At 37.4% G+C, this 72,089-nt stretch overlaps 2 protein-coding genes and 1 pseudogene across 4 annotated transcripts; all 3 read right to left on the bottom strand.

Annotated features, from left to right (window-relative positions):
* LOC127622471 (kinesin-associated protein 3-like) overlaps positions 1–2,882 on the bottom strand; it is a 71,723-nt pseudogene extending 68,841 nt beyond the window's left edge.
* A 26,027-nt stretch (positions 2,883–28,909) lies between these two features.
* LOC127621585 (paired mesoderm homeobox protein 1-like) lies at positions 28,910–38,972 on the bottom strand. 3 transcript variants are annotated; one of them, XM_052095242.1, is made up of 5 exons: positions 38,205–38,972; positions 34,856–35,031; positions 31,550–31,731; positions 30,521–30,586; positions 28,910–30,306 (listed from the first exon to the last, which is right to left on the bottom strand). In XM_052095242.1, exons 1-5 carry the CDS (start codon positions 38,449–38,451, stop codon positions 30,174–30,176), a joined length of 804 nt encoding a protein of 267 aa, XP_051951202.1. In that variant the 5' UTR covers positions 38,452–38,972; the 3' UTR covers positions 28,910–30,173. The 3 variants fall into 3 exon arrangements, with proteins under 3 accessions (XP_051951202.1, XP_051951204.1, XP_051951203.1); XM_052095244.1 differs by having other exon boundaries at positions 28,911–30,306; positions 30,525–30,586; positions 38,205–38,967; XM_052095243.1 differs by lacking the exon at positions 30,521–30,586 and having other exon boundaries at positions 28,911–30,306; positions 38,205–38,969.
* A 5,297-nt stretch (positions 38,973–44,269) lies between these two features.
* Positions 44,270–49,722, bottom strand: LOC127622226 (RAB6-interacting golgin-like). Its single transcript, XM_052096252.1, has 5 exons — positions 49,512–49,722; positions 48,912–49,245; positions 48,123–48,224; positions 47,846–47,986; positions 44,270–45,720 (listed from the first exon to the last, which is right to left on the bottom strand). The coding sequence occupies exons 1-5, from the start codon at positions 49,573–49,575 to the stop codon at positions 45,330–45,332; spliced, it is 1,032 nt and encodes a 343-aa protein (XP_051952212.1). The 5' UTR covers positions 49,576–49,722; the 3' UTR covers positions 44,270–45,329.
* Positions 49,723–72,089: the final 22,367 nt, after the last annotated feature.

Here is a 72,089-nt window from a genome sequence, read left to right as displayed (position 1 = left end):
AGTAATTTATTGTACTGTCCCGAACTTTTTGCACATGTTTGCATGTGCACTTTATATAGGTATTCTATTTAGTCTGTGTAGTCTCATGTGGTTTTGGGTTTGTCCTATGTTGTTTTATGTAGCACCATGGTCCTGGAGGAACGTTGTCTCGTTTCGCTCTGTAATGTACTTACTGTATATGGTTGAACGACAATAAAGTCCACTTGACTTGACTAATGACAATACTTTTTTAAAATATTTAAATATTAAATGAAAATATTTAAAATGTATCAGCGACAGTGTGTAACCAGCATATGTATCTAACATAATTCTTAAAAGCAAAATTATTAGATAATATTTCAATTTGGTGTCCATTGCCATGTTCTGGGCCGATTGTTAGTCCAAGTACATCTCTGATGGTTATTTAGCACTTTTAAGAACAGTACTTTTAGCTACATTTTTAAGGAAACTAACTGAATTGCATATGTCTCTAAAGTAATAATAATAATAATAAACTTTGTCATAACTTTTCTTGATTCAGGCCTAGTTTAACCGAATCGTGAATCAAACCAAATTGTGAGATGAGTGAATTGTTACACCCCAAATTACTACATCGAATTTTTCCTGGGATGACGGATATAAATAATCAGATGTTTATCGAGACTGGGTAATTAAATTATTTTATAAACTAAACAGTCATGAAATCTAGTTTACATGTGGGAAGTATTGCATGCCTGTTACTGGGTGGTTAACGTGAAACAAATGTCTTTTTTAAGTCAATGAGTGAGTATTTCAGTACTGTAATTTATGTTGAGTCATAAAAGCCTTTGTTGTAAAATACTGTGTTGATAAATAGATTTAAAGTGCATTTTCAACATGTTGTCCTCTGACTTCAGTGTGTGCTGCGTGGAAGCTACGAGGCGTCTATCCTCTCACTCCGGCTGCAGCATGGCACACACTGCCCGAAGACAAAGGCTGCATCCAAAAACTGGAAAATGCTGCCTTAGAAGGCTGTATAATGAGGTAGGATGAAATAAGGTGCTTTTTAAACTGTTCAGAGACCAGTATTCTTAAGAGTTCCAGAAATCCAAAAACGCTGTCGTTTAAACCATTAATTGATTAGGCAGCAAGGCAGCAGCAGTCCCTTCCTGAAGACCCATTAGATAATGACTTTCACAAACGAGCTATTAACACTTATCAGATAAATGGGCTCAGACAATAACACAGACCAGACATAGTGTGATAGATGGGGCCATTAAATTTCCTCGCTTTGAACTCCGAGACAAAGAAGCAGGAGTTTTACAGCACGCTTAATTTACATGATGCACATCAAACTACTTAAAAGATCTCCATGTCTCCAAAGAGCAAAATAACATCAATCTCATATTGCATTATAGCCCCACAGAGACATCTTCAACAGAAGGTTTGAACAGGCAAAAGTAACAAACAAATTGTTTCCCATGCACAGCTGACTGAGGAGGAATGCTGAGAGTATCAACAACCTCACCATATCTGCAAATCCACCCACTAAGGTGCACATTTTGTGGGGGATGGGTCTATGTAAATGAGTTTGTAATGTTCCCCTTTTGTACCTGTAAAAAAGGCATGATTGCATCAGGATTTTCCATGGTAAAGGAAAACTTTCCATCCAGCTTCTTCACAAATACAAAAAACATGAAAGTCCAATACCTTGAGATGTCAGGAAGATCCCTGAGCCATGATCACCTGCTCTGGGTCATTCACAGTCACACTGGTGATTGACCAACCCCAGTCAGCTGAGAAACCAACTCCCCCACATTAACAAATGGTGAAATGTTTTGCCCAGATGAGAATGTTGTTATTTAAACAGTGGCATTACATAAACGGAGGATCATAGTCTAGACTAGAGCAGTTTTTTCCCCAACCGTGGTCCAACAGTACCCACAATACAGCACATTTGGAAGTCTCCTTTATCTAACAGACCTGATTAAATTCATTAGCTCGCTAGTAAAGTACTTATGAATCAAATTGAGTGTGTCAAATAACATACAAAATGTGCAGGGTTGGGAGAACTCCAGGACCAGAATAGAAAACACTGGTCTAAAGCATTCCCATTAATTTAGAGTTGAATAATAAACAAGTTAGCTGTTGAGGTTGTACAGCAGTAGAATCCAAATTCATTGACTGTAAAATGTACCAATGTAGTGATTTGAGGTTTAGTGTCAGTCAAGCAAACCAGACACAGTACCTCCTCATTTTTGTAAATGAATGCATTTTGCAAGTCATGTCTGGTTTCATATTCTAACAACAAGCATGTCTCAAAGACATGGCGGAATGTTACTGCCATACAAAGAATAACTAAAATTCATCCAAAACAGAACACAAGCTGTTTTCTCTCAAGTCTCGAAACATTTCTGAAGTATATAGTTGCTGCTCTGTCAAAAACAAACACCTTACCTGCCACGATACAGAAATCCACTCATCTTCACTGCCTCCAAACCACACAAAAGTTGAAAAAGAACAGACAGGAACAAACTCCACTGCTCAGTTTCTAAAGAGGGAAACAGCCAGGCTCTCTGCAGCTCTGGTCTCAATCCAGTCTTTTAGAGAAGAACTCTTCATTTCCATAGACCAGACTGGTCAGGAGTCCAACCAAACACAAGCACACACACACACATTTAAAGCAGAGCCGCTTTTTCTCTCTGGACAGCAGGCAGGAGACTGTAATTTGACGTGGCAAGGCCAAACCAGGAGTCAGTGAAACACACACAAGGTTGGTAAGTGGTAAACAACGCAGAGGTGAGGGTACACACACACCAAGCGGCAATGGCTTGTCCTGAAAGACTGAACTGTTCTTGAATGCTCAAAGACAGGTTTCTCTGTGTAAGAGTGTATGTGTGGGGAGGAGGGTGTGAGTGTGGTTTCCAACCGGTACAAACCACACAGGGCCTTCCTGCCCAGGCACGAGGAGCATCCTTTAAGTTGCAAATGGGCTATTCGCCCCTGGCTGTTAATGTCTATAGGAAATGGCTGAGAGGAGGAGCTATATCGCTGAGCAAGGGACACAGGTTCAGACAGGTCTGTAGGTGAAACACAGGATTTAAAAAAGATTATCTCTTTCCACTGACAATGGGGAATCTTGCATTGCTAAGTTCAAGAAGGCTTTGAAATCCAGACAAGTTGAAGACAAGGCAAAAGTTATATACATAGCACAGACATAATTGTGAGCTCCTGTCTTGCCTCATGATTATTTATAAAATCCTGACTGTGTGTGAATTCAATGAGGCTAGAATAGAAATTCCATCATGTATTTTCCAGTCAGATGGGGAGTGGCTGATGAGTTGCATAACAACAGTTTAGTTAAGAGGAATATTTACATAATTTTCATATCGCATGCATTCTCACTCAAATGTTTCTGATATGGCATGTTATTTTATGCATGTCTTGTGTGTCACCGATTTGAGAGGTTAAAACACACACACACACACACACACACACACACACACACACACACACACACACACACACACACATACACACAGTGCTGTTAAACTAAGCTGAATTGCCTTCGACCAGTCATGACACATTTTTTTTCCGAGGTGAAGAATAACTCAAGAAGAAAAGCAAGAAATACCATTCAGGCAAGGAGTTCTGTGTTGTGCTAGTCATGTAACATAATCACAAAATCTTCATCCTGTTAAATAATTTACATGGGAAGAGTCATGCGTTCATAATCAGCTACATTTTGTTCCTTATTAAGCCTGTTGTTTGTCTTCTTGCCAGGCCTGGGAAATGTTACACATTACTCTTTCAAGAAAAGCCAGTATGAGGCCAGCATACCTCAAGTTCAGAATGATTTAAAGGGTTAGTTCAACAAAATATGAAAATTCTGTCACCATTTTTCATCCTCATGTTGTTCCAAACCTGTATGACTCACCTTTTTCTGTAGAATACATAAGGAGACATTTTTAAGAAACACCTTCTCATGCTTAGAGTAATAGAAGTGCTCAGAGTTCAGTTCTGTTTGCTTATGAGCACTAAGCGCTTTATTACACTGTCCTGTGTGAAGTGATTTTTATTATCATCTCAGTCTCCGCCAGGCACATCACAGGTATCATAATAATAATGCAGAAACAAGATGGGGTATAATTCAAACATCTTTATTAAATGATTGCTGAGCAAACACATTAACAGATGCACCTGTTGATTCAAGAAATATGCACTCTTCCTCCAATCTCCTGTCATTTATTTACCTCACGATAGAGCGGGTCGCCCTTATTACACTCCCAGCTACAACAAGTGAAAGTGGAACTAATATTACCAACATCTAATATAGACTGGGCAGAGCAGCAAAAATAAACTTTTAAGCGATCAGCCCTCTGTGATTTACAGTTGAAGTCAGAAGTTTAGATACACTTAGGTTGAAGTCATAAAAACTAATTTCTTTTAACCACTCCACAGATTTAATATTAGCAAATGATAGTTTTGGCAAGTCATTTTGGACATCAACTTTGTGCATGACATGAGCAATTTTTCCAACTATTGTTTACAGACAGATTGTTAAACTTTTAAATGACTATATAACAATTCCAGTGGGTCAGAAGTTTACAAACACTAAGTTAACTGTGCCTTTAAGCAGCTTGGAAAATTCCAGAAAATTATGTCAAGCCTTTATAAAATTAGCCAATTCACTACTAATAGGAGGTGTACTGAATTGGAGGATATATTTTAAGGCCTACCTTCAAACTCAATACCTCTTTGCTTGACATCATGGGAAAATCAAAAGAAATCAGCCAAGACCTCCACAAGTCTGGTTCATCCTTGTGAGCAATTTTCAAATGCCTGAAGGTACCACGTTCATCTGTACAAACAATAGTACGCAAGAATAAGCACCATGGGACCACGCAGCCATCATACCACTGAGGAAGGAGACACATTCTGTCATCAAAGGACCTTGTGAAGATGCTGGAGTTAACAGGTTATGACCCAAGTTCTAACAAGGACAAATGCAAGTGATAAATCAGCGGTCATTATGAGGTTTGTTAACCGAAAAGATAAGATCGCATTGTTAAAACAGGGTAGAAAACTTAAAGGCTCAAATGTCTTCATCAATGAGAACCTCACAAAATACAATGCCGAAATAGCCAGAAAAGCACGCTATTTAAAGAAACAGAGGAAAATTCAAAATACTTGGACTACAAACTGCAAAATATTCATTAAACTAAATGGAATATCCGAGGAAGCCAAAGTACTTGTCATCAGGAGCATGGAGGAACTGGATAAGTATCAGTGATGAACAAGATCTGGACGTAAGGTAACAAACAGCTACACACAATTATATGACACAAGCTGAAAGAACATATTCTTTTACTTCTGAAGATGATAACCTAAGAACTGTGGTGAACAATGATCAAGACCAGCAGGAACTGAAAACATTTGAATACATTGACTACAACTTACAAGATTTGGAAAAAGATTTAGATCCTGACAATAATTTCTTCTACACCATCAACAATAACTGCAGCTACTACACTGATGATCAGTACAACAAAATGATTAAATCAAATGGCAAATTATCAATTATCCACTTCAATAGCAGAAGCCTGTATGCCAACTTTAATAACATTAAGGATTATTTACATAGATTTTCACAACCATTTAAAATTATAGCTATATCTGAAACATGGATTAACTCGGAAAAACGGATGGACTTTGAGATGGATGGTTATGAATTTACATATATCAATAGACAAAATAAGATTGGAGGAGGAGTAGCAATATATGTGGATAAGACTCTGAACTTTAAGGTGCTGGAAAATATGACAGCTGTGGTTGATAATTTATTAGAATGTATTACAATAGAATTATATATGGAAAAATCAAAAAATGTCATCATAAGTTGTGTATATAGATCACCGGGTTCAAATATAGAACAATTTAAGGACTGGATGGAGTGTATGTTTACAAAAATAAGCTATAAAAACATTTTTATATGTGTGGATTTCAACATTGACCTGTTGAATCCTAATAAACATAAAATTACTGATGAATTTATTAATACAATGCATAGCATGAGTCTATTTCCGATAATAACCAGACCAAGTAGAATTACATCTTATTGTGCCACCCTAATTGACAATATTTTTACTAATAATATCGAGAACAACACAGTGAATGGTTTATTAATTATTGATATTAGTGACCATCTACCAGTTTTTACTGTATATGATTGCGAATATAGGATTAAAAAGCCCGATAAGCAAACAGAATTTAGAAGGGTGAGGTCAGAGGAATCTATTAACAATCTGAAAAAGATCTGCTGGCACAGAACTGGGATATAATATATCAGGAAAAAGATATTAACAATGCATATGACATATTCTTAGAACTTTTTAAGAATGCATATGACAACAATTGTCCAATAAAAGAATATAGCAGAAAATTAAGGTATACTAATTGCCCATGGATCACTAAGGGAATACAGAACGCATGTAAAAAGAAAAATACACTGTATAGAGAATTCATAAGACGGGGAACCATAGAGACAGAAAACAAGTATAAAAAATATAAAAATAAGTTAACACAAATTATAAGGGCCTGCAAGAAGGAGTATTATAAGAACAAAATAAATAATAATATAAACAATATTAAAGGAATATGGGATACATTGAATAGTATTATAAGAAATAGTCCTAGACAGATAGGTTATCCTAAGTACTTTATTGACAAGGATAAGGAAAATTATGATATGGAGAATGTGGCCAATAGTTTCAATCAGTTCTTTGTAAATGTGGGACCTGATCTAGCCGCAAAAATTCCTGATCCTGGGTCATCGGAAGGTCATTGTAATAAATTAATAGAGAGAAATCAAAGCTCAATGTTTCTCAGGCCAGTGGATGAGAATGAAATATTGGAAATTGTGAGCAATTGTAAGAACAAAAAGTCTACTGATTACAATGACATTGACATGACTACAGTGAGAAAAGTCATTGAGGAGATCTCAAAACCATTGACATATATTTGTAAATTATCATTTCAAACAGGTTCATTTCCAAACAAAATGAAAACAGCCAAAGTCATACCTCTGTATAAAAATGGGAGCAAATACCACTTCACAAACTATAGACCTGTCTCCTTACTTCCACAATTTTCCAAAATTCTTGAAAAAATCTTTAACAACAGATTAGATACATTCTTGGATAAACATCAATTACTCACTGATGGTCAGTATGGATTTAGACTAAATAGATCTACATCAATGGCAATAATAGAATCAATAGAGGAAATCACAAGTGCCCTGGATCATAAAAATTATGTAATGGGGGTATTTGTTGACCTTAAAAAAGCTTTTGATACAATCGACCATGACATACTAATAAAAAAACTGGAAAGGTATGGTATCAGGAGGATAGTATTAGACTGGGTGTGGAGTTATCTAAGTAAGAGACAGCAGTTTGTGAAGTTGGGAAGCTCCAGGTCAGTATGTTTGGACATTGCTTGTGGTATCCCCCAGGGGTCAGTGTTGGGACCAAAATTATTTATTTTATATATTAATGACATATGTTATGTATCTAAGTTGTTGAAGGTGGTTTTATTTGCAGACGATACCAATATATTTTGTTCAGGTGAAAACTTACAGCAACTGGTGAAGGATGTCACTAAAGAAATGAATAAATTAAAAATATGGTTTGATAGTAATAAATTATCATTAAATTTAAATAAAACTAAAATAATGTTATTTGGGAATTGTAATATGAATATTCAGGTGAACATACAAATAGACGGGGTTATAATTGATAGAGTTCATGAAAATAAGTTTCTTGGGGTAATTATAGATGACATAATCAGTTGGAAATCACACATTAATCATGTACAATCTAAACTATCAAGATCAATTGCAGTAATAAATAAGGCAAAGCAGGTCCTGGATCGGAGATCACTCCACATGTTGTATTGTTCACTGGTTTTACCATATTTGATTTACTGTGTTGAGATTTGGGGACACAACTACAAAAGTTCATTACATTCACTTTCTGTTCTCCAAAAAAGAGCAATAAGAATTATTCACAATGCTGAGTATAGGGAACACACTCATGCATTATTCATACAGTCAAAATTATTAAAATTCACAGATCTTGTGAAGTATCAATCAGCCCAAATAATGTTTAAAGCTAAAAATAATATATTGCCAAGAAATATTCAAATATTATTCAGGAGGGAGGTTATAATTTAAGGGGGACACATAACTTCAAAGTTAACAGAATTCGGACAACTAGAAAAAGTTTTTGTATCTCCAGCTCTGGATTAAAGCTATGGAATAGTCTCAATGATGAACTAAAGCAATGTCCAAACATAAATCAGTTTAAAAATAGGTATAAAGATATTGTCTTCAAGAGATACAGGGATGAAGAATGGGGTGAATAATCAATGAGTGTTTTGGGGCTAGTAATTATTTTTCGTTTCTTTGTGTTATTATTATTATGTCATTTCTTTTTCTGAGCTACTGATATTTCTAAGTTATTTTTCTATATTGTTTATTTAATTATTATTTTCCTTGTTTAAATAATTGATAATTTATTTAATATTATTATTTTTTCTTTTTTTTTTTTTTTCTTTGCTTTGGGGTATAATAAAGTAGATTTATGATGGAACGTGCGTCGACTTATGGTAAGCTTTTGAATTATGGATAGGGGGTGGGATTAAATAAGTTTTTTTTCTTCTTCCCACTCCTTTTCAAATATGTAATGGACATTGACAAGAGTAAGAAAAGAAAAAAAAAAAAAAAAAGTCTTTGACTGTAACCATTGTAATTAATTTGTTTTATTGTGTTATTGGAATTATTTTGATTTGTTTGCTTGATTTTATTTTCTTGTCAGATGTTCTTTTGCATAAATTCGAAATAAAAAAAAAATAAAATAAAATAAAAAAAAGTTAAATCATTTAAAGGCAATGCTACCAAATACTAACAAAATGTATGTAAACTTCTGACCCACTGGGAATTTGATGAAAGCTGAAATAAATAATTCTCTACTATTATTCTTACATTTCACTTTCTTAAAATAAAGTAGTGATCCTAACTGAGCTAAGGCAGGGAATGTTTTCTGCAATTAAATGTCAGGAATTGTGAAAAACTGAGTTTAAATATTTTTGGCTTAGATGTATGTGAACTTCTGACTTCAACTGTAATAATCCCATTAAGTCATATCACTGTATCATATCAAATCACATATAATTGTGCAGCCCTAATTGAATATACCCATATTAATTGATATCGAGAGCTTGTTTATCGGAATCAATTGGGAAATCTGTATCAATACCCAGCCCAAGGTGAAATGTCCACTGAGTTAGGTTTATAAAAATAGGTCTTTGCTCTATCATGTTTTAAATCAACAAAACCCTACCCTTAACTTTAAACCTAAACCTAAACGATAGTGTCATAAAATTTAAATATGACATGAAAAATGCAATTGCTGAAGCAACCACGTGCCGACTTGCTTGCTCTACAGGACTTGTAAAATGGCCTTGCAAGTGCAATGCTCTATCAGTTGAGCGCAATTAGATCAGTACAAGCTCGTAAATGTTGTTGGTTATTTAATGCTACAACCAGCTATTACAATAAATTACAAGCCATGAACTACAGCAGGGGTTTTCAAAGGCTTAAACAGTAAGCCACCCCTCTGACAAAATGTAAAATACCGCACCCTCCTTAACACCCCCCTTTTTATTGTATTTATGTGTCTTTTGATTTTACTTGGTGAATTCATCATCAATCTCAAAGACACAATCTCACAGGGAAATCATCAGGATTCGAACGACTTTCCTAAATTTGGCTAATTCATATGATATTGTGCGACTACACTCGTTTTATATATACTTTTAATACAGCCAATGACGTCGCTGGACATGGTTTACATCTAATACGTGACAATTACTTGCTTCTGTCACATACAACATCTTCCTATTATGTTTACACACTCTACTGAATGGTTAAGTTTAGATAAGGGGTTTGGGTTAGGGCACAACATTATTGCGAAATTATAGCGAAACCCGCGCTTCTGCATTCGACATCCAGGAATTTGCACGTGATGAAATCGTACGAGTTTATGTGAACAAAAACATGCGACATCACAAGAAATAGCCACCTCGTATATTATGTACGACTTTTCATGAGATCGGGTCTCCCAGTTTGAAAACTGTGGCACAACAAGATGTCACAACTTGTTTCACAATGTTTTTCAATAAGACCAGGTTTGTTTTGAAACAATATAGAGTGAGTAAATGATGACATAATTTTAATTTCAGGTCAACTATCCCTTTAAGATGCTTTTAGATTAAAGATGACAACATCTCCATTTATTACTTAAATTTCACCTGGCACGATGCTTTTTACATTCAAGGTATAGAAGTAAAGAAACATTGATCAATCAAAAGTCTTCAAACCAGAAGATATCCAAGAAAATGTGAAATGTATGAAAACACTCACAATCATACTAAAGTGAAGTATATTTTTAAAGACCGAGAAAGAGGTAGTGTGTCTAACCCAGAAGCCACTGTGACCCTGTAATTACCACTGAGACTACACAATGTTCCCACCCTTCAATCTAAAACCCCTGTGTTTGAACAGCTGCCCAGAGCCAGCTGCAGGCTGTGCCAATGATGGAGAACCACAAGTAACACAGGACTCTAGAACTCAACTACAAACAGTTCGTTTTATATCAGAAAAGTGGATTATTTCATAGTGAGCATTTCACCCCAGAGAGCAGGTGAAACACCGTAACAGCTATTACATCACATCATCTCTATTTATAGACTATATAGACTGATTACAACTGAGCACTCTTTTCCCCATAATATTTCTGAAGCATGAACTGGGTTGAATTTTGGAACCTTTATATCTTCTTTTGAGAGGCTATGACCTCATAATAAACGTGTTATGGTTACATTTACTGGCTATTAAATGGTATGTGAGAAGGCGCGCTATGACTGTTATAATTTAATAATTTAATAGGTGGAAATTGTTCATGCTCCTATGTCTACAATACAATGTATTTCTAGCAATGACAGGGAACTTTTGGGTTACCATCTGTATAAAATGAATCCCAGGCAATTCCCTCACTGTTAACAGACAGGCTGATTAGAAACAGGACGTATCCTTTATTGTATACATACATGTGCATGTGTCTGTATGTAATTAACTCACATTTTTACAAGCTGTTAATGAAGTTGTATAACTCCTACTAAGCATCCAACTGGAAAAGTAAAATTAGAGGTGGACACAATATTATGTCATTTACAATTAGAGAGTTATTAGGAAGCAGATGCATTGTTAGGAAAGTAATGATCAGAGTCATTTTTAACATTCATCCTCATCAAGCAGTACAAACTTAACAGAAGTGTGAAACGACATTGAGAGCTGATTGTTCAGCTGCTCTCACACATGCTGTACCATTTACTAGCAATCTTGACAAGAAAATAAATGTGCTCTATAACCTCTATAAACTCCCTCTCAAGCACACAACACTTCTATTATGAGCATTAATAATGTCCTGTACAGTGGTGGTTTACTATCATGTCCAGTCCAAATAATGTAACAGGACCAACAATTTCAGTTTAAACACATAAGCAGGGCCATAACCAACATAGACCTTATTACATTTTACCTTATTCAAATTATTCTTCATTCATGTAAAATAGTGGAGAGCTAAATTGGCTAAATAACACTGAACCCTGAATGAATAAACCCTGTAAACATCAGCTAAATAAACAAGCCTGACCTCTTTTTACAAAGACGTAAACTTTTATAATATTAATGGAAACACTTTACAATAAGGTTCCATTCATTAAGTAAGGAATAATTGATGACGGACCGGTAATGCGGTCATGACACGCAGCGTATTTTTTAATAATTCAACGGTGCAGTGTCAATTATTCCTCTTATACCACGGTTGCCACACTTTAATGCATCGTTCAGGGTTTTATCTAAAAAACAAATCTGGTTTTCATCCCTAAAACACTCTAGTGAGTGGAACCACTTTCTTCCAACACGGATTCAGCATTTTGCTCTCCTGCAGCTCAAGCTTTCGTTGCTATTTCGAAAACATCACTTTAGAACTAGCAACGGAGGTTAGCGAGGCTAGCTGTGCTTTACTGGAGCGCTTACTGGAGTAACAAGTTAGTAAGTTTGTGCATGTGTATGAGAGTTTGTGTGTTAAGTTTGTTTTTGAGGGATCGAAAGAGAGAAGCTCAGAAACGGAGAGAGATTGCTAATGGGATTACCTTTATTTGTTGCAACTTTCGTCAGAAGTAACATTGCTACAATGTTACAAAATCACCAAGATGTAAGTTTAAGCACTTCTCAGCAGCAGCGAGTGTCGCCATATTTCCATTGTAAACCTTAAAAATTGTTTTTGCTTGTGAGTAAGTGTGTGTGTAATGCGTATAATTTATGTGTGTCCACCTGTGCGAGAGCTTAAGACAGGCGGAGGGGGAGTGTGAGGGTGTTTCCCACAGATGTTTCTGATAATATAGAAACTATTTTGATGATCAAGTGTAGCTTTGTACAGCGCAAGCCTTTGTTGCTAGTTTGAAAAGCGTCACTTTAGAACTAGCAATAGAGGATGCGCTGCTTTTCGGCATTGGAGTAACAAGGTAGTGCGAGCGAGAGGGGGAGGGTTAGTACTGTGCTTTCATTATAGCAATATGAGGCTGATTAAGGCGAAATACATTGAAACATAAGATTTAAAAAAAAATTCTCCCCAATTCGGAAAGCCCAATTAGTGACTCGCCTCAATCCGGTTGGCGGAATCCACGCATCTCGGTGGGGCACATGGCTTATTGAGCGTGTTACCACGGAGACGTTGCGCGTGTGGAGGCCCATGCTATTCTCCATGGCAGCCACAAACAACTCCGTAGCCCCACTGAAAACCACACATTATAGCAACCACGAGGAGTTTATCCCATGTGACTATGCCCTCCCTAGCAACCTGGCCAATTTGGTTGCTTAGGAGACTGTCACTCTCAGCACGCCCTGGATTCCAACTCGTGACTCCAGGGGAGGTAGTCAGTGTCAACACCAATGTCTTTGTTGTAATTGGCTATTTTGTTGTGGTAGCCTGTAGGGCTCTTTGAAATAACTACATAATTTGGCAAAGTGATATGGAACCGTTATGCAGTCAAGAACTGGAACTACCTCATAGCTGTGCATTTACTTGAAAAATAATTGCACACCTTAGAGCGTTCGTCATCCAATCAGAATCAAGCATTCAACAGACCTGCGGTATAACATTAGTTAATGTATTAGGTATCATGAACAAACAATTAACTTTATATTTTTTACAGTATTTTTTCATCTTTGTTAATGCTATGCTAGTAAATACAAATTGTTCTTTGTTAGTTAAGGTTAGTTCATAGTGCATAAACTAATGTTAACATATACAACATTTGTGTTAAAAATTTGTTATATGTTGAAATTAACATTAACCAACATTAATAAATGCTGCAAAATTATTGTTTATTGTTAGTTTATGTTATCTAATGCTAACAAATGGAACCTTATTGTAAAGTGTTAACAAAAACAGATAAATCTATTATGCTCTTGAAATAAAGTAGTTTAATCATATTTTAATTGTACATTTGGGCTCTTTGGGGTATTAAAACAAACTTGTGAGAATACAGACAGGTGATTCATAACAGATACCTGCATTTTCTTGTAAACACATTGTGCACAGAGGTCTGTTGTGATTGGTTTGGTCATTATTTTGTTCATTAACCCTTTGTAGCTTATAAAACAGACCGTATTTAACATGGAACTCACCGATGCTCAACGTTACAAACAACGTTTAATTTCATCAACTTATATATTTATACCAAAATATAAGACCAACATGGGTTTTAAACTTACTTTCAAAGATTTAATCGAGGGATCACATGAACTTTACATACCTCTCTGCAGCATCTCTCTTGTATCGCTCATCAGTCGGCGCCCAATCCATTTTAGTCCATATCTCAGGCGCCACGTGATATATTCACAATGTCGCGTGTTATCAAATAATCAAATTAAGGTAAAAAATAAATAAAAGAGAATAAAAGAGACATCAATCACATTTCAAATATATTGTAGACGCCTTAGTCTAGTTGCTTCGAAAGCAATGGATGGATGCACAGTTCTTTGTCATTGGTTTGGTGTGTGTAAACCCCCCGAGGTCCTGCACACTGCTAGCAGCGCTCCGGATATCACACGCGTCAGGAGATGAGCAGCGCGAGAGCACCATCTATCAAAGCAGTCTCGTGCTGATGCTTCAGAGAGGTGAAGTGCAGTCATCACCCTCTTCACTCTAGAGCCTAAATAATAATAATTTTTCACCTGCTTGTGTTTTCTGCCAATATTGGCGCCTTTTATAGCGAATAATTTACTGCGGTTTTTGGTCGAAATCGTTGTGTAATTAATAAAATGTTTGGCTGCTAATGGTTCCTCAAATATAGATGGACTAGATAGGCCTACTGATAGACTATAGATAGACTGCCATAAATTAAAAAAAAAAATAAAATACAAATTATCTATATCTATATATATATATATTTTTACAGGAAAACAATACAAATATTATTATCAAGAATACGATTTTTGCCATATTATCAAAGGTCTTACTAGAAAAAAAAATTATGATTATATGATAATATTGTTGCTCATATATTTGTTAAAGCTCTTACATTAATTATTTCACTGATTCATGAGATAAGGGACAACACATGCTTTTATTTTTTAATACTAAATTAATTTGAAATGGATATATTTGTAGACAAAGGTCTCAGCTAACGAACTATGTAAGGGAACAGGTTTCTATAAAAATGCTTTTTTTTTTCTTCTTCTGAAAATTTACATTTATTCACTTCTTAACTTGCATCTTACTGTCAGACACACCTAAAAGCATGCAATTTTAGATTTACTTAATTAATCCAAAAAGTGTAATGTCTTTAATTATGTAATAATATCATTAAATTGTTAAGGAGTTAAATGATAAAATACATTCAATATATTTTTGTTTTCTGTTTTCATACTATTCTGAAAATTCTGACGGAGTTGACCAAATTTAATACTTTTCCATCTGAACCATGTGTTGTACACTGGAGCCATTTGTTTTCCCACTCAGTTGAAGATGCCTCTATAAACAAAACTAAATTGCCAAAATTGGTCCCACAGTTTAAAAAATAATTATAATAATGAGAATGACGGAGTTGACAAGTTGAAGCTGCGACCAGAGAGACTTATACATTGTTTGTTTAAAATATGAAAAATATCAAACATACCAGACCACATGTCCTACTGTTGAATCCACCATGAGCAGGAAGCGGGAAAGGGGTTCTCAGAGTTAAAGCTGATCAGGACATTTTCTGATTCATTCAGGATTAAAAAAAAAGTTGACGCAAAGTGAGGACACAAATTTGAAAGACACAAATTTTTTTTTATGGAAAATATCATTTAAAGTTTTCTTAATGTATTATTTGATATCTTACAGATCCCTACTTTTCATTTGATATTTATATTTATGAATTTGTTGCATTTTATCATTGTGACCTCTTGCTGAGATCAGATTAAGTTACATGTGCTTCCAAGTTACCTCTGCTTCTGACACAGTCAATCTGCACATCTTATCACGTGGCTCATTGTGCATGACACCACAGAGACTCACAGCATGTGGAGGTTCATGCTACTCTCCACGATCCACACACAACTTACCACGCTCCCATCAAGAGCAATAACCACTAATCACAACCATGAGGAGGTTACCCCATGTGACTCTACCCTCCCTAGCAACAGGGACAATTTGGTTGCTAAGGAGACCTGACTGGAGTCCCTCAGCACACCCTGGATTCGAACTGGCGACTCCAAGGGTTGTTAGTCAGCATTAATTCTCGCTGAGCTACCCAGGACCCATACCTAAACGTTTATTATTTGACCTGTAAAGTTGTTTAAATATTTTTTTGTGTGGTGGGACTACTGTTTTAGGTGGGTGCACTTATTCCACCTGTGGGTGTCGCCACAGTACATGAATGAAGTGTATCGTCTGATGTTCAGCAGGATGAAGCGGTTAGCTAGGCAAATTTAAACTCAGAATTCATGGAAACAGGGAGGTGTGGATAGGTTTTCATCGAGGTTCATCACCATAGGCCTAACATAAGCTCAACGGCTACGATCACAGGTCACTCCCTACATATACCTTGCTTCAATTTAAAGCACCCTTCATAGAAACAATTTTAGAAATCCACAAAATTCGGCTTTTAATGATAATTAGGCCCGTTTATTCTCGAGATTTCATCATCATGACACCAAAGTTGAAATATTGGATATAACTTTACACAGACAAGGTTAATAAGCGATACTAAGTCAGTGATATTTATCACACTAGAGTCGTGTGAACAACTATTATGATAACGTTTTCTGGCTATACTTTTGAAATGGTGTGTATTTTAACGTTATGTTGACTGGCCACGTTTAATTCTATTGTAATTGCCTTACTTTATATGCAATAAAGAATGAGATAATCAACATTATGTGGTAATCAACTTTTTGGTGGTGATCAACAATATGCCTCAAATGCTGTCAATATTGCTTCACTTGTATTAGACCACAAACATTCCTGTTAAAGCTGATATTAATGCTGTAATTATTTATTATGTTAAAATACTTTCTTCTATTCCATCTTAATATGTAGAGACAACTAAACTATTAGTAGGCTAATTTCCCCGAAAAGTGTAAACATTATGCCTCTGTAGCGCTTTCCAAAATTGCCTCGTTCGTTAGAGCTACTTGTACAGCCCCACACAACAACACCGAATCAGCAAATAGCATGAGATTGGGGCAGGACTGTGTTTTTCTTCAACCAATAGCAGGTGGAGGATGCATTCGGAAATCTGTTTAAAACATTGTTTATTTTGGCATTTCTGTTTGGTGGCGCTAGTGTCGCAGAAATGACACTCTTAAGTTTTAACATACAGTATAGGCCTACTTGAAGAAAGGGGGTACAGGATGGAGAAATATAAAATCATTTTTGACTTTTGAACCAGAGGAGCTACTTTTCATCTTGTTGTGTTGAAGAAGGGTGTAGGTGAAGGCCACTTCTGGCAGTATTTTGATGATGGAGGACAAAACCCCCAAATAGGCACTTTCTATGCTCTACCTCATCAATTACTAGTATGTAAGCATGAATTACTTACATGGCAGCAGTAAAAAAATATATAAATAAATATAAATGTAACTCAATATATTAACATAACTGAAGGAACAGCAGAATGAAGTAACTCAGAATTCAAATATTGTAATTTTCTTCTGTCTCTCTCATCTCATGTATAAGGAGAAAAGGAAAGGCAAGGAAGATGGAAAGAAGTATGAAGGAAATGGAAAAATGAAGGAAGAAACCACCTAGCTTCAACAGAGTAAACATTTGTTTGGTTATAGAGGTAGGTCAAAGAGTTCTGTTTAGGTCACATCTGGGTACTTTTTGGTGTAGAAACCAGTTCTAAGATGCAAAGGCTTTCTTTTGCTGTACAACATTATTAAGTTGAAAAGTGTTTAAAGGATAGTTCACCCAAAAATTAACTTCTCTCATAATTTTCTCACCCTCATACCATCCCAGATGTGTATGACTTTCTTTGTTCTGCAGAACACAAAATAATGTTTTTTGAAGAATATCTCAGCTCTGTAAGTCCTCACTATGCAAGTGAATGGTACCAACATTTTGAAGCTAAAAATAATAGAAGAAGAATGTGAAAATTGAAGTAGAGCTTGATTGTAAAAAAATGACTTTCATATTGATCTGTTTCTCACCCACATCTATCATATCACTTCTGAGGACATGGATTTAAATTTGGAGTGGTGGTGGCGTAGTGGCTAAAGCACAGGGCTGTTAATCAGAAGGTCACAAGTTCTAACCCCACGGCCACCACCATTGTGTCCTTGAGCAAGGCACTTAACTCCAGGTTGCTCTGGGGGGATTGTCCTTGTAGTAATTGCACTGTAAGTTGCTTTTAAGCGTCTGCCAAATGCATAAATGTAAACACTGGAGTCGTATGGATTACTTTTTTGCTGCGATTATGTACTTTTTTGAGCTTCAAGATTCTGGCCACCATTCACTTGCATTGTATGGAACTACAGGGTTGATATATTCTTCTAAAAATCTTTGAGTAAGGCTGAATAAAGAAAGTCATACACATCTGGAGTGGCTTGAGGGTGAGAAAATGATGAGAGAAATTTCATTTCACTATTCCTTTAAGACCTATCTCCAAGATAATTACAGATTGTGGTTTTACATGAGTCAGATGAACACTGAGAGGCGATATTTCAGCATATTTTAGTTCCTTGTTTCTCTCTTCGGTAAACAAGGATACAATTTACACCACTGGAGAAACACTTTACTTGAAAAGCATAATTATGTGTTACTAGTTACCAGTTCATTTATAAAACAAGCTCAACCTTCAAATTTACCCACAACAACATGGAACTAAACAAATTGTTGTCAAATGTTTTTGGGTCACAGAAACACATGGTACAGTACCTGCCACCCACAGCCATCTTAAACCCATATGTTTATGTGAGAACGCAAGATCCATGTGCATTTGAAGGCCACCTTGTGGCCAAAACTAGGCAAAGCACATCAGTAAATGAACACAGCTGCACGAGTTTCCTTAAATTTAGCCATTCTTACTCATTTCAAATGACCAATTTAAGTTCACTACATTAGCTTCCAGGAAGAGAAAATCACTCTTTGTGGGTATGGAGGTGAGCATGGAAAAAACTGACTCATTCTTGTCTTACACAGGCTCCACAATTAAGCACATCCGAAGAGTAAGAGATGTGTCTTCAAATTTAAAGTGTATGTGGCTAGTTGAAATTAAATACTTTTTCAAAGTTGACATGTCCTGCTCCATCTTTAAAAAGCATTTAGCGAATTATTTTACAATTATAATGCATGCTGCTCTTATGACCTTTTGTTAATTATGGGACTTTGGAATATTAAAAAATGTATTTGTTGCACCACAAGACCATTTAAAATGACTATTGAAGGCAAAGAGTTGAATAAAATGGAGAAAAGCACAAATATTGAATATTGAAATGGCACAAATATTCCCCTTATGCAAATATTAGAACGTTTAACCTAAAATCTTGGTCAATGGACATATTATGCATCAACTGCCCATGTTTTTGTGTGCAACATCCTTAAACACATATAGCAGCCTCTCCCTGTCTCGCCCATCACTCTGTCCCTCAGTTGTCCTCTGGTTTGTTTGGAGCTGTCATAACAGTCTGTGATTCATCAGCCATTCCTCATGTCTGTGTTAATATTGCACTCCGCCCTCCACATCCACAGCCTTCCATTTTTGTTTTTCTAGTTATCGATTTGCTCGCTCTCAGGGTGACCCCTGAGGGAAGAATCCGAGCGAACTAGTCCAGCGCACGAACAGGGGAAATGCATCAAATTCCAGTCCGCTCCCCTCAGAGCAGCAGGGCTGGAGCACAAGCTGCTGTTCCCTACATAAGAAAAGCCTCATCTGGACAACAAAGCAAAAAGACAGGCTTTTTTTAAATTACAGTGACAAGAGTAAGTGTCCCTGTCTGATATTAGCACGCTAAAACAATGAATTAATTATAGTAATTATCAGTCCTGGTAATAAAAGCGTAATATCCTTAGTGAAACTAATGCTAACCTACATGTTTGGATTCCTCCGTGTTAAGCGATATAAATCCTCTCGGATCAATTCTTTTTATCCTGTCTAATTTCTGTTTGAGTTTGAGGGGGTACAGAGGAACAGTTGCCTTTGTTCTGAGTTTATTCTCTCATTATTGAAATAAGCACACAGCCTCCACATGCAACCGCAGTATTTTAATACTACCACAAATATATTAGAAGAGACAGACAAGATGTTAATCTAACACAGGCCACTGAATTTCTGTGCCGTTCCGTTCCGTTCCGAATCCAGATGTGAGCGTTTGTTTGTCTCTGTGTGTATGAGATATTACACCTCTAATTCATGTTCATTGATTACAGTGAACAACACAAGTATAAGAGTGGTCAGGGTTTGTAAACCACAGTTTCTCTTGAGGAATTTCACATAGTGGGTTGTGATATAGTTCCAATTGAAGAAAACATATTAGAAGCATTTACATTTATGAATTTGGCAGATGCTTTCAACTTACATTGCATTGTTCCCTGAGAATCGAACCCATGACCTTGACATTTCCGATACTAGCGGGATGCTCTACCAGGTGCTGGAGCAGCAGCTTAATTTCTCTTAGCATCCTACTAAAAATAGAGATTACTTTTTTATTTAAAATTCTTCCCATTCAGTGTTCCCGAATGAGCATCTGCGAAAGAATATTTCTAACACAAGACATGAAAGTGACGTTTGGATTTCCTGTGTTTTTAAAACCGATGCTTTGAGTTCATCCCTAAAAGCCAAAATGTCACAGGCCCATTGCAGCTTAAATCCTGCGAGAAGATATTCTTGAACATTGCGGCATAATATTTCATTAACTCAAAAGGCGGTGGAATGGTTTATATTAAATGCCGGCAGATGGTTACTAGGTTCTCCCCTAGTCTAATAGGTAAATATGAACCGAGACATCATGTGGATTGCGGGGCCCCTTGCTTTCAATGAATGCTAACATAAAAACCTCAACAAACTGAGTTTTAAATACTTGCGCATATCTTTATAAGCCAATTGATTTACAAGCTTTGCTTGAAAAGTGCTTTAATTTATTCATAGGCCCTTATAAAGAGCTAGTCCAAAATAAATATACCTTTTTGATTAATAAAGTTAAACAAAGCCTAATAAAATCTCAGAAGTCACGTATTGTGCCCTAACATTTTTAAACAGGCTCCAGATGGACTGGACATGAGTTACAATGTTCAATAAACAGGAATTTGATACAATATACAGATACAGACTTAGAGAATGTTATGTTCTTAATTACTGTAAGTAAAAACCCACAGTGCAGTTCCCTTAATCACACTTTTTAAAATCCTATTAATCCCTGTTCTTAGATCAAAGCCAGCAGGCTGGTGACTGGATGTTCATGTAAATTATTTCTTTGTTTGTGTGTCTACATTCAAAATCAAATCATACCTTATAGTCAGTGCCAGTTTAGCACTCCAGATGAATATTTCAGCTCTGTAATCAAACTGAGAATTTACTCTAGCAAATAACAGTTTCAAAAACATTATAAAAAGCATGAACTATTTGTTATTTCATCCTCTATAACATGGCTAATTATGTTATTTTATAAAATAATTGAATTGTATGCAAATATGGCATAATGCAGAGGAGCCCATTCTAATGTGCTAAAGACTGAACCATACTGTTTGTGAAACTGATAACAACAGCAGGAAGGATACAGTTATCAGAACTTCTCTTAAAAAGATGGAGGAAATCTCACAACGTCCTTGTCAAAATGAAACAAAAAAGTTGTGACTAATTATCACAGAAAAGTATATTTTAATAATGATCTTAGAAATGAGTATTTCATCACATCTCTACCAGAATTGGTGTGTTTACATTTGCTATGTTTGACAGAACCTCTCTTTGTTTTTATTATTAAAAAATAAGAGAATAAATTAATTATATATATTCAAAAACATTTTAGCTTTTAGATTTTTATACATTTAGTTTTAAATGAATATATGCATCTATTTTATAGTTTTATGTGCATACATATTATTAAAAAAGAAAAGTTTCTTTTAGGGTTTTGTGGTTAGAATGAATCTATAGTAGTTCTAATGACTTTAAACACAACGTCCTCATTTAGTAAATGCGTGTATTATTAAAGCATTAAACTTCCTTGCGCTGTTCTGCACTTGCAGTGTCTTTTTCTCAACCTCTGTTCTCTTTCCTTTTTTGTGAGCATCTGTGTGTGTGTGTGTGTGTGTGTGTGTGTGTACATGTGCTTTATGCATGCACATGTCAGTGTGTGTGCCAGTGGAGAAAATTAAAGACAGACTTTCCATGGCAGGCGTCATCCCCAAATTGCACATTTGGTGGGGAATTCGACCTGGCTCGAGATGTGACAATAATATTCATTTCAATGTGTACCCCCATCCACCTCCACAACCCGTTTACATAGAGCACTGCACAAAAACATAGAAGAGATCATTTTTGAAATAGAAAACCTACCTTGAACTAAGACAGAGTGAAAGAGATAGTGAGAGAGAGAGAAAAATGATTTCTCCCATTGTTGGAAGATAAAAAACAGTGGTAAGCAGATCTAAGCATTGGCTGTTTGGAGAAGATATGATGGATTGTGGCTTTAATAAAGATTAATGACCAGATTACTTCCTGAGTAGAGTCTATTCTTTTAACTTTACAGGGAGGCTGTAAAGTTAAAGAATAGATTCTACAGTGTAATATAAAGCAAACTGTTACAGAGGGTCGAGGGGGATTCTTAAAACAAAAGCTTTTGATCTGTTCTTTTGATGCTAATTCTTGCAATGGATATCCAGCTTACTTCATACATTCTGTTGCTTTTAACGTTGTACCTTTTAGGTCTTTTCTATACAATTATACACAAGTAGGCCTTTAAGTTTGAATTTGCACATTTTTAGTCATCATACTCTGCTTTATCCTAACAAATGGCTTCCTTAACTATACCCATGCTGAGAACTGATCCTACATCTGAATTAACCTTTAAACATCTTAAATTATCCTCCCAAGTGCTGACCTTTCTTTGAAAACCATACAGTTGCTTGGCGGAAATTGTGTGACACAACCTATTTGTGTTGTCCTGCGGTTTTAACAGGCACTAGGGAGATTTGGGTGCATGGTGGATGTTGACCTTTGTATTTGACTTGGGCGCCGTTGTCACAGCACTGCTTCCTCTCCAGCATGCCGGCGCCGCCAGGACTTCTGTCATCTCTGCCATGCTGGCAAGAGTAATGCAAGCAGGAAGTTATCCAGCTCAAATTAGTGAAAGTTTAAACACCAAGGTCAGCCTAAACAGGCCATTTTACACTCCTTGAATATATCAGCATATGTTTGACAAGTGTGAGGCCTCAGATTCCGTCGACTGGGTAAAAATGTGCAACTTTTGAACGTATGATCTTGGTTGAGAAACGCTTGTTTTTTCAGTTTTGGTAATTTGTGTATGCTAATGTTAATTAGAGTAGGCATTATTACAAATATGGAAAGGAAGTTGGCTTCTTTTTAAGTAATAGTCTACTCATTAAAGGAATACGTCACCAAAAATGAAATTTCTGTCATAATTTACTCACCGTCATGTCATAAATGAGTAACAGACATCAAGATTGTAGCTGAAAAATTATTTTGAGTTGCTTCACCCCATAACCTATCATATGCCTTTGAAAGATGCATGGACTACTTTTATGATACGCTTGGGTCCTTTTTATAGCTTTAAATTGTACAAAAGCTCTAATTAATAAACAGGCTGTTGTTATGTTCTAAGCAGCCTGTACCCAACAGCCAGAGGACAGATGAAGAAGGTGGTAAATTTGTTATTAGGTAAAATACAAATGACAAGCAGGAAGACTTAGGCCAGAAAGATACTTTGCACAAGCACGTACTGTAGACATGAGCACTTGTCCAGCGCATTGCCATCGAATGGTCCGATTAAACAACTTTTATGATACTTTTGGGTCCTTTTCTAAGCTTTAAAGTGAGGCACTATCCACTGTCATTGAACTGAAAAGACTGCAATATTCATTAAAACATCTCTTTTTGTGAAAGAAAGTCATAGGGGTTTGGAACAACATAAATGAATGAGTAAATTATGACAGAATGTTTTTTTTTTGGGTGAACTATTCCTTTAAATAAATAATACTTAAATACAATATTAATCAATTTTGACTCCCAGTGAAATTGCATTTAGCTACTGATCTGGAAAGTGCAGAGAGGTCTGTAAATACTCCACAGGATGATGCTAATGAGCTCCTCAACTTTGATGTGTCTTCTGCTAAGTTTGTTGGGCCATTTGAAGTCACGCCTTATAATACATTGCAAAAAAGTTACATTTGTCAGATAACAGCTTTGAGTTCTTTTGGTAAGACTTGAGAAATATGTTAATTGTTCTTGTGACTTCAGTTTTAGGAAGTCAGAACTAAATTTTATGTCTTACATTGTCATAACTCGTATTGTCAGCCTGCTGTAATTTATTGACTCCTTCAAGGTTGACTAAATGGTCAACTGTATTCCATTAAAAGATTGTTTCATTCCAAAAACGCAAAGCCAAGCCACACAGAGGAAAAGACAGATTTTTTGCTCTGAAGTAATTTGGTGAGAGAGAAAGATGTTTTGGTATGCATTTCTTCTCCGTTCTTCACTCCAGAACGGGGAGAGTTGAAAGCTGTCACCAGGCTGGGCCAGGGCTCACATGTGTTTTGCTCTGAGCCATATAAACCCAAACCCAATCCACTTCTCCATTGCCCCATTTATAAATAAAAGCCTTTTAACAGCACATATTTTAAATAGTTCAGCTGTAGGGGGAATAGATTTGACTTTTTGTGCTGGGTGAAGCTGAAGTTGATTACATGGTGATGACGATGGGAGCCTGTCATGTCAGCCATCAAACTTGTGCACGCTGGAGGTTTATTTAAGAGATAGGAAATGAAAATACATATTCATCCAAGGCTGAGATGTCTAACCAGCCAGTTTACATGCCCCAAATGTCTACTGAATAATAATTAGCATCCTTTGATCTTGTAAAGTCACCCTGTAATTACAGACACAGTGAAGCACAGCAAAATAGAAAGCTATATGGCTGCCACTGGGAGTTACTCTTTTTGCTTTCAGCAGGTTTGTGTGAGGTCAGAATTTTAAAAATCCCCAAGAACACAGAGCCAGTAGTGTATACACTTTTAAACCCACACAAAGCAGTCATGCATGCAAGTAAAATCACATTAGGGAACAAAAGTTTGGACACACTTGATTGAATTCATGTTTCTCATGATCTTAAAAACCTTTTTATCTGAAGGCTTATGCTTTAATACTTGACTTTTGTAGACAACAATAATTGAGCCATATGAATTTCTTTACAAAATTGATAGATGGACCAGAAAATGAAGAGATTATTCTAGCTGTAATCTAGGCCAAGGGTGGCTACTTTGAAGACTTTTCATGGTCACAATGTATTTTCCATACTTCCATTTGTGTTATTTAATAGTTTTGATGACTTTATTCAAAAATGAGTTAGAATAAGTTGGTGTATCCAAGCCTTTGACAAGTAATGTACATTTAAACAAGCCATCAAAAGGGCCCAAGGTTTTTTTTTTTCCTTCTTCACTATAATGATGATATGTTTCTCAGCAGGTGGATTGTGGTCTATGAACTTTACATGACAGTAACAATTCCATTCAATATCAGAGTGTACTGAATGTCAGCACACAATGCAATCTTAATATTAACTCCTACCAAACACTGAAAACAGCTGGACTGTATTTTACAAAAGGCAACATTTACTAGTTTTGTGCAAACCCCAGTAAAAAGCTCTCATTAATAAACAGACTGTGGCCACATTCTAAGTGCCTTAGCAAAAAGCCAGAGGACAGACATAGAAGGTGGTAAATTTGTTATAAAATAAAATAGAAATGACAAGCTAGAAGGCCAGAAAAATAATTTGCGCAATTGGCCAGCACATTGACAATGAGCGATCTGACTGAACAGGTATTCAAACCTCAGTACCCAAGAGGGCGAAAGAGTAACCTTCAAAAGTCTGTGCCATTAAACCGGATGTGTTTTTATTCAGATAAGTTGCTATATTGACTTTAATTGATCGCCAAACAGAATTGTAAAAATAAGCATTCTTTTTTTTAAACATCATTCCGAATAAGCCACCTGTCTTATTGTTTATTGTCTTATTGGCGACCGTTTTCGAGAAAATGTATCTTTATTTAATCAGCTTTAAGGCAAAATGCAGATGTGAGCAGTTTTCCAACATTTTGCTAATGCATGGCCCGGTTGAATAAACACTCAATGAGCACTTTATTAGAAACACCTTTACACCTACTTATTCATGCGATTATCTAATTAGCCAATCGTGTGGCAGCAGTGCAATGCATAAAATCATGCAGACATGAGTCAGGAGCTTCAGTTAATGTTCACATCAACCATTAGAATGAGAAATAATGCCTTGTTGATGAGAGAGGTCAACGGAGAATGGCCAGACTGGTTCGAGCTGACAGAAAGGCTACAGTAACTCGGATAACCACTACAATATGTTACAATAACGTACAATAGTAGTGAGCAGAATACACAACATGTCGAACCTTGAGGTGGATGGGATACAACAGCAGAAGACCACGTCGGGCACTTTATTAGGACCGGGCAATTCCATGAAAATGTCAACCATACCTTGGAAAAATGGTGATTTCAGTCTTATTTCAATTCATCATGCAGACTTGATGGGTATATTATATTATTACATAATATAATGTGTCTCAGAGGTCAAAGTCTGCTAATTTTTTAAAGCATTTTGGATGGTTCCCCCCATGATGTAAGTGCTGCTATCACTGATCGAAGAGATGTCACGTCCGTGACGCTGGTTTTTCCCTATTTATGTGAAAACGACAATGAATAAAAAATAAATATTACATATTCTTAGGAGTGCGAACCCTATTATTATTTCTGGATTGTGCATTTAAATTCACAGAAATTTTTCAAAGTGTGTGGTTTCCCAAATTCCAAATTCTTTGTCACATCTGTAACGCAAGCACTTCTCCCGATCTAAACTGGAAAAATACTTGTCTATACTGAATCTTTTCTGATGTCTGGACTCATCTGGACTATCTGCAGGGGTCTATGATTGTACATAGGCATATAATTGGTTTGATATACTGGTATTTAGTTATTTATATATTAATACAATTATATTAAATTAATTTTAATTAATATTAAATATATGAATTAGCACAATCTTTGACGTGAATGAAAACAAGGCTGTGAAAGATAGACTTACAGTCTCTTCAATGGCATGCACTGTTTAAAACTCTATAAAGCTTTTAGATCCCATCTCATTTTCCAGAAATCATGTTTTCTGGAGTTTTTTGTAAACTGAAATTTCTTGGGAAGATAAATTTTTCCGTGTTTCATAACCGGAACGATCCAAAACACTTTTAACCACAGCAAACAACATTGAAGAGTCTGTAAGACTATCCCTCACAACCTCATTTTCATTCCCGTCAAAAATCAGATGGCAAAAAAAGATGGCGCTTCTGTGAATAAAGACCAGAGTGCCCCTTGTGGCATCTCTGAGAATGCAACATCCATATGTGTTGGTCTGACACATTTCATAAGGCAACAATGCACAAAATCAATCTTGCGTAACTAGAAGCGTCTCCGTTCGCATACATGTGTAGTGTGAGTTTTCGGATTCAAAAGAAGATGTAGGGACAAAGGTCACAAAAAGTAACAAAAATAAGAATACAGGCAAACATACAGCCAAACTTACTAACACCCCCCCCCCAATCACTTTGACCGTTTCCTCTTTAATAGACTCCAGATGTGGTGCTGAGGGGGTGAGGTGTTTGTATGTCATTTGCACAGGCGGCTGTGAGTACACCCATCCAAGGGGAATGCTGTCAGGCCTGATGGAGGGCCCAGGCCTGAGGCGATGGGGCTGGGGGTGGGGCAAGCAGGTCATAGCCCACGCACATCTGGAAGCATTTCAGGTCAGCAGGGCTCGGCTGCGTGAAAGGTGAGATGCTGACCTGAGCGGCATGCATGGAGAGCATGCAACAGTCTGGACAGAGAATTAGACACACACACACACACAAACACAAAGAAAAATCATGTCATTTCACTACTCAACACTTGTGGGTGTAAATGTAAGCTTACATTGATATACAAACAAATTCTGTTATGTTACACACTTACAACTGTCTTTTTTTACATTACTCTGTCTTGTGACATATATTATACAAACATGCTTCCTTTACCATTGCTTCTGTATTCTCCTCTCAAAAAAAGATTTTAGGACATAATAGGTGGCCACCGTTGAAAAATCAGCATTTACTGTAAAAATAAGTTAAACAGACTAAGACGTAAACTGTTTGAAACATTCTGAAATTCCCCAAAGTGGTCACGTCATACACTCATGTTTAAATAAATATTCAGTCTATTGGCAAAGGGTTCAGTGGTTCCGAGATTTCATCGATATGCGTGACTATGCTGCTAAAACTAAACTTCACGCTCTGCAACCGGAAAATGTTCCTATCATCACATTGTTCAACCAGATAAGACAGAATATATGTTAGGATTTAATCCATACTTAAATTTCTTGTACTGCAGAGTAAAACATGGGAAAATAAAGCTTCTATGTGCCACTGTACGTATTTAGCCTATGTCAAAAGAACAATTGATCTAATTAAATTAGCACAGTTAGTAAAGCAACTTAGTAAAGTCACACACTGCCTTGTTAACCCTGAAAAAGACCAGAGGCAGTTGAGGGTATGATTGGCAAATCATTTGTGGGTATTTAATATGCTATGAAAGTCTGCTGATTGATTGCAGTTATTTATATTATTTACATTGATCAGGATTTTATTTTATTTCTTATATTCTTATAATTTTGACTTACCACTGATTACAAACAGAAAAGGTACAAAAACCCCACAAAGTACCCCACAAAGTGTTTTTTCATTTAATGTGAACTGAACTACACAATGTAGCTTATTCCAATTTTGTGTGTTCGAACCATTAAGGATCAACAGAGATGTTAAACAGGATTAATTGGCATGACGTTATCAAACCAGCCCAACAAATGCCAACAGGGCAAACACACTAATCCAAGATTTTTGTAGTTTGTTAGGACAGTGTGAATTTGCCTTTAAAGATCCACCTCACATGCTATCAATAACATGCAAAGTTGTGCAGTATTCTATGACTTTCAAAATTGATTTCTGATGAGACTGAATAATACACATTTAAATAATGCAGAACACACTCCCATTGATCATCTTTTGCTATATTTAAATGTGTATTCCATTTTTAAAGACGATTACATGGGCAAAGATGAGAAGACAAAAAGTTAACAACAGGTCAATCAAAACGTTTCTTAGTATATAGCAAGTTCGTAATTCCAAGTGCATATAAGTACGCAGAAATATCTATTATGGAAAGCAAATTTCAATTTTGCCTTTTTTAATTTGTAGCATTGGTAATTTTTAAACGTTGGTGTTGGTGTTAGACAACTAACATAAAGCAAAACATTTTACATGCAGATTTAATCATTTTATAATGTTGTTACACTGTTGCCTGCAACAGTTTCTCAAATGTCAGCATTTAGTGAAACAACAAAAACAGTCACTAAACAAAGCATGTCTTTTCGACCGCAGAATTCAACACAATAGTATATTATTTATTGCTTCAAAATGTTTTTTATTACCATATGCTTTCCAAATATAAGAAGGAAAAATATGATCTAAAGAAAAACACAACTCATCTCCTCTGGAAAAAACTGAAATACAATTATGTTAGTGTACTGTGAGAAGATACATAAGTCACCATGGGGAAAAGCATTTTGCCTAAACAGTGGTGTAATAGTGTAGAACTGACATTAAGATGTTACAATCCAGCCCAAACCTTGCTATTTGCATTGATAGTTGTAAACATGTGACATTCAATGTCTAGACAGTTGCCACAGATTAAAAGTCCACAAATGTGTCTTTTTTACCACTGGCTGTTGTGGAAAATTAGTTTTGGTGATTCTTTTGCCAAAACTCTGTATCAAACAGACACATCTAGTCCTGGTGTAATTTAAACCATTCATTGGTGAACAACAGTCCTCCATTGTTTGCCATGAAAGTTTTTTTTACGTCTCGTCCAGTTAACCCAAAATGAAGCCATAAAAGAACAAAGAAAGGAGAGCTTACAGCATCCAGACACTTCTTCGTCTGCCACTTCTTACTGATTTAGTGGAGCTATGCTCATTGACTTGTTCTCAGAGGAGCGGACTGTGCGCTGCATTTACAGTCTCCAGATCAGTACCAAATTAGATTTAGTTTCTCAGAAGTGTCCCTTCATTGGTGACGAAGGAAAAAGCCAAATGAAAGGAACAACAATGCAATTCCATTGTTGTAAGAGGGGGTGAAAATGTATATCCACTGTACGCTGTAGGCAAAAAAAATCTCTACTATGGGCAAACTCATCCAGCTCCTCTGAGATCTTCTCTTCATCTTGTGCTCCTCTGTTGTCCCCTCTTCTCGTCCCTCTTTTCAGGCTTAGTTGACAGTGGGCACCTGGTTGAGGCTGTACTCTTTGGCTTTCAGTCTCAGGTTAGCAATGCTGTTGGCCATATTCATTCCCTGTGTGGAAGTGGTGTTGGCACAAGTGGGTGGGTAGGTTGCCATGGTGCTGAAAATGAGATATGAAAAGGATAGCTACAGTCAGAGTGGGCTAAAATGCAAATGTTAAAATAATAAATATTAAAATTAAGTTTATGTATTATAAATTTAATTGAATTGACTGGGAAAGGACAGGGACTTTCTATTGCCCTCATGTGAATAAAAAATATACTGCTAAATCTCCTATTTCAGTGTGAGACCATAAAAAGAAATTTGAAAAGTACTTGCTTTCTGTGGGCAGCATTTTCTGTGGCACTCGCATGGGCCCTCCCTCCGGCCTTGGGTACCAGCTTAAGAATATATAAATAGTTATATATTAATGCTTCAAAAATACTGCATTAATATGAAATAAATGCATTATATGTGCACAGTAATGTTTTGGGTGTGCTTTGAAATTTTATTGGAATGGTTACTGGTCAAATGTGTAGCCATGCCAGAAAGTGTTCCCGGTCGAGTTGCGTATTTGAGCTGCAGGGAAAAGGTATTTGGCCGGAGTGGCAGGGTTAGTTACTCTATATGGCTTTTAAGAAGGAAGATTATTGTGAATCATAACAAGTGTAACCAGAGTCACAAAAAATCCTGCCCAATGGACTTTTCTTCCTCTGCTAGTCAAATTCAATGCATATCCTATGGCCCAAAGGTCACAGGGGTCACAGACAGATTTAATATGGTTTGTTTTCAGATTATCACTTCATCGTCAGGGGCTCAACCCACCATCCCTTCCACAAAAAGTGATGGAAAATGAATAGCTAGCAGGTCCCTGTGCTACTAGAGACAATTCTGGGAAAATAAAATAATCGCTGTTTCTACTTGGCCATTTGGAAGCCCAGTCCTCCAACCCCTCTAAAATTAACAATTTCCAAAGAAAACAGAAAAACGTAATCAAGAAATTGTGTAAGAGCCGTTGGTGCACAGGGACCCTGGTTTGAATCCGGCCTGGGTCATGTCACTGTGCTGTTCCCACTTTCCTATCTGAATCTTTGAATAAAATCGTCTGCCAAATGCATAAATGTAAATCTACTATCTTCTAAAATAATGGCCAAAAAGCACAACACAAAAATACATTTAAATAAAAGAATGAAATTGTGAAAGAAACCTAACTGAAAACCATCAATAGTCTGAAATTGTAAATAATTCTGAAAATGTACTAATCACTGTGTTAAAACTGCAAACGGCAGACATGTAAAGAGTGGAAATGAAACCAGAGCAATCCAATGAGAACATTGAGAAGGATGCGAGGATTCAGAGGTTACCTGTAAGGAGCAGCATTCCCCCAGGAAAGGTAGTCATTTGGACGGGGTGCGGGACGGGGAACGATAGGCTGCTCCACTGCAGTTACATCTCCTGAGTAGGATTTGAGGAGTGAAGCATTCTTACTGGCCAGCATTGCCCGTTCATTACGACGAAACTTTGCCCGTCTGTTTTGAAACCACACCTATGAAAACAGAACCCAAAATAACACAGTAGATCAGTTACACTGGATATTTAGCGCACTGTGATGAAAGACAAATTGCACAACAAAGCAGATTCTTAGACTGACAGAATAGTATTGTCTGCATCAGAAACAATCAAATAAAATGTTAGATCAAGGCTATAAAATGTCTGACCTTCCTGTGACTGTACCTGACTTAAATTGGACTAGTTATAGATGCTTAAGATTGCTACATGAGGTGGCAGAATATGGATAAGAAAAATAAATTATAATAATTTTCATCAACACTGAAAGATGTTTATTCAGGTAATTTAAAGGAATATTCTGGGTTCAATTAAAGTTAGGCTCATTTACAACATGTGTAGCATAATGGTGATTTCAGAAAAACAAATCACCATTATTAAAAAAAGTTAGGAAAAATCACAGTTAGAGTAAGGCACTTACAATGGAAATGATTGGGGCCAGTCCATAAATGATTTTTAACATGATTTTTGTGCGATAAAATTGCTTAATAACCTTATCTGTTTATATCCAATAGTACATTTGTTTTCATGACGATGTAATGCCAGTAAGCCATGTAATCGATTTTGTCACAATAAATTCATGTTGAACAAAGATTTTGTCATGCTAAAATCACGTCTACATGTATTATGTTTATATCTTATATCTCTACTTTTAAAACAGTGTGTATATTTGTGTGTCTGTACTAGCCCCATTCACGTCCAATGTAAGCGCCTTACTGTAACCACAATTGTTTTTTAACATTATGCAACAAATGATGTTGGTTGAGCTTAACGTGTATTGGACCCGGAACATTCCTTTAAAATGGTGCAGTAACATCTAAATTAGCTGGTCAAAATATGATTTAATATAACTGACTCAATCTGACTACATTAGATTACACCAGCAAAAGTCATTTAGATTGGGAAAAACAACCTCTTGAGGTAACAACTGCATGCACCCACTTGGTACAGCTGTATACAGTATGCCCACATCCACATCACAACTCTTACAGTTTAAGATCTATGTGTTCTATGAAAACTACCTAAGCTATGCTGCACTTCAACAAAACAAACTGTAGTTCTTCATGAGAATTGGGAGGACTCAGTTGCAGCACCTTTTGAAATAGAGTCTTATCCGCTGGCACACACATGTACACCTGTATAGGGAGGACAGATTAGAGGCTTCCAGAATGAGCTCTGTGAAATACAACTGCTTGTGAAACATGGTTGAAACAGATCGGGAAGCCCAAATCTTTAAGCCTTGGCTGCATCACCAGGCCTGGTGGAGGCACAGTGTCCGGTTACGCAGCACCTCAGGAATGAACTCAAAGTCTCTTTTATCAAAGCATTTCTGTATTAAACCCTTTCTGGGACACATTAATTGCAGATGTGTTTGTTCTCTTTCCTTTCGTTCCTTCCTTCTCTTGAGCTCTCTTGATCTATAAATGGGAATAATCCCCATCTTTCTACAAAAACATTCTCATTACAGGAGAATGTGGAGACTGGCTGCGGCCTACAACATATGTGCGGAGAGGCCGAGTGATCGTCTGAGGCTTTTTAAACATTTATATTGAACTCTGATGATAAGGCTAATGACAGTGGTGATACTGGTGCACAAAGATTTAGTGTTGTAACAGTGATGGGCATATCATCATGCTCCACTGTAACTGAAACCTTGGAACAGGCAAATTATTAAATCGCTTCAGCTTCTTTAGATTTCAAATTGTTTTAGTTTGTAAGTATAATACATAAAACTGCAATGGAGTTGTTCCATCCATCCATCCATCGTCAACCGCTTATCCTGTGTACAAGGTCGCGGGGGGCTGGAGCCTATCCCAGCTAACATTGGGCGAAAGGCAGGGGACACCCTGGACAGGTCGCCAGTCCAGCAATGGAGTTGTTATTATTATTAAATATGTATATGTTAATAAACGTATGACCTTTTTTTGTTATGTTTATTATGTTCTGGTGGGTTGCAACCCAAATATGGATTGTAGGTCTTGTCTAATCTATAATGGACAGCATGGATTAAAATGCAAAATAATAAAATCAAGCCAACCCTAAAATGGTGCGTAGTTATAGCTAAATAAATAGACGTATCAACCTTCAAAAGGAAAGACAAAAAAATGCTTTCCATGTCTTTTGTTGTTGATGTCAAAGGTCATGCGATCGATCATAATAATGAATCTGTCATTTGGTAGTATAGCTTTCAGTATTTGACTTTTATATTTTGAAGTTTAATTCCAATACTGTGTTAAAGGAATGTTCCACGTTCAATACAAGTTAAGCTGAATCGATAACATTTGTGGCATAATTTTAATTACCACATAAATTCATGTTGACTTATCCCTCCTTTTAAAAGAAATTAAATAAGTAAGACTCTGGGTAAGTGAAGCTCTTACAGTGAAAGTGAATGGGACCGTAAGTGTTGAAATACATTGCGTTTCAAAAGTACAGCCACAAGACATAAACAGTAAGTGTGTTAACATAGTTTTAATGTGATAAAATCACTTACTAACCTTTTCTGTGTAAAGTTATAGCCAATTTTACAACTTAGTTGCCATGACGATGTAATGTCAACAAACCCTAAAACGGCTGTAAAAACTTTACAGCTCAAATAATACATGAGTTTTAACAGCAGATTTAAAGTTAGTGCTTTTATAAAACTATAAGCTTCACATTTCTGCCTTGAAATGCTCCAGAAATGGGCCTCATTCACTTCCATTGTAAGTGCCTCACTGTAACTTTGATTTTTGTGACGAGTCCAATTTTTTTTTTGTGGTAAACAAAATAATATGCCACAAATACTTTAGATTGATCTTAACTTGTATTGAACCTGGAATATCCCTTTAACAATTTTGCATATATTTGGGCCTATGCAGTTCATGGTAATAATCCATTTCAATGTTTAATTTTATGTATTTGTTTACTTTATTTTTGTACTGTATTGGGTCGCCACTTGATGTCCGATGTAAAATCCTGAAGCAAAACCAATTTAGAACTGCTACTCTAATTTATCACTAAACTTTTTGCATCAGTAGGGTGAGTATATAGCTTTCCAGGAAAACAAACTTGACCTAATGAACTGCAGTGTGTCTCAGATGATTGTTAAATGTGAAGCTTACCTGAACTCTAGCTTCAGTGAGATTGACCCTACGTGCCAGGTCCTCTCTGACAAAGGCATCTGGGTAGTGTGTCCGCTCAAACACTCGCTCCAGAGCCTGTAGCTGGCTGCTGTTGAATGTGGTTCTATTCCTCCGCTGTTTCCTCTTCTTCTTCTCTTCTGAGTTTAGCTGCTCATCTAGCAGAGCACACAGATGTACAGTTATGCCAGGCTTAAAGAATCAGTACACTTTAGTTAACAATTAATATTATAAACTTGACCATCAGCAAGTGTTGCATTCACTAAGTTGCTATATTATTATTTTTCCAATTCTGTCGCTCTCTTCTGCCATTGATTTACAACTGATAACTTATGATAAAAGATGGGATTCTGAAAAATATGAAAGCTGTGTGGCAATGGTATTATTTTAAAGGGAATCCGAGAAAATGTATGAAATGTAAATTACTTGTATAATGTTTTTGCAAACAAGTGTTAATAAAAATATCTATTATATTTACCAATAATTATTTATTGCCCTTTGTACTATTTTATTATGGCCTGGAAAGTAACTTTTTATAAAGCAAATTAACAAGGCAATGAGCAAAGGGATTCCAGCTTTGAGCATCTAATCAAAACATTTGTAAAGAGATCAGACATCTCTCACAAGACCATAAACCATCTGTGGCAACTTACAGATTTGTCCAGTCATTTAGAAATGAAACTTTTTTTTTTTTGTCATGACATTCTGTTCGGTATTGTAGCCCTTGCTATATTTCTTTTTCAATTGCTCAGAGAGATACAGACATGGCGGGTCACTGACCTAACATTGCCTTTCTTTAGTCCGACCAATCTCTAGCTAAATGTCCTCAAAATGTGTTTTCTTTCTTGTTCCACTTGGATACTTTTACCAAAAAAGAAAGAATGTAGTTAAAAGTGTCAAAACACATTTAAAGAGTCTATTCCCATCACAGTAGCCCCACTTTTCAGCCAAAAACATAAAATAACTTTAACTCTCATGAGACTCAATAATCACCCAACAGACATACAAACTCTAGCCTATAGCACACCCTGTTTACATTACAGTTTTTAATAAAGACATTCATCAATCAATATGTTGATTTTGCAACATATAAAATCCAATGCTATGTTATGTTATTATAAGATATATGATACAAGAAGATCACAAGAGAAAATTTGACCGGTTTAGCAAAGGGTTGGGTGGCCTGTAGGCCCTTAAAGCCTAATGGAAAGATTGTGAAATGTCAGCATTTTATTGGGTTGGATTTCTGATTCACCAGATTGTAAAGGTCAGTTTAATTATTATTTAAACTTCCTGTTTGCTACAATTAAATGAAAACACAAGCTGTTAAATGGGGCATTGGGCTTGTTATCTGGAACACTAAAATACATCTGCAAAACTTAACTAAAGTGAAAGAACTTCCAGAAAAACAATCACACATGTGTAAAATCTAATAATGCATAAAAGAAGACCAACTTACATTATGTTCCAACGGGTTCTTTCATGCTTTCATTTTATTCGGATTGTCCTGTATTTGTAGGCTCATTTCCAAGCATGTTAGCCTCGTTAAATGACAATAATTTGATAGAATTCAATATGTACTACACTTGCTGGATTGTTGGCCTATACCAATGAGACTTTGTTCACATCAGTCAGCCAAAAGTTGCCTGTAAAAACACAAATTGTTGAGCTAATTTGGAAACCATAGTCTAAAATCAAACGCACATTTCCATGGGATGAAAATATAGTTGTGTGAATGAGAGCCGGTTTGATTTGCACACCATCAGAGAAGCAATTCATTCTATAATCAATAGTTCTAATCGCGCGCTTGTTAATATAAGGAGAAAATTATGCTATAGTGTAATAACAGCCTACTATATAGTATTTGCAGCCTCATAGATTAAAAAAAAAAAATACTATAAAGTTTTACATTTTTTTATTTTAACTTTCCTATAACGGCCATTTACAGGCCAAAAGCGGCAAATTGTTGCGATAAAAATAAAAACAAGACGTAGGCCTTTCCGTAATAAACTATTTGACAGATCCTAATAAAATAATTTCCTCGTAACATAAATTCTAAACTGAAAGGATGCGGCCTTAATAAAATAAAAAATGTCTACAAGATGCAAGAAAATTACGATCAGTAATTTACATGAGAAAAAATATATGTAGGCCTACTGATAGACAGGGGAAAGAAAATGTGCCATTTGATACCATAATTGCATTTATATGTTTTCCGGATGCAGCATAATGATGACAAATTATAGTGTTTAAATTGACTAAAAAGGTCCAGAAACTATAGTGGATTTAGGACCTTGTCTCTAGACTTTCTTTTTTTTTTTAATTTTTTAATCACTAATAATTTCCAAAGACAAATCAAACCAATTTTTTAAATGGATAAGCCTAATAAATATTTAAACTTGTTTTTCTTTAACACAAGTTTAACATCTTTTTAGATATTATTTATAAAATGCGTTGATGCCAGTCAGCAGTATTTTGCCTTTTCCTTTTTTTTTATATGCTGAAGATTCGAGATTCGTACTTTGGTTAATAGTCAGAACACATCCGTGTTGTTTCATTTATGTGCACCACTAATTTTATTATATCAACCTGCTACAATTAAATGAAAACACAAGCTGTTAAATGGGGCATTGGGCTTGTTATCTGGAACACTAAAATACATCTGCAAAACTTAACTAAAGTGAAAGAACTTCCAGAAAAACAATCACACATGTGTAAAATCACTTCAGACCTTCCAGAAATGTGAATTATTATTACTATTATTATGTGAAGCAAATAATTCCATCTAATTAATGTCGCTGCATGGAAGCAGTTCTTCTCATAAAAATGAATACAAATGAATGTTGTCGCGAGGCCATATTTTTATTGCTGGATTAAGGACTGGAATGCCAAGTAAATTATGACGCATTCACAAACGAATAACTTTTCTCGTGCGGTCTTATTTTTCTACAAGCAGGCTATTATTCTACTGTGGAAAATATTTGCTTCATGTCTTGCCTACATACTAACGAGATAATTGTGTAATAGTTCAATTAAAAGTCAGTAATAACTGTGGCTCTGGATGATTAACTCTGACAATGCTCCCCATACCACACTTGCAGAATCCAATAGTCAAGAAATCTGACAGAGAATCTTTTATATCATCCGCCATCTGTAGTCTACGTAGCCTATTATATATACATTGACGCATTGATGTACAACGTCATGTATCTATCTATCTATCTATCTATCTATCTATCTATCTATCTATCTATCTATCTATCTATCTATCTATCTATCTATCTATCTATCTATCTATCTATCTATCTAATCTGTATAATCAGACACTTACTTTCTTGCTGCGTTGTGTCACTGCCGCTGGTTAGCCCCGGAGATTCCAGCATAGTCCTGCCCGGTTCCCCTACTCTCTCGTCCGTCTGAGAACCGACCATTTCCCTTGCCTCCTCTAGATCCAACAGGTGGCTCACCGAGAAGTTCTTTTTGGCCTGCAGGTTTTCCAGGTTGACTGTAATGGGACTCTCCAGTCTGCTGGGTATGGTTGCTTGTCTGTCCATTACATGAGCATAGCTAGAAGTCATGACGCAAATACGATACACGAGGGGGGAAAACGGGGCAACAGTATTAGGTTAGCCAAATTGGTCCTCCTTGCATATATTTGAAGACAAACTCGTATAAAACAGCGCCTCAAAAAACCAATGAGAAATGTCTTCGTTGCCTGTGCACACAATGAAAGCTGTTCCCATAGATCCAGGTGGGACAGTAAAAGTGTCTACAACTTTGTGGAATTTAGGACTGTGAAGACCATGAAATCTGTTGAATCCGCTCACTCATAGCCATATAATCTCTTCTGCAAACGGTTGGTTCAGCACTGTGGTTCAATACGAAAAGCTCCTCGTGCTCTACGGAGTTGTTGACTGAGCATGGATCCAGAAATGCTGATGCCTTTCAGATGCATGTGCGCAAAGCGAGCTGAAGGCGAGAGGAGGCAGGACACTCCACCGCCTTTCCGACTCTGTTGGCTTTCTCCTCTGCTCTCTCGCACACACACATACACGGGAGCACACGTTCTAGCACATCAAACGGCGCGCTCACTGTGTTGTAAATGAAAAATTGAGACCCCTGGGAGAGAAGATGGAGCTGAAAGGCTCACGTAATTACGTGGCAAACGACTTGGTGCTGTCTTGGACGTTCAACAGCCCCCCCCCCCCCCATCAATCTCTGAACCCCACATATACAGAAAAAAATAATAATAAATGCAAAATTAACAGGTTCTCTGGATTTACTATGCATATGTGTTTGATGTGTTTGTTTTTTATATGAGGTACTGACAAAATTTCTTCCAAATTCCAAATAAACATATTTTCATTTAGAGCATTCCTTTGCAGAAAATGTCAACTGGTCAAAAATAACAAAAAATACGTTTTGCGTTGTTTTCAAACCTCGAATAATGCAAAGAAAATAGTTCACAATGCACCATGCCACACAGCCAGGTCAATCAAGGTGTGGATGGAGGACCACCTGATCAAGACCGTGTCATGCAGCCTATCTCCAGACCTGAACCCCATTGAAAACCTCTGGAATGTGATAGAGAGGAAAATAGATGGCCACAAGCAATCAAACAAAGCCGAAATGCTTGAATTTTTGTGCCATGCAGGAGTGGCATAAAGTCACCCAACAGCAATGTGAAAGACTAGTAGAGAGCATGCCAAGACACATGAAAGCTGTGATTTGAAAATCAGGGTTATTCCACCAAATATTGGTTTCTGAACTCTTCCTAAGTTAAAACATTTGTATTGTGTTGTTTAAAAATTAATATGAACTTATTCGAGGTCTGAAAACACTGCATCTTTTGTTATTTTGACCAGTTGTCATTTTCTGCCTATAAATGCTCTACATTTTGAATTTTGGAGAAATTATGTCAGTACTTAATAGAATAAAACAAAACAAAAATCATTTTACTCAAACACATACCAATAAGAGAAACTGATAATTTTGCAGTGGTCTCTTTTTTCCAGAGCTGATTATGATTGAACTCAACAAAACTGACATGGAACAATGCTAAAAAATGTTGGCACACGTCAGGCCTATTGAAGGAGTCGTCAAATAGTGGGGTGGAACCAATTCTTTCATCCAGTGTCCTCAAATTTTGGATTAGTAGAAATGGAAATGATAGTTAACATTTATAGCATTAAAATAAAACGTGCATAACTCTACTAAAATAAATGTTAAAGGAATATTACGGGCTCAATAGAAGTTAAGCTCAATCAACAGCATTTGTGACATAATTTGTATTACCAAAAAAAAAAAATAATAAATAAATAAATAAATAAATAAATAAATACAAATATATATATATATATATAGGCCTATATATATATATATATATATATATATATATATATATATATATATATATATATATATATATATATATATATATATATATATAGGCTATATATATATATATATATAGCTATATACATATATTTATTATTATATATATATATTTGACTTGCCCCTCCTATTCTTAAAAAAATAATCTTTGTTACAGTGAGGCATTTACAATGGAAGTGAATTGGGCCTATCCGTAAACGTTAAAATCCTCACTGCTTCAAAAGTAGCCAACAGGCACAAGATGTAAACAATATATTAACATGATTTTAGTGTGATAAAATCGTTACTAACCTTGTCTGTGGTTAATGTTACATCAAATTTTACAACTTCGTTACCATGACAGCATAAAACAACCATAAAACGATTTAAACAACTTTACAGCTCAAATAATACACACGTTTTAACTGAATAATTAATATAAATTATTTAATAAAATTAAGAGATTCACATTTCTGCTCTCAGAAACTGGCACCATTCACGTCCATTGTGAGTGTCCGTATTATCTTATTTGTATTTTTAAGAAAAGGAGGCACTCGCCAAAAAATATTTTTTGTGGCAATCAACAATTATGCCACAAATGCTGATGATTGAGCTCAACTTTTATTGAACCCGAAATATTCCTTCAAAAATAACGATAACAATGCACATTCGTAGGCAAATGTGTATTGTTCAAAAACTTTCATTGAAGCACGTTCCGTGTTTTGCGGACCAGACTCAAGCAAAGTTTCACGTTATCTGTCGAGCAACCTAAATAGTATAAAGTTCTGACTGCAGTGGCCACAGCTTCAGCTTCGAAGAATGTAGTGTCAGACCACTTGGTGGGTTATAAGTGTGAGCTTTCACAAGGTAAATGTCATTGTGTTTCAAAAGCAAGAGTCTATAGGTTCCTCACTGCCACAGACATCCCGTAGCTTCCAGCCTCAAATCTGGGAAAAGAACACTTGATGCCATCAAAGGAAAACGGATTGAAACCAGATGTGCTGCCTTCGTTCTTTCCATGTATTTAATTAAGCCGCTGTGGGGATGGAGTAGACCTTTTTCATCATTAGTTCCCCTCCACATTCCCTCAGCTGCCAACTGCTCTACAAGCGACTTCTCTCAAAAAGGCCTGCTCGGAGATCATGCAATAGGAGACAGTCTGTACAGTTAGTCCTTTTTAAACCTGCAAAATCATCGTTTGAGCTCAGGCGTCCAGCTTGAAATGCACTGCATTGTTTATGGCCTGTCAAAACCCAAAGTTTAAAAGGTTTTGCTTCATCGCTTTGGGCAGGTGGCTTACATGTAAAAAGTTCAAGCGATCAAAATGCATGATTTGGACAGCTCTACCTGAGAATGACCTATTGTATATGGATCAATCAGTTTGCATTGATTTAAAATGGAAATTACAAGATGGACATTCAAGAAACAAAAGGCTATTAAATTGTGCAGTGAGTAAATCTACTTTTCACAATGCCATATATGGCAAAATGTCCACGGAGGGACAAAGATGCAAAGAAACCTAACTCTTTTAATCTTTAAAATATATTTATTTAATGTAAATGTATTTATTTGCCTGAAAATATATAGTTCTATGCTGTAAAGAGAATGTTATAACTTATGACTGGGAATATAACTCTCTCTACTTTCGATTGACATATTGGCAATAGGCTAAAAATACTCGATATTTTGCATCTAAAGAATCGAATAATGGGGAGAAAAAAAAACTATGACAATTAGTCAATGTAAAGCGTGCGTAGGCGATATTTCGGTTGTTTAATAGTCATTTTACAGTGGTTAATAAAAAAAGAGTCATTCTTGTAAGTTTTCTAGTTAAGTTTTCACTAAATGATTTGTCAGGAAATTAAAAAAAATCAAAATGATCATTATAATGCGCGTTGTAAAGACACACCTAATTATTGCAAGACGTCATTAAAACTTAGATGTAATTAAAACTCATCCATGCGGACTTTGTTTGGGAGTAAAGTTAAACCATTAGCAACAGCATCAAGTGATGAATCATTATTCCCGAGCATATTTTAATATGGCTTGTTTACGGCTGATTTTAGCCTTTCAGCATCACGATCGCAAAACAATGCAATGAAGCAACGAACTGAGGCTTTATCTCTAAATATAGGCTACGTGACGTTTTGTATGCTCAAATTATGTGTCACTTGTTATTAAAAATTAGTTAGCCTATTTGTTCAGACAATGTGTCTTAAAATATATTCTTTACCAATCAACGGACATCAGGAGTCAATCTAATAAGCTGATGACACAAAACATTTGGACATAATTGAACTAGTTTCGCATGCTTAAATCAAGAAGCGCGTGCACGTGTCTACAGGTGTGCAAGCATAGTAGGAGGCGCTTTAATTGTAATTAAGGGAAATGAAAGTGGACAGAGCTCGCGGTGTGTAATCAGCACCAGAGGTCAATGGACAGCACTAATGCACTTGATAGTGTTTAACACTTAAAACACCCTCCTAACAAGAGGGATTGAGAACAGTTTAAGAAAGAAATGTGTAACACACAGTTTTGTACATCAATCGTGTACAAATAATTTAATAGCATATAAAATGTTCAACAGTATGTTAAATCTGTCATAATCGAAATAAAATCTAAATACATGTAAATAAACTAGTCTATTAGGCTACTTACAGCATTATGATGTGAGCACGGAATTCACGTTCTAAACAGTTATGATTTTAGTTAGCTAATCCTCCTTCTGTTAGTTGTAACTTTGCAATATAATTGCGATTCAAGGGACTGACTCCATTATGGTGTGTTCTATTAATTTTTCTTAAATTAATTAAATTTTTTGTCCTTATGTCTCTTCAATCTGCATAAACTCTAAATAGCCTATATTGCTTAATTAAAGATTTACTTCTTTTTTGAATAGGCCTAAATGCAATGGTCAATTCTTTTAAATAACATTTTTAGAAGAAATATATTTTATTCCATGATTAACTGTCATGCAAACGGCGATGACTTAACTTAGATTTATCACTCATCATAAAAACTTGGACAGTAGAAATGGGTGTGTTTCTAGTGTTAAGAATAAATTGGGGTAAAGCTTAAGCCATTTAAACCTCTCATCAGTAAATCGCTTTCTTCTCGCTGTTGCATCCATATGGTAATATGAGGGTTAGAGGGTAACCTAATCGACAAGATCAAAACTGAATAGTGACTTGCCAGAAGGCAGAGGTTTTCTGTAAAAGTTGATCTCCTGTGCATATTCCTCTCGAGTTTCTCGGGTTACGGAGCCCTTTCAGCCTGTCACGGAGGACTGAGGGCACATAAATCAGAGAAAAGCGCTCTCACAAACTGGGAATCACACGAAATTTCCAGACCTGATTTATATTCAGAATTCTTCAGTATTTCAATTTATACAATTAAACTAGATAGAACAGAATACAGTCGATAGAATCTTTATTCTTCGTTCATTGTTTTCATTTTATTTTTTTTCTATTGTGGTGCTTTGCCACTGTAAATCGGCCTATTAATTATTTCAATTTAGGATTGTGAAAACTAATTAAATCTAAATAGAGGTTACTAATTTGAACGGATAATATTAGGTAGTTGGTTTGCATAGTTAAAATTGTTTAAGACTTTAAATGGAGCAGGTTTGGCAGAAGAACCACACATAAACGACATATGATTTTTCCAAAGCTGAGCCTGCACTCCTCCAGAGATGCTCAGACGTTACTGAATCACTGTAAGAGCTTGAAGTGGGTATAAGGAGCAGTAACAAAACTCTTAAAAGTAGTCAATGGTCATCTACAGAAGGGTTCGTGGCTTTCCTCAAATTCCTTTAAAAAATGAACCGCCATCACTCTACGACCTGTAAAAACAGTAATTAAATGGACCAGGTAATTCTCAAATTCCTGACCATTAAAGGATACATCTTATTATGGTTAAAAGGCAAGCAAAATGTAATGTGATGTATTTCAAAAGTAAATTATATGAGGTATGCAATAAAGAAACTGTATTTTGTTCAAAACATTAAAATACTTTATTCCCCTACAACATATTGAATACAAATAATCCTTTATAATCATTATAATGTACAATTTTAAGCAAAAGAATGAATAAAAAACTAAAATATAAAAATCCCTCACATTTTAAACGATTAAATAGCCTATTAAAAGAAAGTTAAAATAACCTTACCCTTCTGTAATATTGTTCTTAAAGCAAAACTGGTGAAAAGAAATCATGAGTTCATTAAAAAGTATATATTGTATACATAAACAATCTATATGTACTTAAGCAACAAAAAACATTTGATCAATGGTAGTGCATATGCATATTAATTCCTCCCACATCCCACAGCAGTGTTTCCCCCAGTACACAAATAACTGTTCTCATCTCGTTGAACGGATTGCCTACTTTGTATGGTAAAACCACAGCTATCGATTTGTTAACATTTGCATCAAGTTATATTTTACTTGATGACTTCCATGTACAGATTAAATATTTCATTATTCTTGTGCAACATCATGTGATATAAATTACAACTATAAAAAGCCACCAGACCATTTGCCACAATCCATTTTGATTCATAAAATCAGTCACAGTTATCGGTTATGGAATGGTCAATAAAAGTTAACAGTGTTGTATTAATAGCGTTTTAACAATAGATTTTAAATGGAGATTTTCAGCCAATATACTTCATGAAAGACAGATCAAATTAAACAATGACTGCAAACCAAACAAACAACAATTAAATAATACAGAGTGATTCAGCATTGTTTTAACAACCCACATTTAGGGTCATGTAGTACCACAAGAAACTGTTTCTTCGATAGCTTTGTTCTTCTATGCTTAGCAGTTCATAATCAACATCTGAAGCCCATAATGTTGGGGCATTTTAGTGTTGGTAGTAAAGGAATCACCCTCATAACATTTCGGATTTACTATTGACACCCAGGCTGTCCTTTGTCCTCTCAAATCATGTTAGAACATCTAAATTGCAAATGCAGGACTTTTTGATAACATCAACATTTTCACAATGAAGACATTTCTAAAGCTAGTACTGCAAATATGTAAAACATTATAAAGCCACTTTTATAATGACAATTAGGAGCTAACTGATAACATCTGCAGAAACATCTGTTGCTCTTCTCTCCTGATTGTCTTGGCTGATCTGTGGTTCTGTAATGGAACTGTCTTCGCTCATATTTGAGCAATCCACCTCTGTACACCCCTCAATGACTGCTGCAGGACCATTTTCAGTAACTGACTGCGGGTTGCCCTCCCTCTGCTTGTCCTCTTGTTCTGCATCCTCTGAAATGGGGACTTCCTCAGCATTAAGCTCAAGCTGAAACATCAACTCTTCCAGTTTGCGGGCCTTGCGTAGCTCATTCTGCTGGATGATTGCACACAGGTGCTCTGTGAGCTGCTCTTTCACCTCCGTTTTCCTATGCAAGTCCAGCTTAGCAGCAACATATTCGGCCTCTGCCTTTTCAAGGTGCTTCCTGTCAACAATAAGTGATTGGCAGGAGATATAAGTGTTATTGGCACAGAAATTTAAATTCTATGCTTGATGTGTACACACAGGAACAGCAACAATTTCTTCTGTCTTTTATCACAGGAAGTACACATTCAACCTGAATTTTATAAAAAATAAACAGCGACTGGGGCCTGGGTAGCTCAGCGAGTAAAGATGCTGACTACCACTCCTGGAGTCACGAGTTCGAATCTAGGACATGCTGAGTGACTCCAGCTAGGTCTCCTAAGCAACCAAATTGGCACGGTTGCTAGGATGGGTAGAGTCACATGTGGTAACCTCATTGTGGTCGCTATAATGAGCCACATGATAAGATGCGCGGATTGGCAGTCTCAGACGTGGAGGCAGCTGAGATTAGTCCTCCGCCACCCGGATTGAGGTGAGCCACTATGCCACCATGTAGTTTTATTAATTTTATTAATAAATAAAAATAATAATAAATGGTGTCTGACAATATGGTGGACAGTATAAGCTGACAGTTTTTTCTTTTTTTCCCCCTGCAGTTTCTGTATAGATGACTAAAGATTGCGTATAAAATAAACAGCCTGAAAATGACTCCCATGATCATGTTAATCTATTTAATGTACAACAAGCAATTTGGTTTGTAATGATGCAGGTGGAAGGGTTTTACTAATTTAGATACTAACAATTTTGACAGTCTTATATTTAATTTAATAAGTGTTCAACTCTTTAAAATGCACAAGATCACAAGGAGTCACATGGTTATCCAAAAAGATATGAATGTGCTAATTTAATTTATAAAAATATATATATATTTTTTAAATAGCACAATTAATATGGGGAGTCAGGGGTCAGTGTTTTTACCCCTGAGCTAACAGACTTTGCAGTTCATAAACTATTCTTTATCACCATTTTAGAGTGGAGGAAAATGGCTACTAAACAGACCCTGCAATTACTATTATACTAGGACTTTTTTTCTTCTGCTAAACACAAACAAGAATATCTCACCTCTGTAGGTCCACACAATGCAAGTGAATGGTGGCCAAAACTTTTAAGCTCCAAAATGCACATAAATGCAGCATAAAAGTAATCAATATTCACTCCAGTGCACTGTAAAAAAAACAAATCACTGAGCAAATGTAAAAATTCAACGCAACATGATGCAGTAAGATTTTGGGTTCTCTCAACGACGTTTGAATAATGCCACCATTTTAAGTACTTTTATATTAAGTTACCAGCAATCTTTGCCTTTGAGGTAAGAGGTATGTCTTGCGAGGCACGGCGGTATGAACAATTGTTTGATGTAGACACACTACAGACCTCAATAACAGTGACGATCAACAAACCTTATCAAGTTAAAAGATGAACTCCTAACATCACCACACAACTATTCACTAACAGTGCCAAAAACAACAAAAAGCATAAAGTCAGCAAACAGCAAGGAACAAGCCTAAAACACTAACCACATAATTTATTCATGATGCTGGGAACTCACACATCAGCAACACTGTTCAACATGAAATTGTTCGTTCAGACAACTCTGTTTGACTAGTTGTCTAACATGTATTTTTATATAGATGCAAAGTAATTTACATTTTGAATTTCTGTGACTCAAAAACCCCCATAAACTGGATACAGTGTGGTTAAATCTAAATCTTCAGAAGCAATATGGTGTGGGTAAGAAACAGATCAGTATTTAAGTCCTTTTTTACAATAAATTCTCCTCCCTGCCCAGTAGGTGGCGAAATGCACGAAGAATGGGAATGGGCAAAAACAAAAGAAGTAGAATATGAAAGTGAAAGTGGAGATTTATTGTAAAAAAAGGACTAAAATATTGATCTGTTTCTCACCCACACCTATCAAATTGCTTCTGAAGATATCGATTCATTATGAATTCGTTTTATGCTGCGTTTATGTCCTTTTGGGGCTTCAAAATTTTGGTACCCATACACTTGCATTGTGAGGACCTACAGAGCTGAGATATTCTTCTAAAACCTTCGTTTATGTTTTGCAGAAAGATAGTCAAACACATCTGAAATGGCATGAGGGCGAGTAAATTATTAGAGCATTTTCATTTTTGAGTAAACCATCCCTTTATTTCACTAATAAATGTAACACAGATTAATCATTACCATGCTAAGGAATAGTCCATGCTGGCTTCTTCTATCAGTTTTCTGAGAATCCCAATGTCACTGGATACAGAATCGTCTAGTGCTTGAAGTTCTCTCTGGATTTTCTTCAGTTTCACAGCTTCCGCCTGAGTCTGTTTGGACCTGGGAAACAGGAGGTTATATCTAAAAACAGCTTTGGATAGTCATACAAGCAAACTAATTCTCAAGGACAGGAAAAATGTCTCATTTTCCAGACAGATTAATTTTGATATAATGTTAAGTCAGAATTTGCTCCTACTTCTCAGCAATGGTCTTTGTAAGGAGAGCTTTTCTCTTTTTATTCTTCTCTTCCATTATACGTTGTTCCCACTGCAACTGCTGCAGACGGTTCCTCTCTCGCCTGTTTTAAAAACAGTTTGGTGGAGTCTTTTATAGAATAAACATTACAACACAAAATCATCAAACTTGTTTTAATTTTCAATCTTTGAAGGAATATTCCAGGTTTAATATGTTAAGCTCATTTTTCCCCCTCTTTTTCTTAAAATTAATAAAAATCTTGGTTCCAGTGAAGCACTTACAATGGAAGTGAAGGGGGGAGGCAATTCGTAAACATTAAAATGCTCACTATTTCAAAAGTATAGCCACAAGATTTGTGTAAAATTATAGCCAATTTGGCAACTTCTTTGCCATGAGAATGTAATGCCAACAAACACTAGAACACTAAAAAGACTGTACAAATTACAATTTTAACAACTTAACTCAAATAATAGGCAAGCGCATTAAAAAATTACAAGCTTCACATTTCTGCCTTTTAAACCCTCCAAAAATTGCCCCCATTCACTTCCATTGTAAATGCCTCACTGCAATGTTTTAATGAAAAGGAGAGGCGAGTCCAAATAATTTTTGTTGTAATCAAAATTATTCCACAAATGCAGTCGACTGAGCTTAACTTGTATCGAACATGGAATATTCCTTTAAAACTTTTGCAAATCTGTAATTAACTGTAACATGCATGATTCTCATTATCTTGGTGTCAGCACATAGAGATATCTGGCACAATCTTTGTTAAATAAATAGACTTACTAACAATTCCACTTCCTGTTTGTCTAGCTCCTTAACGATCACGGTTGCCATTGCCTCAGCAGATGGTTCTGGATTGTGCTTAACTGGTTCTGTTTCCTGCTTAAACAGTTCGGACTCCAACAGCTTAGGTTCCTCCTGTGATTTGAGAGGAGCAGGGTGACTGACAGCCGGTGGGTCTAAGGGTTTGGTAAGCTGTTGCTCAGGGAGCAGAGAGCCGCTGCCCTCCTTCTGCTTGGCTGGCAGCTGTAGAGCCCTCTCTCGCTGTAGCTGCTGCCTGCTCCGGTTAGTTGGAGCGGGTCTACGGCCACGACCCAAAGTGACAGGCACAGCCTGATTCGCTGAAAAAAGAACAGAGCAGACTTCTATTAGAACTAAATATTTATCACCCAACAAATTAGTTATTAATCGTTTAAAATATTAAACTCCTGAAGAAATGAACTGCAAGACATTCTATGCAGGCAACTCACTAGGTTTAGAGATAAAAACAGTGTTTTCGTATAAAAACATATTTGACAAAATGACAGTCGGAATTATGCGTCTTATTTAGTAACAGATATAGGTCAATAACAAGAAAGAAGAACTTTCTAATCACTACTATACTTACTGCTATCGCCGTTCTGCTGCATTCTTCGCAACTCTTCCTCTGAAAATCCAGCCCATGCAGCCATTTTCTGTACACTATAAAGTATCTTACAACTAAATTCAAACTCGGTTTTATCAAATGCACATATTAATGGCCTTGAATGCTATTTTAGAACATATACATGGTGTAATTTGGGAAACTTTTCAATGTGGCCGCCATGTTTGTATTTAGACTGCCACGTTCAAGACCCTTGAAGGCCCCCTTTGCGGGCGTCCTCGGATTTTGCCTGTTAGTATTTTTTTATGGAAACTTTCCAAAAATAACCACAAATGACATATGTTATTTATGTTTCAAACTTTATACTGTTATAACCATACGTATAAAACGGAAACTTTTTTATTTGATAAAATAGCCATAACAGATGAACGATGAATGACAAAACGAAGTACCTTTTCTAAGACGACAGGCAGTCATTTTAGGTGGCTTACCTTTAAAATATCTTTACACACATCTCATGATCAGTTCCCTTCTTGAGCTAAATTACCATAAAAATGCCAATTAAGATAATTTCATAGTAAACTGTTAAATAGTTTGTTAAATATAGTTTCCACATACTGCATGTAGGCATATGTAAATCTTTATGTAGCTACTTATGTCTTCTGTAAAGCACTTTGTAAAAACAGTTTAAAAAGTTTATTTATCCTATATAAATAAACTTTTACTTACTAAATATGTAGTAGGCTATAGTACAGGGATATTTAAGGATTCGTCCTTAGAAACAAAGGCCATTTGTTTAAATCAGTTAAGCTATATTGTTTTGAATAAATATGAGTGTTTGCTTTATAGCAGTCCTTCAGGAAATCTACATCAGACTGTTGGAGTCAATGGCTAATTTTGTTTATCCTCCTCTTCTTGCTCCAATCACCCTTTTCACATTCACTAAGACTTCCTGCACTCCTAGTGGCCAGAGAGGTTAGAGGTTAATGAAAGAGCATGCTTGGTGATAAAAAGCATGAAATCCACAGAATAGGAGATGTCAAACAGTTGTGGATCGAGTTACACTTTCGCTTTATTGCCAGAAACACCCAAAACTCTTATGTGTGCCTTATGGGAGGCCCTGTAATTTCTTTGGATCAACTGCTTATCTGTGTGATCTACCATGTTTTGCATAACAAGTTAACTCCTGTGTGTAAGTCCACTTTTTTTTAGCTGCAAATAGTTTTTCCTATTATTACATTACAATCCATGGGCCATTTGTAGTGGGTGGTATGGTAGCACAAGTGTGTTGAGCTGCCTGTTCCAGAAGTAGAAATACCAATATGTACTTCGTGGTTCAACAATGTAAAGTACAAAACATAATTCAAATGCGGCTGAGGGTTCAAAACTGCAATGTTCCAAAACAATGAAGCATTAACAAATGTATATATTGAATTTTATACAGCAGTTAGTTCCGATCCTCTAATCATCTAAGAAGCATTCTTAAAGTCATGATATTTAGCAGTATTTTAGCACTTCACTGTTTATATAACTTTTCTGTCTGTGTTTGCAGCACTTCAGACAGGCTGTCAGACTGTGCGTTGCTTGCCGACTTTCAATGGTTGACCCTTCTTTGACAACTTTTGGAGATATTTTCATTGGTGGAGCAATAATATCAAGTCATTTATTGCTTCAAAATCATTTTTTTTTTTTTTTATCATTTAAATAAACCAAGTGCCATACATGATGCTGTACATTACCGTATGATTTAATGTGGAATGTCTAAACTTATGGAAATGCACTCTTTTGAAGCCCTTGTTTGAAATGCCAATTCAAACACTGGTCACAGTCTAAATGCTTACCATAAATCCTAAAAGTTTTCTTAAGGTGATTATTCATAAATATCAACTATTGATTCAAATAAATTGGCAGCCATCATTGACAGAGCCCATTTGATGTGTTGGCCCATTACCCTCAAGGTGGAGTGTTGCCATGACACAACACTACATCCAGACAGAAAACCTTAACTGAGATTTTCACCCAAATATTATAATTCTCTCATCATTAATTCACCCTTATGTCATCTCAAACCTGTATGAATTTTTTTCTTTCTTCTGTAGAACACCAACAAAGGTATTTTAATGGCGATATGATGTCTTTTTTTTCCTGACAATGCAAGTGAATGGTGACCAAGTTCTCAAGCTCCAAAATGGACATAAAGGCAATCAACAAGACTTCAGTGGTTTAATGTCTTCTGAAGCAATCCAGTTGGTTTTGGGTGAAAACAGATCAAAATGTAACTCCTCTTTCACTCTAATTTTTGCCATCACAGTCTCTAGCCACGATCATGATTTCAAGCTCGATTACACTTCTTCAGTGCTTGACACATGTGCAGAATGCTAGAAGGTGCTATATGTGTAATCAAGCTTGAAATCATGATCTCCAAGGAGACTGCTGATGTCAAGATTTATCATGAAAAAAGAGTTACATTATGGTCTGTTCTCAACCAAAATGGAAATCATTGGATTGCTTCACAAGATATGGATTAAACTACTGGATTACCTTTATGCTGCCTTTATGTTCTTTTTGGAGCTTATAAATGTGCAATTGCATTGTATGGAAGAACAGACATTATATATCCATTAAAATGTCTTTGTTTGTGTGAGAATTGTCATTTTTGTGTGAACTATTCCTTTAAATAAAGACTGGAAAAACTTTGAGTCGACAGCCACCATAATTATCTCTCGTCTCTCTTTCTTTCTCTTTATCCTTCTCTTTCTTTTCTTTTAAAAATACACACATAATTTGTAATTCATCTTTTAATAGGGAATCCAACTCATGCCCACTATTTATGCACAAACACAAATTATTATAATGGATCTGGTTCCATGTGTATGAACGGAGAGGCCAATTATTCCTCTGGCCCCCCAACCATACATCAACTGTGTTTAATTAACTTTTGTTAAAAAAATGTTTATAAAAAAAAGTAATATACGTGATTTGCCCTACAAAGGATGCATAGGGCAGCCAAACAATCATTGCTGCTTCACATCAGCTTTTTTAAGGCAAACTCCCAATTTTTATACATCTGGAATTATTTATACTCTTTAAAGGAGAAACACCTCAGGAGAGGATAATGACTGGTGGGGAGACAGATTGATGCATGGACTCCATATGGCAGGGCAAGAGTGAAGAGTCCGTCTCTGTGAGCTTATGATCAGTTAAGATGGAGGAGTCTTTGTCCCGGGGCTGTCCACATGCCCAATTACAAAGAAGACCTTTATGGACACAAAAGGAAGGCCACTGAGGAGGTAAAAAACCACCATCGCCTAAATAACATGAAACCTATATTTACAGTTCATAAGTTCAAACTTGAAAGACATGGCGGCATTGTTAGATTAGGTCTCATATACACCCTATAGGCAGAATAAATCTCTAACTTTTGTTTTGAGTTAATGTTTAAATATGTTTATGTTAAGCTGTGGAGTGAAATCACTCCAACATTTGAATGCTGGCCGGCAGGATCATCTACCAGACTGAGAGATTAATGAGTAATTCAGAATAAATACTGTTTTATTAGATACTATGAAGTCCTCTCCATTAATAAAACCACATTCATTGCAAACAATGACTGCAATAACGTGTAATAAGCTGTGTAGGAGTAATATTACCCATGCATGTTTTAAATGGAGTAACTTATGCAGCATGTACATCACCCAACACTTTGGTAACAACCTCAGCTTGGCTGTCTAAATTTAGACTCACAAACATTATATATGTGTACAATATATGAATCATATGGAATGATTTGGTCACAGAAAAAAACCCATCAAAGGTGAATGATGCATTATGTGTTATATCACATGAAAACTTTCTCAAGAGAGCAATACATTTAACAAAACTACAGCTGCACAGTCCAATTTGAAGAAATATTTATTACTTGAGCCAAACAAATTCCCACTAAGATCAATCAAGACATTTTAGACCATGTAAGGGAAAGATAAGTTTTGCTCTATTGCTAAGGTGTCTTGGACAGGTTTCTAGATAAATTACATATAGCAAAGAGTAGACTACCTCATTAGAACTGTGTATAACTTATGGCTAATTAAGTGGAATCAGTCCAGGCACAGCAAGTGCACCTCTTGCCCTCCCTGTGACTTTTAGCCATCAATAAAAACACACTTCCCTCAACAAGTCAAGGGAACGGGTCAAAAAGACAAACAGCCAATTCATGGCTGACCTTACGGAAGATATAGGGTTGAGGTCAAATGGATGATTAGGGGTCATAGCTGTCCCCTCATGCAAAGGTTCAACTTTAGGAAGATGTAATGGCTTCAAACCCCCACATGTTTTGACTTCCCCACATTTCAGTCTGTTTATGCTGCAAGACTGAGTTTCAGTTTCCAGTCATGGCCATCTGCAAAAAGTTTGGCGTACCAGAGACAGGTCTGTGTGATGTCATGCGCTGATTAGAAAAGAGAGAAATTATCCTGTGATCATTTGCTGTCTCTTTCAGTGTATGTTTATCATAAAACTTGTCGACTCTTTTCTCTTTTAAAGGGATTGTTCACCTGGAAATGTAAATTCTGTCATCATTCTAACACGTATGAACACAAAAGGATTTGTTAGACAGAATGTATGGACTGACAGCCTCAATCACCATTTAATTTCACTGTAAGAAAAAAACGGCAATGTAATGGTTACTGAGGCTGTCACTCCCTAGTATTCTGCCTAACATCTCCTTTTGAATGAATGTTACATTTATATAGTGCTTTTCTGACACTACACTCAAAGCACTTTACACAGTGAACAGGGGACTCTCCTCAACCACCACCAGTGTGCAGCATCCACCTGGATGATGCAATAGCAGCCATAGTGCACCGGTACATTCACCACACACCGATTATTGGTGGAGAGGGGAGAGTAGACTTATAGAGCCAATTAGTTGATGGGGATTATTAGGAAGCCATGACTGAGAAGGGCCAATGGGGGGAATTTAGCCAGGACACCAGGGTTACATCCCTACTTTTTAGGAGAAGAGCTCTAGGATTTTTAATGACCACAGAGAATCAGGACCTTTGTTTTACGTCTCATCCGAAGGACAGTGCCTTTTTACAGTATAGTGTCCCCATCACTATACTGGGGTACACACAGTGCGCAGGGTGAGCCCCCCTGCTGGCCTCCTTAATACCTCTTCCTGCAGCAACCTTAGTTTTCTGCTCATCCCTGCTTAGCTTCATTGGGCAACCGGTCTGGAGTGACAGGGTGATATATCTGCTGGTGTTCCAATTGTGTTCCAATCTGAAAAGAAAGTCATTTGAATGTTAATGATTAACTAATTCTGACAATTCCAGAATTCCTCCATTCTCTCTTGTGTCTCATTCATTTCTCATACACCCTTATAATACCATGCTTAGCATGACGTGGTATTAATTGGCACAATTATCTCCTGTCCTGTGAAGTTCAGTCACATTGTTAGAGGTCACCAGAACAAGAATATTTTGGCACTTCTCTTAAATTGTGATAAGCTGACTCCACCTATGGCCTATATATGTGCCAAACCTGCTTGAATTAGGAGCTTTGCTGTGGGACTCCAGGCTCTGATCCAGGACTTCACTGCAAGTCTCCATGTATATCCTTCCACAGCACATCTGGCAGAACCTCAGACACAAGGAAAAAATAATTTCAAGATGAAACAAGGGTGTGGAGTTTTTGAGTTTATGTAAAAAACAAGAGACAAGACAGTTCCACAACAATGCTTTGTTCGCAGTAAATGGTGGTAAATAGTTGAGAAAGGTATGATTTGTTTTCAAGGAAAAAATAAATTTACTGTAGTAGTGTAAACATAAACTATTTATAACTATTTATGAACAATTTAAGTAAAAAACGCCACTTTCAATGTATTAATGTAAATAATCAAGTCTTTATCGTTCCAATAAACTGTAACAGAGAAATTTTGCACTCATTTAAACATTCAAATAATGCTGCCTCAAGAAACATTAGGACAGCTTTGTGTCAATGATGTAAAATGCCATAAGCGTTCACATATCTAGTTTTGATGTACTGTATCTTTTGAATGAGATGTGACTGCCGGACTACACAGAGAGGACATTTTTGGCGAATAAAACTTTAAAGGGATTTTCCCCTAAAAATGAAAATTCTCTCATCATTTACTCACCCTCATGCCATCTAAGATGTGTATGACTTTCTTTCTTCTGCAGAACACAAACAAAGATTTTAAGAAGAATATCTCAGCTCTGTATGTCCATACAATACAAGTTAATGGCCTTAAAATCTCCCAAAAAGGAGATACAGTTATCATAAACATAATCCATACAACTCCAGTGGTTTGTCCAAATGTTGGTTTTGGATGAGAACAGACCATAATATTACACATTTTTCACTGTACATCCAGGGGCGGGGCCAGAAGGGTGGCACAGAGTGACAGCTGCCTCCGACAGGACCTCGCTTGCATCCTGGAGATGATGCATAACGACTTAACCCGTCCGTGTCACGCATGGTAATAACAATGTTCTGCCCGTGTCTGGTAGGACATAGCGGCATTCCGCATCAGTAAACACGATTCTCCCCCACCCCCAACCCTGGTCCTCTGCAAGACAACACCGCTGATCTGTCACGGTTCATGGAGGAAGGACCCAAATGCAGGAGGTGAATTGATGTTTTATTAAACAAAACAAAAACAAAAATAGAAACAGAATACTCTCACAAGAATAGCCAACCCCCCAGCGGGAATGGCCCCCATTTCTTGGTGATCAATAGCAGCAGGCTCAGCTGACGGACCAGGCATCTTTCTCCTTCTCCGAGACATGGAGGAAATGGATGAGTTGTCCGCCTCCATCCTCTGACTGGGATGAAGATTGGAAATCTCCTGAGACACAGGCAGTAACAACTGCCTCCCATCTCACAGCCTGAAAGTCTCGAGAAGATCCTCACCCTCATTAGGGACACGGGACATAATGGGCTCATTAAGTCCTTCCCTAAAAAGCTCAATCAGCAAGGCCTGATTGCATCCCAGACCCGAGGACAAGGCCAAAAGCACACCCCCACACAAACTTATACTCCTGCCATAGCCCGTAGAGCTTCTTGACCCATGGCACTCTCTGAAGTTCAAAATAACTGGACTTGGGAGAAAACATTTTTTAAACCTCTGCTTGGGCCAAGGTTGGTCAGATCATTCTGTTATGGTTTTGGAGGAAGGACCCAAACGCAGGAGGTGGTTTTTTATTAAACAAATAAAAAACTAAATACAAACAAAAAACTCTCACGAGAGAAAATAGAATAAAAAGCTAGACAAATTTAAAACAATAGCAAATCATATATAAATTGGAACTCACTGGAACAGACTATTTAGACAGGGAAACAAACACAACACAATGATCTGGCAGGGCAGACAAGACAAAGGAGAAACTAAATAGAAAAAATAATATTTTAAATAAGAAAAAAGACAGTTGCTTACTAATACTAATGATCAGGCAGAATCAGCGCTGCCATGACAATGCTGATTGCGCTGCTGATTGTGTTCTGCAGAAGAAAGAAAGTCATACACATCTGGGATGGCATGAGGGTGAGTAAATTATGAGATAATTTTCTTTTTTTTGGTGAACTAACCCTTTAAGTTTCACTGTGTTCATTAAGTAAATTATTGTAACTGTACTTTTATCTACTTGTAACATATTTTTTAGTGTTGAAAATTGGTTAGGTTTAGGCATAGGGGTGAGGCAAGGTGCTCAAAAATATCTACACATATATAATAGTGTAATGCAACTCAAAGTATTGTGACTGTAAATTTATCTACTTAAATGGGTAGATAAAGTGGTTAGGTTTAGGGTAAGGGGACCTAAAATATTGATATGATAGCATATTGAAACAAAATGTATATATTTCTAAATATAATAAAATATATTGCAGTTAAATGCATGATAATATCTGAAGATTGCTGAATTGCAGAATGGAGTGACTGTGACATTTTCATGGTGCAGGCAAAAAGCCTTTGCTAATAAGATTGTCCTGTACTGCCTGATTAGGCTGAAGGTTTGGCAGAGATTCTTTGGCTTTTTCTCAGGATGAATTGCCTTGTGTTTTGCAGCTGTTATTGAGAGTAATACAATGTGGTGATGTGGCCGTTGCTGAGCAAAGTCTGTGGAGAGCAAGGCTGGGAGAGGAAGAGCAATAAGGATTGACACCTGTGGGAAATTATCTCTAACAGATGTTTTGTGTTGCAGTGAGAGCTGGAGAGGGATAAAAGGGCAATCCAGACCACCGGAGGGGGGAGCGAGATATGCACGCAGCAGTATTGATGTGTGTTTTGTGTTATACTGAAAAGTAAATCAATATGTGATGCTGAAATGTGTGTTAATAAAAGAATACATGCATTGTTAATCCAGCTCCCGCTTCTTCCCGAAGAGAAATAAAAATGTGTCACAATGGTGCCGAAACCCGGGATTAGAAGGAAGAAATGCTGTCATGGAGTCCTCACCGCTGGCTGAAGTAATTAAGACCATCACTGGCATCCACCAAGCACAACATTAGGCTTTGCTTGAGCTACTCGTGGAACAGGTGCTGTTCCAGGCTCAAGCAGAAGACCGGCAGGTGCTACGGAGCTTGGTGCATAAGGAGGGGTTATTGAGGGGAATATGTGTGAATGGGTCCTGCAACAAAGTGTATCGGTGTGTGGTGTGTGATTCGCTAGCTTCGGAGGCAGTGCCAGGGCTGTCTATGTCAGCTCCACTTCATGAGGAAGTAAGGGAGGGGGAAGTCTCGGCTTCCCCAGGGATGTTCGCGGGTGGTGTGCAGCATGACGTGAATGTCAGGTGGCGAATCTGCCTGCCACCCCAAGAGCGCTATTGCACCCTCTTCCGTTGATCGAGGTCCCCTTTGAAATAATTGGGATGGATTTCGTCGTGCAATTAGAATGGATGGCACATGGGCATCACTTTGTGTTGGTTCTTGTGGACTATGCAACGCAATATCCGGAAGCAGTGCCTCTGCGCAACATTTTAGTATGAAGTGTTGCAGGGGCACTCTTCAGAATTACCTCCTGAAGGGGGATTCCAAAAGAAATTCTCACTGATTAGTGCAATATGTTTATGTCACATACACTACGTGAATTGTACAAATTATTGGGGATTAAATCGATTTGGACCAGTGTTTACCACCTAAATGGGAGGCTTGGTTGAACGATTTAATCAGACCCTAAAGAATATGATTCATAAATTTGTGCATGAAGACACTTGAAATTGGGACAAGAAGCTTGAGTCCCTATTATTTACAGTACAAGAGGTCCAGCAAACTTCCACAAGGTTCTCCACCTTTAGAATCATTGTACAGGCATCAACCGTGTGGCATGCTCGACGTCCAATGGGATAATTGGGAGGAGGGACCTTCAAACAGCAAAAGCTAATTTCAATACATTCTTGACCTGAGAGCAAAACTCCACACACTGGGGCAATTAACACAGGAGAATTTTCTCCAGGCTCAAGAACGTCAAAGCTGGCTGTATAATAGGGGTACTCGGCTACGGGAATTTACACCGGGAGACAAAGTCGTTGTATTGCTCCCCACATAAAGCTCTAAATTACTCGTGGCAAGGAACCTTTGAGATCACACAGCGAGTTAGGGAAATCGATTATGAGGTGAAACAAATGGATAGAGTATGAATCGCATAAGAATCTCATAGAGCACCTTATCAAAACCACCCCAGGGGTAGTGGTACGTAGGTGTCCCTACCGGTTACCCGAGCACAAAAAAGAAGTGGTTGGGGAAGAAATATAGGCCATGCTGGATATGGGGTTAATAGAAGAATCCCACAGTGACTGGGCCAGCCCGGTGGTTCTGGTTCCAAAGAGCAACGGCTCAGTCCGGTTCTGTGTAGATTATAGAAAAGTCAATGCTGTGTCTAAGTTTGATAAATAAATGACAGGCTGGATGGTGCCCTGGCCTGAGTCAGGCAATGGGGGTATGCGGTGAAATGGAGGTATGTGGTAATGTAGGCATGGCCGAGCGACGTCTGTGGAGAGCAAGGCCAGGACAGGAAGAGCGGTAAGGATTGACACCTGTGGGAAATTATCTTTAACAACTGTTTTGTGTTGCAATGAGAGCTGGAGAGGGATATAAGGGTAACCCAGACTGCCGGAGGGGAGAGAGAGAGAGAGACGCATGCAGCAGTGTTGATGTGTGTTTTGTGTCGCTGAAAAGCAAAGTTTTATGTGACACTGAATTGTGTGTTAATAAAAGACTATGTGGATTGTTTATCCAGATACCGCTTCCTCATTCACAAAGAAAACTAGAGACGTGTTACATACAGTATATCAAAGCAGTACCAAAATTCATCCCACTGCATCCAGTGCAGATGTCACCAATTGTTTTGCTCTTTTAGCTTGTGGAACCACGGATTTCAAACACGCAAACAGCAACTTTTTGCACTGGTCTTGATTCTTATTTTCTCTCCCTGTCTCACCCTTTCCCACCCTTTCCCACTCATCGCTCCCAGTGGTCTTTAAAAAGCTCATTAATGAACATCTGTTCATAATTCTGGAAGTGTACCCATCAGCAAGATGGAATTGGCCCACCTTGAGCCCCCACCAGCAGGCGCTCTGTGCCCCCACCCCATTCACCCCACCTCAATATGCACTCAACATCAGCCGCAAGGCCTAGAATAGTTTAAATTGGGATTTTTAATGCATTTACTACAGCACAACCTGGCACAGTCACAGCCACCTTCTTTCATACAAGCATGCCACTGTTGTGAGCACCGTGCCCAATAGCAGCCCCCTAATGCGAAGAACAGTTACTGTAATGCATTTGCTACATAACACACACACACACACACAAACATAAACATGTTCACCCTGGGTGATTTACTACCTCTAGCTACTTTATGAATGTAATTAAACATTAAACAGTTATTTTGCATTGGAGGAAAGTGCTGCCTGTGTGTTTTGTGGAAGGTTACAGCAGTGAGATATGTTGTTGAGTTTTAAAAAGAGGCCACAGGCTTTCTTTGATGTGTCAGAAACATGGAGAGTGTATGCTTTCGGGGGTTTTTACCATTCAAAATCATTTATTTGTCCTCACATAGTCAAGTCTGCTTCAAGTGACACAAAACAAAATCATACCATATAAAACACATGTTTGGTTTAACCTTCAACAAGGCAAATGAGTTAAACAACAGCTGTATATGCAGTTTCAAGACATTCTACATCCTGCATGTATGTATATCAACAGTTGTTCCTCTGTTGATGATTCTTTGTTTTGATTTGTCTATGTAACTAGAGTGGTGATGGTGTAGTGGCTAAAGCACAGGGCTGTTAATCAGAAGGTCGCAGGTTCTAACCTGGCCACCACCATTGTGTCCTTGAGCAAGGCACTTAACTCCAGGTTGTTCTGGGAGGGTTGTTCCTGTAATAATTGCACTGTAAGTTGCTTTGGATAAGTGTCTGCCAAATGCATAAATGTAATATAACTAATACAGTGGTGTCACAAGTCTACAGGTCCTATTTTGGTTGTACAGAAAAAGGGGTAAATTAAGGAAACAAAAATTAAAATCTGTTAATAATTTCACAATAACAATAATATGTAAATTGCTGAAGCATTAAAGAAAATTAAGGCCTAGATATACTCCCATATTAACGCGAACGCTCAGCATCTGCATACAGTCGAATGCAAGCCTGTCAGAGTATACTCCACACAACGATGTGCGCATAGACGGGTGGTTGGCGCATGTGTGCTATAACTGAGACACCGTACTTTTTTCAAGGCAAGGCAAGACAAGGCAAGTTTATTTATATAGCACATTTCATACACAATGGTAATTCAAAGTGCTTTACACAGAAGAGATTAAAATAAGAATAAAAAAAATAAGAATAATTGAAACAGTTTAGAATAAAATAAAATAAAATACAGTACAAACAGTCGGACACACAGTGGCACAGTGCTCATTCAGTAAATGCACAGCTAAACAGATGTGTTTTGAGTCTGGATTTGAATGTGACTAATGTAGGAGCACATCTGATCTCTTCTGGAAGCTGGTTCCAGCTGCGGCTGGCATAATAGCTAAAAGCAGACTCTCCTTGCTTAGAGTGAACCCTTGGTATTTCTAGCTGATGTGATCCTAATGATCTGAGTGATCTGTTGGGTTTATATTCAGTGAGCATATCTGCAATATATTGAGGTCCTAGCCCATTGAGTGATTTATATACCAGTAATAATACTTTAAAATCAATCTTAAATGTAACTGGGAGCCAGTGTAAAGACCTGAGGACTGGTGTGATATGTTCATATTTTCTGGTTCTGCTCAGAATCCTGGCAGCAGCGTTCTGTATGAGCTGCAACTGTCTTATGGTCTTTTTGGGAAGGCCAGTGAGGAGTCCATTACAATAATCCACCCTGCTGGTGATGAAAGCATGCACAAGTTTCAGGAGTTTACACCCATAAATATGTCTTTATATTCCTTCAAACTCAAGTTATACAAATTCAGGTATCTCCAGACCACCTTACACACACGCTCTTGACTTTCACATCCACTATTGTTGTTTTTACCTTCATCTCCTGATGTTTAGTGGCGACATGAAAGCAATGGCTGAAAATGTAAGTGATGCCACCTTATGGACCCACTAATTAGTGCAAATAACTCCATGTACATGTGCATTCTGAGTGTTCAAAGACGCGCTGTTAGAAAACCAGGCTGTGCACATTCAGTGCCCGTGCAGACTGCTAATGATGAGATTTGTGTCACACGTCCTGTATGCAAAGCCATTGAAGTGGGCACTCTGTGAGGAACATGGCATTACTGTATAAATGTACCCTACGCATACAGTCTTGGGGAAGGGCTCTTCGAGTTAATTTCTGTTCACTGGCCCTTTCAATTTCTAGTGTACAGAAGAGAGCCCTTCTATATTTAGCCCTTCTTTGCTAACCAATACCATGTCGATAGTGAAAAGAATCTAAACAATTTTACAAAATTGTGGCCCCTGTAGGTATAATGTTCATGTATACAGGAACCAGCAATTGGGCCCCCTTAAACGGTGGGTGGTAAGAAATCAAATAATTTAGCCCTGGCAGCTATGACAGACAAGTTATCATCAGTTATTGGTACACAGTGTGGAGGTCTCATGTCAATCATCTTCCAAACTCTGACACTTTTCATTACTTACATCTGCCTGACATTGTCAAGAGACCTTATGAAGGTAAACTAGTTTTTCCCTGGTTAGATTTTGGAGAGCTGAAACTATATGAAGTAAGCGAGGGACCCTGAAAATGTGTTTTTGCTTTAGCTCAGCTGAATTTGAGGAGAAGGAAAACTGAAAGCATCTGTCTTTATTTTAGTGTAAGTTATATGTATACAAAACATGCCTAACTTTGCCAGTTTTCCTCTGACGTCTTTAACTGGTTTAATTTGTTACATATTTATGGCATGGCTTTGGAGCATGATCACAGCTGTATGCTTCATGTGTGATGTCACTTAAGAGTAAGAGTACCAGAGCTCAGAGTTGCTTCTGGAAAACTGATCTGGTAGTGACACAATTTTTTTCACTATGGCTGTCTGTTTCATGCTGCATGTTGGATTTTCTTTTAGCATCCCCAACAAAAACATAAAGTATGAAAATATGTTAATGACTTTTAAATATATATATTTCTGAACTTCTTAGTATTTTTTGGTATTATTGGTACTTTGGGAATTTCTTTTGCTTTAATGACAGCATGCACTCAAGCTGGAATGAACTCCACAAGTTTGTGCAAAACAAAAAATGATTAATTACACTTAGCAATTTAAATTCTTTAAATCAGATTAAGCAAGATTCATTCAGCCAACATAATTTAGTTGGATTAGGTCAAATCACTGTACTATAATAGTTTTAACTCAACATTTTTAGGTTTGTCAAACTAAATTTACTAATGTTTAATTTAATTATTTTTCTTATGATGATCCAACTTAATTTATTTAGTTAATTGTTTGTATATACCAGGTGAACAAGTGTAAGGACAGTGTTGCACTATCAATTTGATAGTAACTGCTAAGCAACATTCAAATTAAACATCACTAGAAAGTAGAGATGGGCGGATCTATACTAAAGTATCGATACTTCCGATCCTGTATCACAAATATCGATGCGCACACAAAAATATAGATTCAAAATTATAATATATTTTTTTTTACCAGGGACATTATTATTTGTTACCACGAACAATAATCATAAACTTCAAAGTGAAATAAAAAGGATTAGGTCATTTTAGCAAATACTTGGATGGGAACTATTTCTTCTTCCACTCATCTTAACGTTCATAAATGCTGAAAGACACAAGCAGACAAGTGCTTGCACCATCACAAGACTCGTTCAATATGAGGGATCAGTGTCTTGTAGCTGTAATGAGAGAAAATCAGAGAAACAGCTTCTGGTCGTGTATTCTAGGGCATTCTCAGGCATACGTTGAATACTCTCCTATCTGTTTTAGGATTTTTCGTATGCCCACCTGAAATAAGTGATGATACGTGTGGCCACCAGCACAACGAGCTTTTGACCCGGAACTTTTTCAATCTAATAACGTGATGCCGCAGCACAGTTGAGTGATTTGTATTTAATTATTATTATAATTTTTTTAAATGCACAGAAATTCTCTCTAAACGCGCATGGAAATGCACTGGGGAGCACTGGCAAGACAGACAGTCCGATTAATGATCCACCAATCAGAACGTTCATTTCAGACGCGATTGGATATTTGCTAACCAATCATATTTTCCGTTTCAGTAAGGGGCGGGGCATTTCCAGAGTCTGATACGCAAGCATTCCTAGAGAAACTATAATTTGCACTGCATATTTATTTCCCTGCTACATGTAAATATATGTATATACATTTAACTTTAACTTAAATACTGCATGTTATTGCACCCATTTTAGTTTTTGATGCTCTTTTTTTCTTCTTTTCTTTTGTCTTTTACTGCTGTCCGTGGTGCCTTTTTCTCGTGATATCAAATAAGTTAAATTCATATTTCTAAGTAAAACAATTTCACTCTACACAGAAAAGCACATTATAGTACGTTAAAAAAAGCATACATTTTTATGTACGTAGGCTATATATGGTAATACAAGATAACGTTTTAACGTGAACATTACTACACTCATATTGATGCTTAAGTTTATTGCGTATTATGAATTATTTATTAGTTAGAATGATAATAAAGTATAAACATTTTCATAGAAGCCTAATAAAAGGAACAATAATGATGCCTATTAATTTAAATATATATTTAAAATGAAGTTACTATACCATTGTTATTAGCAGTGTACTCTACACCATGCCAGCAAGAAACTTACCCTGATATACATATTGTACGTTTACGTGGGACTATAATTACAACAGTCCCAATTGTAATGGAAAAAAAAAAATTCTTACACATTTTACATGAACTGTACATAAATGTAAATTAATTTTTGAGATCTGCTGAACCCATTGTAATATTATAGTAATCATGGTTAATTGTGTGGTAACTATGGTTTAACTGAATAACATGGTTAAACTATAGTTACTGTAGTGAAATGGCTCATTTTTGTAAGGGTAAATAAAACTAAAGTCTAATCATTTTCTGTTTAGTATAAAAAAATTATGATGCAGAATTGACATTTTTTAGAATCCTTGCCCACACTCCCTCCTCCAATACCAAGTTTAAATCTTTCTACCATAATCTCTTGACAGAAGTTAAAGCTCCGTCCCCCAGACTCTGAATTAGCATGGGATAATACACTGATGCCTCATGACCTTTTCTAGGGGAGTGTCTCTGCCACTTAAGGGGAGTGTATGCTACTCCCAAAAATAGTACAGAGCAGGTGGTGCAGCTGTAAATACCTAAAGAACTGAGATCTGGGAATCCCAAAATCCACTCTCATATAGGTCACTAAGTTTATTAACTTCCCTCACAATCCACTCTGACCAGCAGAAAGGGGACTTAATAATACAATTAATTAAAAAGGAAACATTTAAATAAATATCTGAATTAAACACTCATGTCCATACCGAGTGCAAATGCGAGATATGGGGTATAACTTAACTTTTCTCATTAGTTTGATTGAAAGGCTTTTCAATGGAAAAATAGGGGCATTGAATTCAATTCATTTTAATAACATAATAATAGATAAATGTAATGAAGCCCACCTGTCACATCACTCGAAAACCTTTTTATTAATTGGTCAAAATTGACTAACTAAATCACACAAATTTGCTGGGAATAAAATGTCCAAATACTAAATGTCCTGTTTGGGCCACTGGAAGGCACCAGGCTGAAAAGCCGTTACCAGACAGTACACTGCCAAAGCTTCGGATTTAGAACAACTGACTCTGTATCCTGAGAACTTTGAAAAGGATTTAATAACTGTGGAGGCAAGGCATGGACCGTAGAGTCGGAGACGAATAAAATAATATAATCTGCATGATATTGTTGAAAGGGTATCAGAAGAGCTACAGCCCCGAATAAACCCCACCTGATCAATATGTATAAGAGATGTCATAACTTTACTTAATAGGTTAGTCAAAATATTTGACAATATTTTAACACCTAGCTCGATCAGGGAAATTGGACGGTAACTCATACACTCAACATGGAGCTTTGTCCATTTTAAGAATCAGAATGATCCGGGCTTGTTTCATGGTTGGCAGAAGCTTTCCATTGTTTAATGATTCCGTATAAACTAGCAAATGTGGAGCCAGTTCTGTAGCATAAGATCTAAAAAACTTTCTGTTTATGTTCAGGTTTAAAGAAAAAAAAAGAAAGGAAAACCCCAGATTTATTATATGGTCTAAAACCTTTGGACCTCACTTTGCATATAGAATTGCAACATTGGATGTCAGCACAAGACAATAGTTCAGAATATGGCAAATGAAGCCGAAACATATTCTTGAACACTTAGTACTCATTCAATATGCGTTCAAATATTCAGGCAATTTCAGTGACATTAAACAGGTCTGTTCACCGGGCTAAATCATTTAAAAATCATTTCACAACTCACAGTAAGTCCTGAGGGTCCTGTCTATGATGATTCACTTGGAAAAACTTCATTTGAAATCTTATGGGAAACAAACCCATTAGTGCCTCTCACATGGAGTTAATGAGGTTAAGTCACTATTTGCCTTGTTCATTTTGTCTAAATAAAATATGACTGAGAGTGAGAGAAACAGATGGGATCAGATCACAGTGGCCCGCTGATGAACTGACACTCAGGGAAAACTCACTTCATTTTTCGCTCCATGTCACACACCATATCCTGAGTTCACTAGTGAGCCAAAGTGTTCTCTCTTAAAACTAAAGCATGTAATTGTTTATGTTAAAATACTCATATCCCAGATTAATAAGAAGAGACAATTATAGTTTAAGTCAGGTCAAGTAATTTTTATTTGTATAGCGCTTTTCACAACAAACATCAAAGCAGCTTTACAGAAGATCAGGCATTGACAGAAAATAAAACTGTCATATCTATAAAGTCTTAGAGTCATCATTATATAGTTTGATTAAATATGATTGTAAATTATGTATACAGATAAATAATTAAATAATACTTGTATTTAGAACCCTATTGAGCAAGCCGAAGGTGACTGTGGCAAGGAACACAAAACTCCATAAGATTTTGGTTAATGGAGAAAATAACCCTGAGAGAAACCAGGCTCTTAGTGGGGACCAGTTCCCCTCTGGTTAAACAGCATGAACATACTGCCAATATTAGCTATTTATGTGCAGTGCAAGATTAATGACTAATCTCCTTGAAGTTCATCCTGGATTAAATGCAGAAGTTCAAATTGATGCATTGGTTTTTCTTAGTTGGCCGATGAAGACTTTTGTTGGCAATTCATTGATATGTTTTCCATTTTAAGAGTGTAGTCCATCAGTAGACCAAGGTGATGCAGTCAGAGATGAGGGAGGTGCATCGCAGTTCAACCAGCAGGTCATTTCGGTGAGGTCTATCCTAAGTCCTATGTTCAGGCAGTGGCATATGAAGTATCCCATGTCTTATTGTTGGAGTTGGCACCAGTTCATCAGTTTAAGGGTTAGTTCACCAAAAATGACAATTCTCTCATCATTTACTCATCCTCATGCCATCCCAGATGTCTATGACTTTCTTTCTTCAGCAGAACAAAAAGATTTTTAGAAGAATATTTTAGATCTGTAGGTCCATAAAATGCAAGTAGAAGGTGATCAACATTTTAAAGCACCAAAAAGCAGAGACAATCTTTATAAAAGTAATCCATATGACTCCAATGGTTAAATTAATGTCTTCTAAAGCGAAGTGATCACTTTGGGTAAGAAACAGATCAATATTTTAGTCCTTTTCACTGTAATTGTTTACTTCCATTCGCTCTCTGATGCGCGTCCACAAGGGGACTCGGATGACACTGTCTCTCGCATGATGTAATCACGTTGACATGTTCATGTGAGAAATGAACCGATACACCCAGAAGTGCAGCTCGATTTTGATTACAAGAAAACACTGTTCACAAGCTTCATTGGTTTTACTTTCATTTGAATATCCCAGCGTACTTACGTCACACGAGAGGCAGCATTAACCGAGCCTCCTCGTGGACATTAGCCATTGCTAGGATAATTTCTCCAAAAAGTGTAAACACTGTGGCTCTTTGGTGCAATCTAAACATTGCTGTGTTTGTTATGAGCATCCCAACCAGCCCGACAACCAGCAACATTGGTTCAAAAATTGGGGTGAATTTGGTGCGCGACTAACTGTTTCTTGGACCTGAAGACGGGTTCAAGGGGACCTGTATGAAAACAGTCTTCATTCTTGCAGTTTGGTGCCTCTAGTGGTAAAGAAATTACACACTTCACCTTTAAGATCTAGAGATTTGTGCATGACAAGGTCTGCTTGCATAAGAGCAGGGACTGTGCATGTGTTTGTAGTAGTGTGATAAGAGTGTTTTCAATTACAAGAGTAAAAGAAACACAGCAGGGAACAAAAGCTTACAAATGTCAATGGTGCAATGTTTATGAGGATAGATTTTCCATGTCCAATGTCCAATTAAGTTAAGGCAAGCTCGAGAGTTACACAATAGCTTTGTGGATCAATGTTTTTTTGTTGTGTGGGTAAGTGAGGACCCAAAAGCGTATTACCAAAAGGAGTCTTTTAATGTAGGTTCAAGTTGCCAATAATGAAAAACATAAATCTCTCCTTGAGAGAATAAAAGTGAACATAAACAACCCGCAGAGTGGGCGATGCAAAAACAGAAGACTTCTTAATACGCTGAGAGGCGAAACAATGTAGCAGCCGAGGGTAGCAGTGAGCGGCAACTGGCTGTAGGTCTCCCCAGGGTTGACAAGGGTCGAGGAAGCAATAGTGGTAGTCCGCTTCTCTCATAGCGCCAGGCGAGCTGGACAGAATACAAATAACGGGTGTTAGGAGTGAACAGGTAGTTATGTGAGGCGGATGCCTACAGGACAGGACTGGACAGCGACAAACCGGACAGAGCATGTATTCCTAGGAGAGAGAAACTCAAGTGAGAATTCGACAAAGGAAGCAGCAAAAACAGAGAAAGAAGTAGAGAAGACAATCAGAGGAAAACGGGAACAGGTGGGAAGAGAATTAGCGGAGTATTCAGGGAAGATAGGGAACAGCTGGAGAAGGAGAGAAGAGGGAAAGGAGAGGTAACGAAAGAGGGCAGCAGAGGGCGACAGAGTAAAGAGAAAGAACAGGGACAAGACATACCATTACAAAACATAACACAACATAACAGTACCCCCCCAACGAGTGCCTCCAGGTGCTCCCGAGGAAGAACCCTGGCGGCTCCGGAGGAAATCATCGATGAGCTGAGCGGTCCAGCACGCCCCGAGAGGGAACCCAACTTCTCTCCTCGGGACCGTATCCCTCCCAGTCAACCAGATACTGATGCCCACGACCCGAGAACGCATATCCAGGATCCTGCGGACCCTGTAGATTGGAGCCCTCAACCAGAATAGGGGAAACAGGACGAGTGGAAGAACTCACAGCGGGTTTAATGCAAGAGACATGGAAGACCGGGTGAATGCGCCGGAGGTGGCGGGAAGGAGGAGTCGCATCGCTAACGGGGCTGATGATTTGAGAGATACTGGAATGGACCGATGAAGCCGGGTCAATTTACAGAGGCGGATTTGAGGGAAGGTTGAGAGTGGAGAGCCATACCTTCTGGCCACGGCAATATCGAGGGCTCTTAGTTCTACGCTTGTTGGCAGCTCTCACGGTCTGATCTCTATAGCGGCAAAGGGCAGACCGCACACCCCTCCAAGTGCGCTCGCAACGTTGGACAAAATCTTGGGGGACGGAACGCAGGAATCGGCGAGTTGGGACGAGAAGAGCGGGGGTTGGTACCCGAGGCTACACTGAAAGGGAGACAAACCGGTAGCGGACGAAGGCAACGAGTTGTGGGCGTACTCCGCCCAGGGGAGGTTCTCGGCCCAGGACGTGGGATTGCGGAACGAAAGACTGCGCAAAATGCGACCAACAGTCTGATTGGCCCGTTCGGCTTGACCGTTAGTTTGAGGGTGGAAGCCGGACGAGAGACTGACGGAAGCACCAATCAAACGACAAAACTCCTTCCAAAACTGAGACGTGAATTGCGGACCTCTGTCGGAGACGATGTCAGATGGGAGGCCATGAATTCTGAAAATATTCTCGACGATGATTTGCGGCGTCTCCTTAGCAGAGGGAAGTTTGGCGAGGAGAATAAAATGAGCCGCCTTAGAAAACCGGTCGATGACCGTGAGAATAACGGTCTTACCCGCCGATGAAGGGAGCCCGGTAACAAAGTCTAAGGCGATGTGCGACCAAGGTCGAGAGGGGATGGGAAGCGGTCTGAGAAGTCCAGAAGGAGGAGAGTTCCCAGACTTAGTCTGCGCGCAAACGGAGCAAGCAGCCACGAAACGACGCGTCACGATCCCGAGAGGGCCACCAAAAACGCTGGCGAATGGAAGCAAGCGTGCCCCGAACGCCAGGGTGACCAGCCAGCTTGGCTGAGTGGGCCCACTGAAGAACGGCCAGGCGAGTGGGGACAGGGACAAAAAGAAGGTGTTTGGGGCAGGTGCGTGGCGCGGGGGCGCGGGCGAGTGCTTGTTTAACCTGCCTCTCAATACCCCAGACAGCCGATCCGAGGATGCGTCCCTCAGGGAGAATCCCCTCGGGATCCGCGGGGACTTCTGAGGAATTAAAGAGGCGCGATAACGCATCAGGCTTGGTGTTCTTGGAGCCAGGGCGGTAAGAAATAATAAATTCAAAATGGGCGAAAAACAGAGCCCAACGGGACTGACGGGCGTTAAGACGCTTGGCGGAACGAATATACTCAAGGTTTCTATGGTCGGTCCAAACGACAAATGGAACGGTAGCGCCCTCCAACCACTGGTGCCACTCGCCTAGAGCTAAGCGGATGGCGAGCAGCTCGCCACATCATAGTTACGTTCAGACGGCGATAAGCGATGAGAAAAGTACGCGCAAGGGTGGACCCTGTCGTCAGTGGAGGAGCGCTGAGAAAGGATGGCTCCCACGCCTACCTCGGACGCGTCAACCTCGACGATGAACTGTCTAGAGACGTCGGGAGTAACGAGGATGGGCGCGGACGTAAAACAGTTCTTGAGAAGATCAAAAGCCCTCTGGGCGGAAACGGACCATTCAAAACGCGTCTTGACAGACGTAAGGGCAGTCAGGGGGGAGGCCACTTGACTGAAATTACGGATGAAACGTTGTAACATTTTTATTGTTTGTCCCCTGAGATGTAAAATTGTATGCGATGTCCTCCGTTGCTTCTCATCACAACAGGAAGAAGATACTGTGTGTTAGGAATTCCTTGTCTTGTTTCACTGTTGCCCTCTGTCTGCCATTTTTGTCACCTTTGCATTCCATAGTTTTGTCCCTTGTTTAGCTCCACTGTCTCACTTGTCATTGTTTAGAACTACACTTCCCAGAATCCACCTGCCATCATCACTGCCATTTTGTTCATTGTTTTCACCTGTGTCTCATTCTGTCATCACTCACTGTGTATTTAAGCCCTGCTTTTTGTTCACTCCTTGTCGTTCGTTGAATGTTGTTAGCCTGGTGTGTGTTCCCTGCCTGTGTTTTCTAGTTTTATGTTTATTTCCCCATTGAGGGTTTTCCTTTGTGTTTTTCTTGCTTGTTTATTTAATAAAGTGTGACTGCGTTTAGATCCGATCTCCTCGTCTGCCTTGCTGCTCAATCTTAATTTCTTAGGAATTATTTTTTTTTTTATTTGAACACTTTTAATATGTTCACTAGGGGAAGTCCAAAATATAGACATCCTGCTTGCTTAAACCTTTCAACAGTCTTAAAAATGAAGGAAAAGTCATTAAAAAACACAATAAAAATGTTTAAAACTGATATAATCTATTCTATACCCTAAAACTGTTTAAAAACTTTTAATATCATCCTAGGGGACAGAAAAGTTCCCCTTATTAAAAAATTACCCACATACCACACCTACATACTTGTTCCCTTAAATCACTCAGCAAATATCTTCATTTAATACAGCGTGACACTGTGTACTGCAGTGTAGTCTGCTTCTTTCAGCCTTGATGACTCATAGAAGACTTTGTCGCAGTTTACTCTCAATAGCACTACATGATGAGTAATA

This window comes from Xyrauchen texanus, chromosome 28, assembly GCF_025860055.1.
Source record: "Xyrauchen texanus isolate HMW12.3.18 chromosome 28, RBS_HiC_50CHRs, whole genome shotgun sequence".
Taxonomy (NCBI): Eukaryota; Metazoa; Chordata; class Actinopteri; order Cypriniformes; family Catostomidae; genus Xyrauchen; species Xyrauchen texanus.
The sequence above is the reverse complement of the archived record's forward strand: the minus strand, read 5'-3'. Positions and strand labels throughout refer to the sequence as shown.

What these genes read in the sequence shown, in the direction of transcription:
- LOC127621585 (XM_052095242.1), bottom strand. Translation starts at nt 38,451, where the DNA reads ATGACTTCTAGCTATGCTCATGTAATGGACAGACAAGCAACCATACCC. An exon ending in TCACTGAAGCTAGAGTTCAG is followed by an intron (nt 31,732 to 34,855) that starts GTAAGCTTCACA and finishes CTGTTTTCATAG; the next exon opens with GTGTGGTTTCAAAACAGACG. An exon ending in GGGAATGCTGCTCCTTACAG is followed by an intron (nt 30,587 to 31,549) that starts GTAACCTCTGAA and finishes TATATTCTTAAG; the next exon opens with CTGGTACCCAAGGCCGGAGG.
- LOC127622226 (XM_052096252.1), bottom strand. Translation starts at nt 49,575, where the DNA reads ATGGCTGCATGGGCTGGATTTTCAGAGGAAGAGTTGCGAAGAATGCAG. An exon ending in ACAAAGACCATTGCTGAGAA is followed by an intron (nt 47,987 to 48,122) that starts GTAGGAGCAAAT and finishes CCTGTTTCCCAG; the next exon opens with GTCCAAACAGACTCAGGCGG. An exon ending in ATGGACTATTCCTTAGCATG is followed by an intron (nt 45,721 to 47,845) that starts GTAATGATTAAT and finishes TATTGTTGACAG; the next exon opens with GAAGCACCTTGAAAAGGCAG.